Raw genomic sequence first — 69974 nt, 5'->3', positions numbered from 1 at the left:
AGAGCAGAAAATAGCCCAAGGCCAACAATGGGTCTTCGACACAGCAAAAAAATCCAGCACCCAGAGGCGGGCTTCAGCTGGCCCCTAAACCAAAATGTGTACTAGTTCAGTGAAAATGGACGGCACACTAAACTCCGAAACATATAAATGAACCAAAATTAAAAAAAAAACATACAAGAATAACAAAGGCAAGAGGCTCCTGAATCTGGACAGGTGCAAAAATGCGTCGGGGTTAAACATGTTTTGTGAGATCTCAACCCTCCCCTTATACCTCTAGCCAATGTAGAATAAACAAACACACCGCAATACGCACAGTAAAACTCAGTTTAAAAGAAGTCCTATACCAAAGCCACAATGTCCGATGTCAGAATAGGTAACAGAAGAAACTAAGCAAAATGACAATGATACATAAATTAACAAAGGACTACTAGCAGTTACTGACATGCCAGTTCCAGACCTCAATTAAACTGATTGAAAGATTATGTCTTCATCATATGAAAATCAAGCACAATCCCTCCCGTTAGGGGTTTAGTATCATACCATCATAAAATAACATAACCCGTATCATACCAACAACTGGTTTTAGAATAAATGTGTTTATTTCCGATCATAGACCCTATGAGTGAATCAATATTAATTCAAAATATGCCATCTTTAATGACCTGACAACATTATCGTAACTATATCTCTTCTGAATAATTCTGTTTAATGGTTTGGTTAGCTTTTGAGGTGAATGACGACATTTTTGTGCTTTGTATAGAATATTACCATAAAAGATTGGATATGAAATACCTGAACGTATAAGATGTGTGAATGTTGATATACATTTACGAATGATGTCCTTGTACCGATGATAAAATTTAGTAATGTTTTGACTAGTTTGTGATATCGGAAACCCTGGTGTAATAATTTTTCAGTAGTACAGAGATTTCTTTCGGTAAAATCAAATACGTTGTTACATACACGAGCGAATCGAACAAGTTGAGATATATAAACACCATAAGATGGTGACAAAGGAACGTCACCATCTAAAAATGGATAATTAACAATAGGTAATGAAAAATCATCTCTTTTATCGTAAATTTTGGTATTAAGCTTCCCGTTAAAGATATAAATATCAAGATCCAGGAAAGGGCAGTGTTCATTATTAGTATTAGCTTTATTTAAAATCAGTTCAGCAGGATAAATCTTTTTAGTGTACATATTGAGAGCCAGTATATCATCCAAATATCTAAAAGTGTTATTAAATTTTGTTTATTATGTTATGAATAATTACATGTACATTGTAATTATCTGCCCTTCAAAGAGCACATTGATTGGTTAATAAAATTATCTGTTTCTGTATACATACCAAATAAACGTACGACAAAAGATTTAAGCAAAAGTAGTAACATTTTCCTTGGCATGACAAACATTTAATAAAAGTTCAAGAATAGTTGAATATACTGAAGCTCAAACAGTGCAACCAGAGGACATAACAAAACATATACAATACATGCTGACGAGAAAATAAACATCAGTGAGACAGCAACTAATCGACACAAAAAAAAAATCAAAAGACTTTTAAATATAAAGATATAGTCTTATATATATAGTAATAATATATAGATGTCAAAACAAATATTTCAGTATGTCCAAAATCTTTTAACTAGTAATTTGTCACTTGTAAGCCATTGCATCGCCTTTGTATTGGACTTGCTATTTTAAATTTGACAGACAGGTTACAGAGAATTCCAATGTTCTGATGGTTAATTTATTTAATCACGTCTTTAAGTTTCACAAGAGACATTTACAAATCGCAACTCTATGATATCTTTTCACCGTTTAAAACGTCTTACAAACAGGCAGAAGATACTCATGAGGCGAAAACAAACTGAGAATGTTAACGTCATAGCAAACATTTTAAAAATACCTAAAGATAAACAACAATCGATAAAACACTATCAAAAGTAACCACAGTGCAACACAAACCGAGGGGACGAAGTACAAACTCGGTCATAATTCTCATTCAGTGTAGTCAAATTAGAGAAAAAGAAGACGGGATAGCAATAGCGAGCTTCCAGCAGCGCCTGCATATGGAGTATATATCTCCCAGTTGATACAACATTCCAGGGCTTGCGTTTTCTGTTATGATAGAGGGTTGTTGCTCACAAAGAAGCTATTAAACCGAGAGAAGTCATCCCTTCGAAAATTTTACGGAGGCCATAACGAGTTGGTTGACCGTTACAGACTACCTGTTTCACAAATGACGGCGGCTATGTTCCAACCGTCGTAAGTACGATCCCGTACTCCTTTTCCCCGAATGTGACCGAATTAGACTTATCATCAGGTTTGTACTCACATTAGCAAAATAATGGGTGCCACATTTGGAACACGATCAGCTTACCCTTCCAGAGCACCTGCGATCACTCTTGGTTTTAGTGGGGTTTGTGTTGCTCAGTCTCTAGTTTTTAATGTTGTGTTTTGTATACTGTTGTTTATCTTTTGTTTTGTTTTTTTTTGTCATGGCGGTGTCTTTTTATTTTCAACTTATGAGTTTGAATATCTCTTTGGTATCTTTCACTCTCTTTTGGAACCCATCCATTTTATGAAAACGATATTCCATAAAGATCCACAAACCAACAAACTGTTTGAAACAGCAATAGCATGACAAGTTATTCTAATGGAGATGGAACTGTTGTAGTCCGAGAATCTGAGGTCACTCAAAAACATGTAGTTCGTGTTATTTAAAGTTATTTTTTTGTGTATCATTCTTTTACTGTTGTTGATTATTCTGGTGGCTTAGGTGTTGGCTATATTTCTTCGATTCGTTTTGTTCAGTGTACCTTTTGTATGTTACACATTTTCTCAAACATTCAAAAGAGTCTACCAGTTTCGAAACGTCAACTGTCAATAACAGTGTTTCATTCAAAACTCATGTCATTTAACAATAAGCAAACCAAACTGTAAACTTAGTACGCGTTATCTTTTATTTTTAGTTCAAAAGATAAGATGCGATAACTTTAGTTATTCAATAAGAGAACATCATCTATATAGCGGAACGTGAATATTTTTTTTTTTCACTAGTGGTTCCTATATGAATTTTGTCTTAGACGAATAAAAAAAACAAATCATCGAAAAGAGAATATACCTATTATAGTAACACATGTTGTCTTGAAAAACACGTAGACTAAACAAAACAAAACTATCAGCCATCTGATGATTTGATTTTAACCTTTTTCTGATGACATGTTCCGGACCATATGAGTATATGGTCTATACGCGTATGGTCATGACCACATGCATATATACATATATGATCCGACCATACGCGTATAGTCCGGGAAAATAATCTGATGATCATTGGAAAGTTTGGTCTTTTAATACTTAAAATGTTATACGGTAGGCTTTCATCAGTACTAATAACAAAGCCAAAGTGAAATAGTAGACTGATTTTTGTCTAACATCGACGAAATCGGAAGAGTAAGACTTAGGTATAATGTTTCCGGCGTCGGCGGTGGCGTTAAAAATTTTATAATTTGTGTTTAGGTCAGTTAATTGGGAACCACTTATTATAAGTCAATGATATTTGGTATGTAGTTGTATGAGCATTGGCATATCTCATTTCCACAGATATTATTTTTGAAACGTTGAAACGTTTGCTTAGTTTACATTTGTAGTTTGTGAATAGGTTACTTTAGGCAGAACCATTATTGGTAGGTTAATGATATTTGGTTTGCGGTTATATAAGCATTGACACATTCCATGGAAAGTATGAGTCATGGTCTATCGACTTTGAATATTTTGCATATTTTACATGTTAAAGTTTGTGATTAGATCAGTTTAAGATAAACCAAAAATATTAATTTCTAATGAATTTCAAAGAAAGCGTGCGATTACAAAATTATTTATTTATTTTAAAAAACGAATTTTGATCACAATATTGTAAATTAATGTAAAAAATTAAAAATCAGTTCTTATCAATATTTTGCAAAGTTTTAAATGTCGTACACCATTCATTCACACCATTCCCGATCGCACGTTACACCATTACACCATTCCCTTTACACAATACACCATAGCACCATACACCTTCTACCATTGCACCATATGCCATACACCATTACACCATACACGTTTTTTTTAGAAGTTTTCACCATCCAAGGGATGTTTGTTAATGTCTGTTCAATTTCGGTTTCGGTATATATAACTGTCACGGAAACCTCTAGAATACTATAGAACAGAAACTCTTAAAAAACTGTAGAACGGAAACTTCTAGAATATGGTAGAAGTTAAAATTACACATCGTAGATTATGATCATTCTGGAATCATTATGTAAGTCTAATAGAAAGTTCTTATCATTCCATCAGTATCTATGAGTGTTCCAGTGATTTCTAAACTGCACAGTTATAACATTATTTTGTAAACAACTATAAGGCCACACAAAACAAATTAGACCAAGATAAATAAATATCATAATTACAATATCATAACAATATATATATATATTTTGTAATAATTTACAGTGTGATAATCAGAACTTTTTTCTGATGAAAGTGCTGTGTAAATTTCAGCGGCCTTGCCCTCAAAACAATTTGCAGCATTGTAGTCCAATAAGTCTTTGGCCATTTCAAATTTTGAGCAATTTTCTAAAACTGTGGAAAGTATTTATCAACTGTTTTTCACAAAATCTGGGAACCAGACGTATATATTTTGCTGCATCAAAATATTCTAATTTTGACAATACTTTAGTATTGCTTTCTTCTTTGACCATTTCAATTTTTGTTTTCTCCATCTCTAATCTTTCCCTCATTTCAAGTTCTGACTGTTTTAAATTCATCTTCTCTTTCTTTTATTTTCCCCATCTCTAACCTTTCCTTCATTTTGATGTCAAGTTCTGCCTGTCTTTCTTCCTTTTCCAATTGTTTCAATTTTACTTCGTTTTCTAATTGTTTTTCCAATTGTTTAAATTTAAATGCCTGTTTTATTTCCAGCTGTTTTAATATAATAGCATCAACATTTTCGACCTTAAGTTCAAGAGCCACTTCACCAAACATTTCTACGTCAAATAAATTGTCTATTACCAAATGTTTTATAATATGTTTTCTCATCGATACTCTAAAATCGATTTTCAGATGTTTAGCAAGCAACACTAATTCCTCTTTCTTTAGTTTATCAAGTCCCTCCAGGTCTGGCGTTTTCAAAAATTTACCAGCATCAAATGCCATTTTGTTGAATTTTGTTGACGAATTCTAATGTAAATTCATAGGCTGACGTCACGTCAATGGGTTAATTGAATTGAATAAAACATAAGCTTAAATAGGATTTCTTTAAAATAATGACAAAAAATGTTCACTTTATGACATCTTCAACGGTTCGGTTCACTCATGCAAATTTACTGTACGGCATTTCCATCGGTATACGTATGCCTGGATTGATACAAGATTTGTTCATAGCTGTGCACATATTGAGTCAATGCACAAACATACAAACCTGTGTGGATTGTATACAGTGAAATTGCATTATGTGAACCGTCTTTAACTTTGCGCAGACCTGTTTAATCTATTCAAACATATTTAAACCGGTGTCCATGCATTTACTAGATGTGACAAACGACAGTATGTCAAAAAGAATGATGCTAAATCCAGTATTATCAAACTCGTTGAAAGTTATCTTCACTTAAAAGGATAAAAGTAATTTATTTGAAACTTTTTTTTTCAAACGTAATTACACTAATCAAAAAACATGATTTGTATATCTTAGGATAGGAAGATTCCATGAATGCATTTCATATATGGCATTTGCATTCGTATGTGTATAAAAAGGTATACATTTATTTAGGAAAAGTTGCTGTAAATCATATTTGTATTTTGTTCATTGTTTTTCTACATTAATAAGGCCGATATTGTTTTTTTAGTTTGAATTGTTTTTTATTTGTCATTTTTTGGTCTTTTATAGCTGACTATGCGGTATGAGTTTTGCTCAGAGTTTAAGACCGCTCGGTGACCTATAGTTTTTAACTTCTATGTCATTTGGTCTCTGGTGGAAAGTTGTCTCATTGGCAATATACCACATCTTCTTATTTTTACATTTGAAGGCTAATTTAAACATTAATAACACAAAATCATGAATGGTCTATGATATCACAAATAATAATTAAGAAGTCATCACTACTTGACATGTAGTATCATTGATTTGTTCATTTTTCTGTAAATTTACTATTTAATATGTAGCATTATTGGAAACACTAAGGTTTTTCTACCCCAAGGGATAGATTTCCTCAGCGACATTACGAGATTTGAACATCGGTAAACTACTGTTGCCAAGAATTTGTACAACTTTTCGGAAGTTTCGGTTTTTAATGCTCTTCAAGAATTAATGCGTGCATTTATTATTGCGAATCCTTGACCACTGTCATAAATGCAAAATAATATTAAAATGATTGCATAAATTTATAAATGAAAATCTTACTGAAATTATGCTTAATAGTTTTTCATTATTGCGAACCTGATATTGTCGCATATTTCGCATTAGTAAACACGTCACAATATTTTCTGAATATTTGTAAGCCAAGAACCTTCAAACTGTTTTGAATCTAGCACCACTGATGAGTCTTATCTAGACAAAATGCATGTCTTGCGTAGCCATGTATAATTGTTTAGTAATTATTTTGTATGATCTTGTATATGTAGTTCAATCATCTGTTCCACTTCTTACCAAGGAGGAAGAATGTTTGTTTACATTTAAGATCATATTCACTCGAAAAAAGTGGTCATACTCGAAAATTCCCTATCAAATCACTCAAAAAATACGATCCCAGCTGAACACTACACCTACTGTGACACTGATATACGAAGAGATATACGTCAATCATTATTTTGTGACGAAAATATTAAATACATTGATTTTATCAATATAAAACATGCAGATGGTTTGAAGGTAAGATGTTCATGCATATTTATTGTTTTTCAGTTTTTGATATAAAGACGTTTTCAACGTATAGTCTTTGAATTTCATAACTGTAACAATATTTCAATTAACGTATTGTAACATAATCGTGTACATGATTGTTCATGTGACCCAGTAGGTTTTTTCTAAGATTTACGTGGCTACAATTTTTTTCTGCGCTATTATTGAATTAACATATCTTTATACATTACATATTACCAGTAACAAACACAAAATTCTGTTTTGAATATTATTTTGCTTTTATTTTGCAAAATGGTCTAAAAATGGAACACAAATAGCAGACAATATGCGATCTGACGAGGGATTTAGGAAAATTTGGCAACCGATTACTTAAAGCAAACAATTTTCTTCATTCTAAATAGCAAAAAACTGTCGTCTTATCTTCATATATCACTCTTCGTTTCAAATCATAGTAAAATGTATATTAAAAGTAGTTGCAGTTTTCAGAAGAAAAAAAAATTCAGCACTTTAAAATGCCTAGCAATCTGAAAAAAACGTATGCTGGTTGTAAAAGTACCATATATTCTATATCAACGCACATGGACAAATATCATTTTTTTTTATTGATATATCTGTTTACTGAACACCCATGAAAAAGCACAAACAGATACAAATATAAAATAAACAAATGCGTCTTCATAAAACATCAATCAAAATAAAACCTTTTTTTAAATTTGGGACATAACAAATTAATAATAAATTAACATAGAAATGCATGATACTAAATTGTATTGCATGTTTTCTTTTAATATCACCAAGTTTTCCCCGGGCTATGGTAAATATAAAACTGCTATCGTATTTTGTTGAAACACACATATATTACGTTTTATTACTATAGCGTAAATAATCATGTCTGTACTCGGACAATTGCGTAATATTTTAAAATTCAAAAGCTTCGTCCCTCACCTTTTGCATGTAACACAATATTTAGATAATCAGTATATAACTGTTAGAATTATTATGTCAGCAATTTGTTATTACAAATAACATAAAAATGCCTACTGATTTAAAAAAGATACTGTGTAAAGGTTTTAAAGTTTATCACAAACCATTTTTTTCAAATTATAATCTTAAAATTTCATAGCTGTAACAATATTCCAATTTAAGTTTTGTAATATTATTTTGTGTATGCCTGTTCCCGTAACCTAGTGGGTTTTTTTCTGAGATTCATGTGGCGACAATTGTGTATGCAGACACTGTTATATATTGTATCAAAAATACTCTTTATATATTACCTACTACCAGTAACAAACACAAAATGCTGTTATGAATATTATTTGCTTTCGTTTCGTTAGAAAATGGAAAACAAAGGATAAGAAACACAAAGGACAGACAATAAGCGATCTGACGAGGGATGTAGAGATATTCGGCAACCGCTTTCTTTTAGCAAACAGCTGTCTTAGTCCGTGTTCACGCCACAAGTCGCGTACTGTAAACATGTTTACAATTAGTTTCATGTAATGAACACTGGTTTCACATCAAATTTGTTCTCATCTGTACATTTTAATTACATGTACCTGAGAATTGTACACACCAAATTGTAAAAATTATAATTCTTTTTTACGAAAAATATATATTTGTTTCAGGAGGGAAGTGAGCAAAATCGTTTGATTCCATTAAAAATTAAGGGCGGGGGATTTACCTGTATGTAATTGAAAAAAGAATTATTTGTTTGTTATTAAAGTAATAAAAAAATGGTTTGTCCCACGAAGATAAATTGTAGGTACAGTACCTTAAGAATATCGTTCTATTGATTTGGAGAACTTTAAGAGTTCTAATAATGTCACGATTACGCATGCATAACAATAAGCGAAAATTTGTTTTTGTAAATGATTGATTGGTGGATTGTTGATTGCTTAACGTCCAGTGGCAAATGTTTCATACATGTTCAGGACGAAAACAAATTCTCAATAAATACAATAGGTAGGTTCTGTAATAGAGGTCGTCCGGGATGACGATCTTGAAAATTTGGACAGCCATTGGAAAATGAGAGTATATTGGATAGATACAACAATTTTGCCTGGCAACAGGCCACCTACGGACACATCAAAGAGTTGTTGCAAGGGTTCTTATCGTGCATTCTCTCTTCACCAGGCATCGGATTTAACGTCCCCATTCTGATCGTACGTGACTGCGTATTTGAAAATCCCGCACAGCCAAACGGAGGCCTTACTTTGGCCAGGGTTTTACTGCCGATCGGAAGAAGACCTTAGTGACCATATTTCTATTCCCCCAGTCACCCTTAGGGTGATTTTGGAAGTGAATATTCTGGACTGCTACTAACTGTAAAAAATAACCTTGTCCAAGACACGATGAAAGTGAATATTTTGACCAACAAAATGCAGGAATTTGCAAGAAAAAATTGTGTACAAAAGTGAAAACATTTCGCGCTAAATGAATAAGTCTTACTTTCAACAGGTGTAAAATAAATATTTCATCTGCAAACAATATCCCATTCTAACTAAAATTCAAATAGTACACTAAGATTTAGGCTATCTTAATTTAATCATATTTTTAACCGAGCAATTTTATACTTAATTCATAATATTATTATAAACATTTTTATTCAATATATGTAACTTCCTTACATATTCATAATAAAATCTATGTTCTTGATATCTAGCTTTATGTACACTTAACACACACAAGGCCGACATTGAGTTTCGACTGCATCTGGTCAAAACCTGATTTAAACTAAGTTTAAATATTGATTTTTATCAATGGGAATGTAATAGAGTCTAGTTTAAATGTTGATATAAAAAAGAAGATGTGGTATGATTGCCAATGAGACAACTCTCCACAAGAGACCAAATGACACAGAAATTAATAACTATAGTACACTTACAACCTACCCGGTTAATCTCAATATGAACACGGCCTTAGTTCGAAATAGCCAAAACTGTCGTCTAATCTTTTATATATCACTCTACGTTTCAAATCATAGTAAAGTGTATATTAAAAGTAGTTGAAATATTACAGTACTTAAAAAATGCCTAGCAATCTGAAAATGTATGCTGGTGGAAAAAGTACCAAATATTCTATATCACTGATCATGGACAAATAACAGGTTTTTTTTTACTGATATATCTGTTTAAATAACACCAATAAATAAGCACAAACAGACACAAATATAATATAGACAAATACGTCTTCATAAAAAATCACACACAAAAAAATGGTTTTTTTTAACTTTGGGACATAACAGACTAATAATAAATTAACATAGAAATGCATAATACTAAATTGTATTACAAAGTTTTCCACGCGCTATGTGAATATAAAATTGCTATCGTATTTTGTAAAAACACATATATACCTGAGCGTAAATAAACATGTCTGTACTCAGACAATTGCGTTGTATTTTGAAATTAATTTAAAAGCTCCGACCTTCACCTTTTGAATGTAACAGAATATGTAGATAATCGATTTAAAACTGGCTGGTAAAATCATTATGTTAGCGATTTGTTACTACTTATTACATAACAAAATGCCTGATTATTTCAAATAGATACTGTGCAAAGCTTGATTTTAAGTTTAGCTCATCCATAAAAATCTACTCACAAACGGGATATCACATTCTAGTTTTACGACAATGTTGTGTATATGGCTAAACATTAAGATGTGATCCATTCTTTGAATGAAATTATTCTTAAAGGTTATCAATTTGAAAAAAAATCTTTGTATATGAAATTATCGATACTTTATACAATGACAATAATGTTAATAAAGTTCTTGATTTCCTCAAATCACTAAGTAATTTTGATAATTATGCTTTCTTAAATTGGATGTTGGCTTGCTCTAGCTATTGATAACTCTTGTGAATCATAAATTGTTTGAATTATCTTTAGTCTTTTAGTAAATTGTTCATTCGTATCCTTAATTTTGATTTGGTGAGTAATTTACAGTCTGTTCTAATGTTCCAGATTATGGGTAGGGTTGAACTCTCACAAACATGTTAGCTGCGGGATTTTCTCGCTGTGTTGAAGACCCATTAGTGGCCTTCGGCTGTTTTCTGCTCTTTGTTCGGGTTGTTGTTTTTTTTGACACATTCCCCATTTCCATTCTCAATTTCATTTAACATCGCCATGTTGTCCTTATATCAATGCAACGCTATCAAGTGTTTGGGTTTGTTAGTTGCCTGTGTTATAAATATGATTTTCGCTTAATAATTTTATCTTGCATACAAACCTAGTTTTTGTCTGTGTTTGGTCTCACATTTTGCCCTCAAGGTCCTTTAATAGCTTACTATGAGTTATGGAATTTGCTCAAAGAGGACCGCAGTTGTTTGCTTCTTTTTCTTTTCGTCTTTGTTGAAATGTTGTCTTATTGGCAATTATAAGACATCTCCTTATCTACCAATAAAGAATGATTCTTTGAATTGAATGAAAGCTATTATCAAAATCGTGTAAGTGTTAAAGGAAATTATGCAAACATTAGAAAAGAAAAATAGATATGGTCTTTATTGCTTTATATAATCTGAAGGTTTTTATAATATCGAACTGAAAAGCCAACATCTTGATCGATCCGAGCTAGACGATTAGTTTACTTAGCTATATATATATATATAGTCTAGTACGATGGTATTATCAATATTCAATTACATTAAAATGATGTCATACAGGATATTGCCGCCTTTATATTTTTAACAGTGCTTTTAGTCGAAATCTAAAACCAAAAATATCGCGTATGTAAAACATGATCGTTCGATGGTTTCCTTTTAAGCATAAAAACCAAGTACACACACGAGGTTGTCAAAATCAATTTATCAGCGAAAATCAGAATAGTACTTTCATTCAAATTTTCGATCACAATTAAATCCTTGAAGACAAAATAACGAAGCTTTCTCGCAACATCATGAATTCTCCCCAACCAATTTTCTTGTGCCAACAAAATGTAAATATATCATTACAAGACCTTACAGAAAGAGGGATGCCCTAGGATCTCAGAACTCCTCTTAAAAATTTTCGTCATGTATTCATGACCCGTTTATTCAACTGGAACTGAAATCAGTAAGAATATTTCGGACGCAATTAATTAATGAAGTGTTGTTTCAAGATTTCAAGCATTTTTCTAGCACTTGGTCGATACATCTGCCGGTGCACTGTAACTCCCGAGGTTATCATCATCAAAGTTGTCGATGCGTCGGTATGGAACGCCAAAACTGTCTTATTATGTCCATTTTCATTATATGATGTACATTTGCCATTATATGATGTGATTTTACCTTTATATGATGTGCACTTGTCTTTATATGATGTGCAAGTATACTAACATGATGTGCAAATATAATTATAAGATGTGCAAATATCCTTATATGTTGTGCATAGATCCTTATATGATGTGCAAATATACGTATATGATGTGCAAATATACGTATATGATGTGCAAATATACTTATATGAAGTGCACATGTACTTATATGATGTGCAAAGATCTTTCCTTATACGATATGCAAATATACTTATATGATGTGCAATTATACTTATGTGATGTGCAAATATTCTTATATGATGTGCATTTTCCCTTATATTATGTGCAAACATCCTTATATGATGTGGTTGTGTCATTATATTATATGCTTGTACCACTATATGATATGGTTCGGTTTACTTCATTATATGATGTTGAAACACGTCAAAACTGATTCCGATCTGCTTTTCCGGATTTACTATAAACTCGGCTCAAATCTGTAGCTATCGTTTGAAAAAATGTTTGCCATTTTAAAAGTGATAAAACTTGGCACATTGGAACATCGTTTTAAAGATGAAAAAATCACAGCTGGTATTGTTGGCAAATTCTAAATGTGAATTGCAAAGTTTAGGTTTAATTGATGGGTCTACAATAATGAACATACAATTAAAGTTATTTAATTATTGGTCCTAGACTGTTTATTGAACACCTGCAGTTCAAATATGTGATCTGCCGGAGGATATTTTGCATTTGTTTATTTTTGAAGACCAGTTTACTGTTTCTGATCTAGCAGCTCTAGCCTCGTATCAGCTTCCGAAAGTGCAATTTATAGAAAAAACGAGACATACAATTTAACAAAAATCAACATTTCAAGAATTTCGTAGGAAGATTTAGATCAATAATAAAGGAGCTAGTTGAAGACTATCCCTGTTGTGGCGAAAATATGATAAAAAGAACTTCAGCTGTATACCTATAATACCAATTATATCATAGTCATTTATAAAAGTATTTTATAACATTATCTATAAACATGTTTAAAAGTATTCTATTACATTAGCTATAAACGTTTCTACGGATTCATAAGCATACCAGCATGAATTAACGAAGATATGGGTTGAACTTCAACTCAGTGCATAAAATTTGCACGTAAAAATCATTACGTTTGCATGCAGTTTTTTCATTACACTTGCCCACATCTTTATTACAGCTGCAACTAGACACCTCCCCGCAACATAAAGGAACTTCACACAAACATCCAGAGGTCTTTTGGACTTAGATTTCTTGAGAAACCGTGCATACACACTTTCAGACTCAAGGCACCGAACTGTTAAAAGGGCCAAGGTACCGACCGTTCATCTTTTTGGGGAGGGAAGGAGAGGCATGTATTTCTTTTTAACTCTTTGATTCCAAGTTTCATGAAACAGACATTATTTATTTATGAAGGGAAGCGAACAAATAGTTTGTTTCCATTGGAAATGAGGGGAAAATGAAAATGAAATTACAAAAAACATTTTGTTATCGAAAAAAATGTTTATTCTTCATTAAAGTCGAAAAATATGTTTGTCCTAAGCCCAAGAAAATACATAAGCTCCCGCCCACAAAAAAATGAATCAATGTGATTAAAATATAGATCCTGTGTCTAACCTTTACTAACAAGGATCTGACAACACTCCGTTCTGTTTTCTGTTCTGGTAATTATTACATCAGAAAATGCAATTTCAGCTTTCAAATTTTTCAAGGAATGTATCAATCCGACAAACCTAGAGAATCCCAGATGGTCTTTAAAACAGATAGTAGTATGCAGCGTTCTTAGATCATTGTAAGCAAAGTTTGGACACAAAGGATCTGTTTTCTAATCAGATTGGTGTCTAACTGACCATAAAACCTGCAATAAATTATTGCTTACTGAGCCCTTTTGGTCTCATACAGCTGAAAAGTTGTGTTTTTTTTTTTAAGTGAAGCGTTGCAGGTGTAAAATCTTGCGCATGGGATTTAAAGTCAAGCGATGGAGATATAATGTCAAGCGCTGTAGATCTCCAGCTCCGGACTTTTTATCCCCAGCGATGGAATTTACATCTCAAGACCAACAGGGCTCCGTAATTATTATCGCTTGAGGATTGAGGATATCAAAAATATCTTTTTTTCAAATAAATTCCAGTTTTTCAACAGTAGCTGTTATTGTCATTCAGGCCTGTAAGGCCATGTGATCTATTCTCGTCATTAAGCATACGTCGTCCATAAACTTTCACATTTTCATATTCTTCTCTGAAACCACTCAGCCAATTATAATAAATCTTTGCAAGAATAATGTATTGACATTTCTATACAAAAGACCCTTCTTTAAGTATACCGATTGGTAAAAATTAATACCACCAGAGTCATCTTTGAACGGTCAATTTATAAACATCATCTTAACTGCAACTGCAAAGCTATGTTTTTGGAAATCTACATGATTGATGATTAGGAGACCCCTTTCAACGATTACCATTTATTATTGATAGGTTGCCGAAACTGGTTATAGTGGTACATAGTTTCCATTGAAACGCATCGGGAAATATTATTATTAAACCACTTTTTCATTAAAAAATGCGCAGAATGTCAAGATCCAAACCTACATGTACTTCCTATTTCCATTAATTTATACCGGCGATGATTCCTTGTAGGAGTAATTGACTTTCAATAATAGTTTTTGGGTAGAAACTGTAAACAGTTGAATTGGTGAGTAACATAGATCTATAGCAATGCCCAAATAGTTAGGCCTAGCTTTTTCATATTAATTTTGGATGAAGACTCGAGTATCTTATTATGAATTTTAACACATATTTTTTTTTCTCGATAAAGGTTCAGTTCGGGGAGATTCAGTTTGCGGCAGCGGCTTTTCGTTTTTTGCCTTTATCTTGAAAACTACAATATATTTAAAAAAAAAAAAGAAGATGTAACGAAAACAGTCTGAATATGTTCTGTAGTAAAAGTCCCATTTGGGCAAGTTTGGCTCTTATGAGTTTTGTTGTTTTGTTGCCTATTATATTGATAACTTATTTATAGAGAAACCTTTCCTTGCAAAATGGTAGGCAAGAACAGAATCTGATTTACAAATGGATAATTAAACTTGACTGAAATATAAATCAACTACTTAGGGACTTTCTTTCATTGGGGGACCTGGAATTTCTCATATAATTTCAAGTCCCACCTTGAAGAAGGAAAATAAATTATAGTCCCCCTTTCCAAAGACATAAAAATTTCATTCCCCCATATACACATTGCTCAATACTTTTGTTCGTTATAACAAACAAAATGCATACAATTTCTATTTCTATCATAACTATAAAATATTGCATCAGTAGTGGATCTAGAACTTCAAGTGTGGAAGTTATTTGCAATTTCAGAGAACTTTATTTAGATATGCCAGCTATGGTCTCATTGATATTTACCACACCTTCATTTTTTTTAGCATTAGATAAAAAATACTCTCCTAGAAGAACATGCTGAAACTTAGTATTTGGATCTTAACAATTGAGGCGAGCGGAGCAAAGCAAACAAAAATGTATGTCTTTCGAGCCAATTCTTTATATTTCTTTTACTGTAGGGGGAAGTATAGGGTGTGAGTCCCCTTATTATGCATATCAAGGTAATAAAGGAAGGAAATTATTTAAGTAAAGACATGTTAAAAATGCCAAACTTGACTTCCAGATATTATCTTAAACTATTGATATATATGCTCCATCATGAGATTTACGTTTTATCATGTTAGAAAACAGCTATTAGTATTATAAGTGTTTTACTATATGGAAAGGAGTATAATAAGGAAAGCTTCGAGAAAAACCTGCAAAAACTAAGAGAACAAACTATTAATCTCTGATATTGTCGTTTTTCGTGTCTAATAAACAAACAGAAGGTGGTCATGACTTACATGAAACAAATATTGAAATGAAGATTGAAGCCAAAAATGAGGGCATAAGAAATACAGATATGACATCTGAATCAAGTGTTAGACACTCCTGCTAAATAATCAGACAATGATTTAGCGTAATCATCAAATTAGCTATAATATTTCCATGTTTGAAATACAGAATTCACTAAATTTTGGAAACAGATGTTGATGCCCTATCCCCCCCCCCCCCCCATTTTAAGTATTTATAAAATGTTCCGCAGGGCGCACCTTGATACGACCGCAGAGGTCGAACCCTGAACAGTTGGGTCAATTATGGACACAACATTCAAGCTTAATTCAGCTCTGAATTTAGATTGTGATTAAATGTTTGACACAGCATAGGTTTAATGACATAGAATGAATGTGCTCTAAAGTCAAGAATTTGAAATTGGACATAAATTTTACCTATTATGGTCATATATCCAAAATCTAAATATGTGGTTAGATTCAGCATATCAAAGAACCCAAAGTGTTAAATTTTTGATGAAATCAAACAAAGTTTTATTTCGGACCCTTTGATCTTAATGTGGACCAATTTGAAAACCGAACCCAAAATCAATAATCTAAATACACGGTTAGATTTAGCATATCAAACAACCCCAAGAATTTATTTTTTTGTTGAAATTAAACAAAGATTATGTTTGGACCCTTTGAACCTCTGTGTAGACCAATTTAAAAACGTGGCCCTAAATTCAAAATCTAAATACATGGTTAGAATCAGATTATCAAAAAAAAACCCAAGAATTCATTTTTTGTTGAAATCAAACAAGTAAAAGTTTAATTTTGGACCCTTTGGACCTTAATGTGGACCAATTTGGGAACGGGGCCTAAAATTAAAAATCTAAATACACGGTTAGATGTTTACTGCTGTACCCTCATTTTTAACATTTTTACCTATCATGTCTGTATATTTTGTTCACACATTATTGTCAATATAATGGAATTTTATGCGAATGTCATACAAGTGAGAGTTTTAGATAGCTATAAAACCAGGTTTAATCCACCATTTTCTACACAAGGAAATGCCTGTACCAAGTCAGGAATATGACAGTTGTTTTCAATTCGTTTGATGTGTTTGTGTATTGCCATTTGATAAAGGACTTTCCGTTTTGAATTTTCCTTGGAGTTCGGTATTTTTGTTATTTTACTTTTTAGCATATCAAAGGACCCAATAATTCAATTTTTGATGATTTCAAACAAAGTTTAATTTTGGACCCTTTGGACCTCAATGTAGACCAATTTAAAAAAGGGGCCCAAATTCAAAATCTAAATACATGGTTAGATTCAGAATATTAAAGAACCCCAAGAATTCCAGACTTTGAAATAAACCCCATTGAAATTGGCCAAGAAATACGCAATTCAGAAAGTATTAGAAAAGTATTGTTTTTGGTCCCTAATCACTTAACGGTTATAGCCATAACCCCCAAAATCAATCCCAACCTTCCTTTTTTGGTATGTAACCCTGTGGTACAATTTCAAAGAGATCCATACACTTATACAAAAGTTATCTGGAAACCAAATGTCTTCGGACGAGGACGACGACATCTCCATTACATTTTCTGCAGTCGTCTAAAACATTGGATACCCCTTTTCATTCAAAAAAGATTTCAAATCAATCATTCAATCAATTATCCATGTCGGTATGATTATGCATGAGTAGAAAATTTTGCTGCTGTTGTAAAGAAATACTGTTAAAAATGACTGTGTTCTAGTTGGTATAGGAAATTAATTAATGTAAATCGGCAATTCAAAAAGAGGGAATAATTATACCGGTATACCTGTGTTTTGCAATAAAAGATGATTTATCATATTTTCACAACAGCAGGGAAATTCTTCAACTAGCTCCGGTATTAATGGATCTAAATCTTCCTCCGAAATATTTGAAACGTTTATTTTTGTTAAATTGTACTGTTTCGTTTTTTCTAAAAATTGCATTTTCGGAAGCTGATTCGAGGCTGGAGCTGCTGGATCAGAAACAGTAAACTGTCATTAAAAAAAATCCAAAATATCCTTGGGTAGATCAATACACAGTCGAGGACACATAATTTAATAACATTAACCGTATGTTCATTATTGTAGACCCATCGCTTAAACCTTAACTTTGCAATTCATATTTTGACAATTTTTCAACAATTTCAAATGCGATTTTTTTTCATCTTTAAAACGAGGTACCAACGTGCCAAGATTTATCTCTTTTTTAATCTCAAACATTTTTCAAACGATAGCTACAGATTTGATCCGAGTTTATAGTAAATCCGGAGAAGCAGATCGGAATCAGTTATGACGTAAACAATAACCGTTTTAATCGTAATCATGTTTATTGACCATAACAACGATGAAAGCACACCCTATAAGGACGTTTTGACATCAAATAATAAAGTAAGCCGAACCACATCATATATTATGGTACAAGCACATAATATAATGACAAAACCACATCATATAAAGATGTTTGCACATAATATAAGGGAAAATGCACATCATATATGGATATTTGGACATCATATTAGTATATTTGCACATCATATAAGTATGTGTGTACATCAATTAAGGATGTCTGCACATCGTACAAGTACATTTGCACATCATATATTAGGCATATTTGCACATCATATAAGTATATTTGCACACCATGAAAGGATATGTGGACATCATATAAGGATATTTGCATATCATGTAGGTAAATTTGCACATCATATAAGTATCTTTGCACATCATATAAGTATATTTGCACATCATATAAGAATGTATGCACATCATATAAGGTTATTTGCACATCGTGTAATGTCAACTGGACACCATATATAGGTTTTGCACATCATATAATGACAAGTGCACGTCATATAAAGGTAAACGAACATCATATAATGAAAATGGGCATCAGAAGATAGTTTTGGCGTTCCATACGTCGGTACTGGCATGACTTAAAACAACCTTTTTCCATTTACTATTACATTCTTCGAAAATAATTGTTAAATTACAAACAATAAGGTTTCAAATACCTTAAAAGAAAATAACCGCAGCTGGATAAATGGTAATTCTTTAAGGTCCCTTTTGATCAGATAGCTCTTCACGTTGATGACCCGTTTATTCAATTGGAACTGAAATAAGTGTTGCACTTATAAGAATATTTCGGACGCAATAAATTTATAAAGTGTTATTTTCGTACTTCGAGCACTGGGTCGATACATCTGCGGGTGATGTTTTACTCCCCGAGGGTACCATCATCAAAGATGTCGGTGCGTCGGCACTGGTGTGATTTATAACACCCTTTTGCTTAAATTGATAAATTGAAAAAATAAGGTTTCAACTATCTCAGGTACAATTGACAACAATTGGAAATTTTGTTATTCTTTAAGGTCCCTTTTAATCAGATAGGTCTTCACGTAATTATGTAGTTATATATTTTTTGCTCTCAAATTTTGTTGTATGAGCTTCCTGGTGCGGAAAATCCAGAAAAGCGCTTAACACATTTTAAAACGTAAGCAAGGCCAGTGCCGTATGGACTCAAAGAGAAAATTGAACAAGAGCTTGATAGGTTAGAAAAAGGGGGAAATATCAAAAAATTGAATTCTCAGAATGAGCTGCATCCATAGTTCCGATTGTTAAACTAGATAAATCAGTAAGAATTTGTGGTGATTATAAAGTAACAATCAACTAAGTGTCTAAACTTGATAATTATCCAATCCCTTAAACCGATGACCTCTATCCGACATTAGGTGGGGGACAAGCTTTTTCCAAGCTACACATGACGATCTAATTCAGGCCTATCGTCAAAATTTACTCGACTTAATTTTTGTATCGTATGCTCCATATCCTTCAACAAGACTTCACAAATAAAAAATATAATAAACATGGGTAATAAAGACGAATAATCTTGTTGAACATATTTCGATTAAAAGTATCTGAACACACCGCTATGGTTTACTTTCTGTTTTGAAATCCTTTTCTGGATCATATGGTTTTGACATATAGATACTCATCATTAAAATGTTGGCATAAATTGCATTGCTTGTTGGATTTATTATCAAACAGAACATTTATTCAGGAATTTTGTAACCACAAATTACTTAAAAGGGCATTAGCTTCGAGTTTGCCAAAAAATAATTCAAATATGTATGTTTTTGTTTCAAACATTTATAAAAGCGGAGTATAAAAATAATACTTCACTATTAGCTGTTCGCATGGTTCAATTTCGTCAAAAATAAACTAAAATCATCGCTGATGTGTTATTGTCTTGTAGGTCAACAATTTAATTCATTTGAATCCGTATTCAGGTAACCTTTAATTTGTCCTTTAGTGGAGATGGGTTGCGCATATGTTCAGCATGTCGTTCATTCAATAATAATATAATGTTGAAATTGAACAGTGAAACAAGAGAGCCACCAGGAATAATCATCTCGTTGACTGGTCCGGCCCACAAAATAAAATCATTCTTATATTGGTAAATCGATGATATGATATATTTCAATCTGTAATATGAAATCAAACAGACCTAGAAAAATCGTCATTATACGATTGCATGTGTTTTTTTGTTTATTAGGTCTTTCCACTTTTCTGTGGAAAGACCTATTGTATTTTTTCTGATTATTATTTTTTTTTTCTTCCGCCAAACGCTTTTCTTGTGGTATAAAGTTGTTTCGCAAGATGTCGCTTAGATATTTTGGATATTATATCGAACAGTTATTGAGCTTTTAAAACTCATCTTGTTAAGGCGAAGACTTGTTATTGTAAGAGTTATCTCCCCAAACATTGTTTTTCTTGTTAGTGTATCTCCTCCGTAACCTAAAAAGATAACGACAAAATTTTTTTTCATATTTGTTTGTTACATCCTATGAAATTTTTGGCTGATTTTGATCGAAGCGATCCGGTGAAATTTTATAGGAGTTATCTACCTTTATCAAATAAATTTGTTGTAAAGTTTTTGTAACTCATAAACCATAAGCCGTATAAACGTATAGTCTTTTTATTTGAGGTCCTTGGATCCTAACTTAGAAAATGAGGTCAAGGTCAAAGGTCAAGGTCATGTTCTGAATTTTGTCTATTGCTTGTTTTTGCATTTTCTCCGATATTTTTAACGTTATATATAAAATAACTAGTGCAAAATGTTTGTTATATTGTGATGAAGATATGATACATTTGTTCTGAGACAATCCAGTGACATCTTATTGGAGTTATTGCCCCTGAAATGTTTAATTTTAAGGTAAATTGATTATTTCTTCAGATTAGTACATAATAAAGCCATAAGATTTTTTCAAAATGTTGGATGACATATGAATTTTGAAAAATGTCAACCGGAAGTGACCTTGCGTGAACCGGAAGTAGTCATTTTTGCACTTATTTCATGTACCATATATTTTTTGAATGGTCATACATTAACCTATCATTTGAGACCGGAAGTGACATTTTATAAACCGGAAGTGGCATATTATCTCCCTTATTACAGGCATAAATATATACAAACTATATATATTTGGAATCAATGTGAATAAAGCTATCATATGAGACCGGAAATAACATTTTCTAAACTGGAAGTAGCCAATTATCTCCCTTTTAAAAGGCAAAAGTATATATAAAACATATATTTTTTGGAATCAGTGTAAATAAAGCTATCATATGAGACAGGACGTGACATTTGCTAAACCGAAAGTTGGCAATTATCTCCCTTATTTCATGCAAAAGTCAATAGAAACCATATTTTTATTGAATCAGTGTGAAGAAACCTATGATTGGACGCTGATAGTAGCTTTGAGTAAACCAGAAGTAGCTTCTTATCAATTATTAAGAAAATTGAGGTGGAAAGACCTTCAATTGTTCTGTGTACAATTGGTTTTTAATTTATATTTATATTTATATATGTATGTTTATAGTGGGTTAAAAGAGTGTCGGTAATCTTTAAGGGTTATCTCGATGGATAATCAGATAGCATCTAGTCTAAAATACGCACGTATTTCTTATAAATTAGAACGAGTCCATGCAGTGTTAAGTGTTTCGTTTGGACTTTTTTTAATTTAATTTTACGTATGTATGTGATGTCATAGATTTCAACGAACGTAATCAATGCATCACTGGTAAATTATTAAGTCAGGGATTTCGTTACCATAAATGACTCAAAACTTATACTTAATTCTTAGTAAATTTGGCTGTTCCTGTAGAAAACTTATTAAAAACGGTATTTCACATCTTAAATTTTACGGTAATATTGTACTAAAAGCGCGGAAATCAATTTTGTCCAAGGTTATGGTTGTCTTTCTGATATTGTTTTACATCTCACCACCTTTTTTTTATTAATTTTGTATTTACATTGTAATATAGATCAAATTTATTCGTTCAGTGTATGTTCACTTGTTCTTGTTAATATGTCCTTTGATTGAGTTAAGCCATTTCAACTGATATTTTATAGTGTGTCTTTCTATGTTGTGATGTTACACTATTGTTTCAGGTTAGGGTAAAGGTTGACTCCTATTAAAACGTTTAAACCCTCTGCATTTGTTTGCACCTGTCCTAAGTCAGGAACCTGATGTGCAGTGGTTGTCGTTTATTAATGTGGTTCATAAGTGTTTCTCGTTTCTCGTTTTTCATATAGATTAGACCTTTGGTTTTCCTGTTTGAATGGTTTTACACTAGTCATTTTTGGGGCCCTTTATAGCTTGCTGTTCGGTGTGATCCAAGGCTCCGTGTTGAAGGCCGTACTTTGACCTATAATGGTTTACTTTTACAAATTGTGACTTGGATGGAGAGATGTCTCATTGGCACTCATACCACATCTTCTTATATCTATATAAATCATATATGATAATTTGGGTCAAATTGGTAAACATGAATTTGACAGCTAAAGTCTCTTTAAAACTTTTATCAAATTTTGTCATCACAACACAGATTTGGTTTGGGACATTCGGTTCTTCTTGTATAAACCCTATTACAAACGGGATATCACATCCTACTTATTATTTACAGAGTTTGTAAAATATCATACGATACATGTAAACTTATCAATCCCTTAAATAAACTTATTCTTAAAGGGTTATCAATATAACACTACTATAAGATCTTTGAATATTGTTTTTAATCGGTACTAACATTGGTTTTGTTATCATCAAGTAAAAACACATAACGAAGTATATATTGCCATACACATATGAACGCTAACAGTCCTAAATCTCTCGACACTTACATTTTGCCATTGTACAAGGTTATGTTTTCTCAGACTGTTTATGACATATTTAACTAAATCCATTTGATGTGTATTAATACTTTAGTCTGGGAGAACATGATTTATTTATTAGTTGTAATTGACGTTGGCTTCATATACTCTTAGATCGGTACATTGTGTCTTTTGTCTTTATTTTAGTTGTGTTACTCCGCTGAATTGTGGGGTGCGTGTCCTAAGCAAGGAGCATGGATTCCAGTAGTTGGCGTTGCTGGTTGTCTATCTTAATGTTTATTTTATTGTTTTGTACACACATCATTTTGTACATCAGGCCGTTTAAATTGTTTTACATTTTCTCATATCGGGGTCTTTTATGGGTTACTTTACAGTATTGGTTTTGCTCCTTGATGCTGGCTGTGCGGTAACCTATCGGTGGCTACCATCTACATCATTTTGTCTCTGGCGAATATATGTCTCATTCGCAATCATACACCTCTTCTTATTCTTATATATAGCGAAAGGTTGTCAGATTATCAAAACGAGGCGAAGACACGTACTCTGTTTTTCAATCAGACTGCACTCTGTTATTTCTTGTAAACTTTTGATAGCATCTGATTGAAACACTTATGACAGTTTTATACTATGACCGATGGAAGGCATTATATATTTTGAATTGTCGTAGGCTATTTGTTGACCTCTAAATGTCTTTTCATTTTTGATGTCGTTCCGTTGTTGTCTCATTTACGCATTGACCAATTCTACTTTTATTCATAAACATCTGGAAGCGGATCGCTCATAAGTAAATAAAATATTATGCAACAAGAAACCACGCAAAAGGGTAACAAAAACGCTGATGATCCAGGGTTTAAAAAATAGTGCTTCACTAAAAGTGTCCTTAAACATTTTATCAATATGTATAATAAATGAAAGAATGCATGAATGAATGAATGAATGAATGAATGAATGAATGAATGAATGTATGAATGAATGAATGAATGAATGAACGAATGAATAAAGGAACTATCCACAAGAGAAAACTGGACAGCAATGTAAACAACAACAGGTCACCGTATAAGCAATAATATAAACACATATATACCGTAATGAAAAAAAGCGCCCTGTTAACAAATATAAAACAATTCAAAATAGAGAACAAACAACTTTGTTTAAACTTTTATCATTGAACGAAAAACAATTATAACTGATAGGAACCAACGACAACCACTGGACTTCATGATCCTTGCTTGGGGCAGGCACATAAAGATTGTGACATTTTATTCATGTTAACAGTCAACAATAAGAGACAAATATTGAAAAAAATTAAAAGGGGCTTGACCCAATAAATCTCTACTTGACAAGACAAACAACTAACAAAAAAGACAAAAAAAAAAAATACCAATCAGTTACAATTTATTTTCCTATTAGTTTTTAGGCAATTGAATTGTACATATTAGGATAGGAGATTTTTTTATTTGGCATAAGCAGATATTTTGTTGTTATTTGTCAATAAAATACAGTAAATTGTATTGGAAATACTTCATATGTTTCAAATATACGATGAAATTATGTTTTAAAAGTATCATGGAAGGCTTGAGTTATTCAATTCGCAAGTCTAAGATCTCAGACCTCTCCAATATAGTACATACATGATTGACATTTGCTTGTTTACATTTAACTATTTCTAAGGCATACGAAACAGTTTTGATCCCACGGTTAATTTTTGACGAAAAATTACATACAAGCTATATTTTTCACCCAGTCTATTCAAATATGTAATAAAAAGTACATCTTCATGTGCTACGTTTAGAAATAAATTGGGTCAACATTTTAGACATTTACTCAAAATTTAGGTTTCTTAAACATTTCTATCCTTTTGACAGACAAACATATTTTTTTTATTCAAAAGATAAACACAAGCGGATTCTTGTTAAAAATATTGAATATCTTCTTTACATACGTATGCTATAAATTTGTGCAACAATTCTTTGGAAATCGTTCTTTTTTATTAAAATTTCATGATTTTAGAAAAAAAATCGGCATTTTTTGTTGTTTATTTATCTAATCTAAAAAAAATCATCGGTTATTTGTTCACAAAAAATGGTACAAGAATCGTCATACATAATCAAGTCAAATGTCATTTTTAAAAAGAGGGGTCCATGTACTCGTTTTCAAGCTAATGGTTAAAATCAGACGTAATATGCATCTTTTTCCGATGTTTCACATTTTGAGGTTGTGAAAAATAATATTTTACGTTAGCAACGTCATTACCTCTCCTGGTACTGTATCGTATGCTCTTAACTTCATTTATGTTACCTATTTTGATCATAAGAATATTTTTCCTCCCAATCATTTGTCATATAAAGATTTTAGACTGTATTTTAATTTGACATATTTTATTTATTACAGAAAATTTCAGACTTGTGCTATAACAAATTATAGAAATGGGAAATACCGCCTCAAACAGTTTTGTAGGTATGATAAAATTGAGAATGGAAATGGGGAATGTGTCAAAGAAACAACAACCCGACCGAAGAGCAGAAAACAGCCGAAGGCCACCGATGGGTCTTCAACAGAGCGAGAAAATCCCGCACCCGGAGTCTGGCTTCAGCTGACCCCTACGCAAAAATGTGTACCAGTTCAGTGAAAATGGACGTCATACTAAACTCCAAAACATATAAATGAACTAAAATTAAAATAGATACAAGACTAACAAAGGCCAGAGGCTCCTGACTTGGGACAGGCGCAAAAATGTTTAAACATGTTTTGTGAGATCTCAACCCTCCCCCTATACCTCTAGCCAATGCAGAATAAACAAGCACACAGCAATACTCACAGTAAAACTCAGTTTAAAAGAAGTCCGAGTCCAATGTCAGAATAGGTAAAAAAAGGAAATAAGCAAAATGATAATGATACATAAATTAACAAAGGACTACTAGCAGTTACTGACATGCCAGCTCCAGACCTCAATTAAACTGATTGAAAGATTATGTCTTCATCTTATCATGATAAATATTTGATTATTTGCAATAGAAAGTAAACGACTGTCTAAATTTTTGTTTTTCCAAATGTTTGCTCTACCTAAATATCGATTGCCGAGAAAATCAGTCAAAAACTATGTTTTTTACTCTATTGTTAGCAATTTTTTATGTTAGATTCGATGAACTGTTCGACAGGTTGCTGCAGAATGAACGCGATGCTTGTTATGGAACGAATTCAGGAGATGACCGAATATAATAAATCGTTTAAGACCAAATATCAAAATAACAAACAAAATGAACACCAAAAGGAGCCAAACCGGATGCGTCGATGTGATTGGCGTCACCTTCTATGCATGCACCTACGCCACAACATGTACACTAGTCACATTCATATCGTATTAGTCACTATAAAACTTCTGTAATGTCGATTTCATACGTTCTTCCTCACAACAGTGTTGGAGCAGTTTTTGTGTAAGTGGACATGCACAAGCGTAACGTATCAATTGAGATAAGTCAACGCCATACAATAGGACAAAGTGTATACTGAAAAATGTGAAGTTAGCGATCGAAAAGTTGATAGCATCACGTTTGTCATAGATTCTAGTTTTAAAGTTATCCATACGTGCGTCAATATCGAGAGAAAAAATCAAGATATGAAGCAAACCTTCTAAATGGTAGTATCATTATTCTCCAGTTTACTGGGATATAAAAGATACAAGAATTCATTGAAATGTGGGTTGAGTGACAGGACATTAAAATTATATTTGAAAGCGAATTGTTAGCCTTTGAAAATAACATAAACGGTACCAATTTTAATGCACTAGATGCCAATTTCGACAATTAATGTCTCTTCAATGATGCTCGAGGCCAAAATATTGAAAAATCCGAAATTTAATACAAATGTTGAAGGGCGGATCAAACCAAAAAGGACCTAAAGTATAACGAAATCCGGACAAGCAATCGGGAAGGTTTTGTATTTATTCTGCTTTATATCAGTACAAAATCAAGTCGAAATGTAGAGATGCACAATTAGTACCCACCCGTCGGACAACCGACTGTCTTTTGAATATTGAAATATCGTCGATCAAGTAGTCTAATATTTCCATGATATTATCCTTGGTGTATTTGTTCTAGGAATCGTTGCGTTTTTCATTGAAAACAAATATAAAAGGTCCTACTTTCGGCATTGCTATTCTTAGTTTTTTTAATATATTTTATTATTGATGTAGTGCATTTTCATGAGAAATAACTGCAGTGACAAATTTTAGTAATTGTTGATTTAAATGCTTGTAAATTGTCGTTATCCATTATTTTACCAGTTCGTAATCAGCTAGGATATTATGATTATTCACAGATTACACCAATCATAAATCAATATATTGTGGATTCAATTTTTTTTTTGTGAATACCAATATGCGTAAATTGATGGAAAATTGTATTTTCGTGGATATTTGATTTCGTTGTTTTGCCAAAGTCTACATAAAGCCTAAAAAATATTTTGTACCTCGTCGAACATATTGAAACGCTGCCTCCCTGGTGCTAGAGTCGACCACCAGAGAACACAGGGTCACAAAGAAAAGAGAGTAAAATGATCTATAAAGTGTAAGGTTCGACGTCCACTGTTTACCGTCGGACCAAAACACGTTACAGAAAAGGAAATCGTATACTTGTGTTTATATACATATTCTCAGTTGTGAAATAAAATATCTGAATAAAATAAAGTTTCATATTTTATTAATATCAAAAATAATCCACGACGGAGAGAATGGGTCTTGCAGGCTCTGTCACTGGTCTGGTCAGGTCCCGGTAATGGTTGATCTTACATAGACAAACAAAACTAGTATATAATTCAACAGTCAAGTAACAATGTTGTCACTTATTTAGAATTTTTCTATAATCTCAATTTAAGGGTATTACCACCATTCTACATTATAGAAGACAACAACTTTGTATAACAAATTCAATGACATATTAATCATGTCGGAACCGCCAACAGAACACTTAATGTGCACCTTCAATATCACTTCAATTGCACCGTCACCGGCACAGTCACCGTCACCGTCACCGGTACCGGCAACCGTATTTAGCACCGTCACCGTCACCGGCACAGTCACCGTCACCGTCACCGGTACCGGCAACCGTATTTAGCACCGTCACCGGCACCGACAACCTTAAATTAAAACAAAGTTAACTTTCAACGCTTGTCTGTATTTCTCAGACATATTCCAGCTTCTATCAAAGTTTGTCACTTCCCATTCTTTGTCAACCCAACACTCCCTCGGTTCTGTTGTTGTGGTTGCTTTTATACTTTCTACTGACCAATGGCAGAGCTTGTTACATACTGTTTACCAATCGGCAACCATGGATCACACAAGGGAAATTCCCTTAATGTTGATATTGTTTGTAAACATGGATTTATCTTCATCAATAAAGATGGGTTTTGACTTTAAATACATAAGTAGATCATTAGAAGAGTTTTATTTGAGTTTATATTTTAATAAGGTAACTACCGCGAAAATATGGAATCAGTACGTGAAATAAAACTTCTTAACAAACTAACATACACAAATCTGTCGTATCATTGAAACAACAGCCAAAATAACAAATTACAAGTCTGACATTACTTGCAACATTAGACATCTCACTAACATCTATCGTTTATCCTCAATAATTTCAAGAAACTATACAGACATAGGTTTACTATAAAAAGGGGGAAAAGCCGGCATTACAATATAAGGGAACACGTTCACGAAGGGTTAAAGTTGGCTCTAAGGATTTGATGTTTTTTAATCAGGCCAAAATATTACAAATTTCCCCTAGAAATTGTTGTGATATTACTATTAATACAAAATAACTTCCTTTTGGTTCATGACATTAAACATGTTGAAGTTTGGACTCTTTAAGTATGCATTATTTGTATTTTTTTAAAAATAATTCTAATAAGTAATAGGCATACCTTACATTGGTCGCCACCCATGATCCAGAAAGTGTTTGTGTCTAGGGATTCAATATCATCATTGGCAACTTTTGTTTACAGAACATTTTAAATCCTAGAATGCGTCTAAAGGGTTTTCCAAAGCTTTCAGGTCCGAAAAATGCACAAAATCATCAGATTTGAAATCAGTTTATTCCATCTCATGACATCACGAGTATACGTTTTTACACAGGCGACATAGTACATTACTGTTGATAACGTATTTGATCCTGTCATAATTTTCAATAAGTTTACTGTACAGGAACAAGTTGAAAGAAAAGATATTTTCCATAGTTTTTTCAGGTGTAATGTCGGACTTCCACATATATCTCAACAGAGTCCTGTGAAATATATTTGATTTGCCTAAGAATCGGCAGACTTTACACATCACTTATCTCTATTGGCTTTTTGTCAGTTGTCTAAGTTTTAAAAAAATGGTTTTATAATGAAGAGAATTAAGGGTAAAGTTTACTGAGAATTCACGCATATTTTTCGTTATGAGAAATATCAAAACTGTGTACTGAGGATTCATTTATTTTTGTAGGTACCAATTGTCGTGCAATGAGGAATTATTGTATTATCGTGGATATTTCAGTTTGTGGTTTTGCAAAAGTCTGCACAAACACCTATAGAATATTTGTATTACAAAAACATTTTAACTCGTTGTTCACCTATATCCACGAAATCCACAAAAATTGGTATTCTACAAATAAAATGAATCCATAGTATTTTTACACCAAAACATGCATTATTTTTCAATATTTTTTCAAATTACCAAATTATGCAAATTTTCTTAATTAAACTTCATTCAATTGAAGGTGAAATAGTATTTCCATAAAAATGTATAACAGAGAATGGTCGACATTGTAGCTTAAATAATAACCAAATTTGTATCATAACCTTTGAATCACTTATAGGAATAGAAACTGAAGTACGTATAGTGATGATCGGGAAAACAGGAAGTGGTAAAAGTGCAACAGGTAATAGCATCCTTCAGAAAGAGGCTTTTGTGTCAGCATCAAGTAGTTCATCATGTACGAAAAACTGTAGACGCGGTGAAAACATTTGCGATACAGGAAACAAGAAGTATAATCTTATTGTTGTCGATACTCCAGGATTATTTGACACTGGAATGAAAAACCAAGACGTAACCAAAGAAATTGTGAAGTGCATTGGAATCACCTCCCCTGGGCCACATGCTATAATTTTTGTCGTGCCGCTCCTAGGTCGGTTTACAAAAGAAGAAGAGGCAACTGCATTGCATTTCATCAATGTGTTTGGCGAAAAACTCATGGACTACATGGTAATTATTTTCAGCCATGGAAACAGTATGTCTAAAGATGAATCTATTGAAGAAAGAGTTGCAAATTCACCAGAATCTCTACAAAATCTCGTCAAGAAATGCGAAAACAGGTTTGTAGTTTTTGATAATAAACTCACCTCAAAAGATAGAAGAAAGAAACAATTAAACACATTAATGGAAATTATTGAAAAAATGATCGAAAAAAATGGTCAACCGTTTTACACAGATGAAATGTACAAGAAAGCTGAGGAAGAGCTGCAAAAGCGAATGGAAGAATTGAAGAAAGAAAATGAAAGAATGAATGCGGTCGATCTCCGCAAAACTGTTCGTAAAGAAGTGGAAGACGATGGCGATGTTTTATCTAAAATTGGTAATGGAATTTATGCCTTTGGACAGGGTATGGTCACAACAGCTGTGCAGGCCACAGGTATTCCAACTCTTTTAAATGGTTTTGCAAGCTGGTTTGGACAGTGAAACACAACCTTTGAAAAATAAAAATGTCGAATATGTGAACAAAATGTGTAATATATCTCTCTATATGTAATGTCCATTCAGATGTCATTTACAAAAATAAATTGCAAATGTTTTTAGATATAGAGTAGTAATAGTTGATGCAAATTTACGTTTTTCATTGTAAAATAACATGGATGTATAATTGCACATTATCTTAACGTCCGGTAAGAACCGAGCTCAGTTCATTCACGACCTAGAGCATTGCCGCAGAAATATCTCTTTAATTATTCATTACTCTTTTGATCAAATGCGCATGATATTTCTACTTTAATTTTAACTGCAAAAGAAAACAATTAGCCGTCAACTTTTAATGAATATATGATGATTTTTAAAAATGCTTTTGTCTTGATATGAAATGAAATTAATATGTCCTAATGAAAAAGAGGTGTCACCGTAGAACAGAATTGAAGCTCTCCATTTAGGAAATAAGTTGTGCATGAAACTAAATAGAAGGTGCAAACAGTTAATAATAAGTTGTCTGATGTTATTGGAAATAACTATCTGTTATATGCGTATAAATCTATGACTGTAGGGTGTAGTGGCTAGAATTTCGTTTCATAATTTGAGTTTTTGTTTGTCTTTCTGTTGATTTATGATGGTTTAATAAATATTAATGATTCTTGGATTTATCAAAATCTATTGTTTGTTTTGTATTTATTGATAGTGCCATATGAAAAAGCTCTTTAAAATGCCATTTAATTGTTCAATCATTCGTTGTGATTTGTGAATGAAATTCATTGTTGTCAATACATAAAATAATGACTAGGATATGTACAAAAAAGGAAATAGTTACTAGGTTCTTGGCAGTTCAAATAAGTTTCCATCTGGGAATCCAGCCTAGACTATTATTTAGCTACTGTTACAATTTTGGAATGTGAAAAAAGATATATTTATCATATGTGTCGAACATGTATAAATCATGATAATTTGAGGTAATCCAACTTGAAATATGAATATAGCACGCAATGCACTACGGTCATTCCTCTGAATCGCATTTAACGATAAGGCATTGCTCTTTCGAAAGGATGAGTATGGCACAATGAAATGATGTGATCCTGATTTGTCAAGAAAAACGTACACGTAAGAAAAACAATACAATGATTTCAATTCCCTGTGTATGTTTAAAAAAGCCTATTAGGGTAATCAAACCTAAAAAGTCGGTCGAAACCGACAAAGCCATGGCAAAAAAAAACGGAAAACGACTATATGACAAACAACAGTTTACGGTACACAACATAGAAAACTAAACACTGGTTCTCAGGATGGGTAAGCAAATCTTGCTCCATATATAGCACCCGATGTGTTGCTCATCGTAATTACAAATTCTGAGACATATAGTCCTTCTACCGGCAGTGCTGGAATGTTGCTGTATAGAAAAAGAAAATTCAATATTTGAAAGCTGAAATCATCTCTTTTGTCGTTCGGTTTTACTCTCAGACGACCCTCATTGTTACTTCCTAGATGTAAGTCAAAATATGTGGCAGTTTAAACTGTGTTTGTGGTATCTTCCATATATGAGTCTTTCTGTAGGCCAATCTACTAATTTCAGAGTAGGCCAATTCAAGTCAATATATGTGTGTTTTATTCTTTGAGAACCTTGTGTTCATAGCACACGGGTAGTATTCGCCGCTAAATAAATTGACTAACGTACTAAGAACTAATTTAGAGCTAGACATATGGGTTGGCATTTTCTATATCTTCAAACCTCGTATAAAGACTATAAAACAGATTGTGTTTGTGCTTTAAAGTTCTAATTAAATCAAGATTGCTACCATATAACAGTATATAAACCTCTCCCTTTTTCAAAGAAGTAGCCAACCATGATCATAAACTTCCCTAAACATGAATTATAAGCAATAAGTGTTCACAAAATGAAAACAAATTAGACAATTAACCATTGCAAAAACCATGGCGAAATCTTTAAGATCTCTGAATTATTCTTATTTTCTATCAACATGATCAACGTTTGAGTATAATCCGAATTGAAGAAGTACAAACATTTCTAAAACAATACTTTATATATTGGTTGGATGATGTAAGTAGCTATATGAAAACTTCTGTTAAATAATGTTGCTGTTATTTGCCTTGCACGTTGCTTTAATTTTCAAATTGTGTAGCACCAACAGTAACTTTTTTTTATGAAATGTACACATGTTATAGCGTATAAACATTGTACATTTTGTTAAATGCGTTTTACATTTTCTGGTTTTACTAATTTTCCCTATATTACACATGTATGCGAAGATTTAAAGGCCCTTTTCCTTTTTAATATCCAAAATCAAAATATCAAACATATTAGTGTGATCGTAGATCAACCTCCAAAATTAATTATAACAATCAGTGTCAACAATTTATGTAAATACCAAAAATATACCTTCCGAAATATAGCATATTCAAAGTTATGAATCTGTTTCAAGTTCCTGAAGAACATTTGATCTCTTTATTCATCTTACTAAAGCACTTTTCAAGCCACATAACACACAAACTAGTAAAAGGATTAAAGTTACCCAAAAATACAAATGTCTTTACTGCGTTGAATGACGGCAAATCACACATGACGTCATAAGCTACATCATAAATTTACGTCATTTAAAACTTGACTAAGTGAGTAAGTATTCGATTTTTGTAAAAGGAATTTAAATTGTTTTGTTATTTCGGTATTTAAACATGACTTAAACAAAGCAGAATATTGCAAAATACAAAAAAGTCCAACTGTGCAATGTTTTTTAATATTATTTCACATACAATACCGATTTTGAGTGTGGGCCTTTACATAAAAAGCAGAAGATAAGGGTACATTCACATCTTAATCTTAAACTACTAATATTTTCAATGAAAGCATGATCGACCTTTCTCAAAAAGTACAGTTGAGGGTAAATTGCATTCTGATGGGTTCCACAAACGATGAGTAAAGAAAAAAAATCGAAGACGTGAGGTCAACAAGAAAAAACGAGTGGCATAGTGCAGAGGAAATGTACATAAAACTGTTAGTGCAAGGTAGTCATTGGGCAAGATTCTCTTGTCAGTTTTATTCTGAAGAAAGGTCGGAGAAGAGTGGTTGACCGATTGTATTTGTCCTTCGTCTCAGCACAAGATCATATGGGGATGCATTACTTACCATAGAGCACTTTGCCATGGAGTCGGAACTATAACTGTTGTTGAAGGGAACATACGTGCCTTAAAATACATTGAAAATATTGACAATAACGTTGGTTGTTTGTCATTTTCCCAATGTTGACTACGTTTTTTCAAGACGACAATGCCCCGTCCATCGACCTCGAATTTTTAAGGATTATCGTAGAAAAACGTGTTTAAAAAAGCAGCAATTTGCAGCTCAGAGTTTTGACATCAATTTTATTGAGAACTGTTGTTGACGATTAAAATGGGAACTGCAAAAACGTACTCAAAGCATAAACAATACCAAAGACCTATTGCTATAACGTGAAATCCGTGACACATGGGACAATTTGACTGTAATTTACTTAAAATCGTTGTAAAACATCATTCCAAGCAGAATTATACGAGTAATGAGGAGTAGAGAACACATTACAAAGTATTAAAGTAGGAAATGCCTATTTTGTTAGTTGTTCAATAGTTTCAGTTGTTTTCAGGATGGCAAAACAAACACCCCGAAAACAAATCTGAAGATAAACAACAGTTTACAAAAACAACACTAGAAAACAAAAGACTGAGTAACACAAACCCCACTAAACACCGGGGGATCTAACGGCTCCTGAAGGATAAGCTGATTCTGCTCCACATGTTGTACCCTTTATGTTGTTCATGCAAGTACGAACCCTATGATGAGTCTAAATCTTATGTCGCATTCTTTGTGGTTACAACATTTGGGACGTATCCGTCGTCACATTTGAAACAGATTTTCGATAACGGTCAACCAAATCGTGATGGTGTCAGTAAAATATTCGAAGGATTTTTTTCAACTTACCGCTTGGAAGTCTTGTGTTAATAGCTACCTGGTCAGGAGCAACCATTTATCAACGAAAACATTATACGCATTTCAAGCTCTGGAATATAGTATCAACATAGAGATATATATTCCATATGCAGGCGCCGATGGAATTTTAACGTTGCTACATGAAAATGGAACGTTCACAATTGGGAAGCTCGACTCTCTTTTGACGGAAAGTTTTGTTCTCAACCGACCCTCATTGTCAATGTATAGTTGTAAGTCAAGATATGAATATAAAACATCTCTGCCTTCTTTAAAAATTGAAAAAGGATCATATAAATTTGTAAATTTAACATGGAAGTTTTTAATACATGTATACGAAAGACGAACATAGAAATACTACTATCTAGTAAATTGAACAACTCTGACAGACTTGAAATATTGTATATAATATGCTCATCTAGATTATATATAGTTCATTTAACTAAAACTGTTTTCGAATAAGAATGAACGTGTTAGACAGACAACATCATTGGATAAATATATTGCCAAATCAGATTTGAATGCACAAAACAATGGACATTTTGTATAGTTGTGATTCTTGTGTGATCTTTTCTTCTTTGCCATAACCACATAGAATAGAAAAATGTCTTTGTGTGTTGGAATGAATGACAGTAACGAAATTAAATGTAAAAAGATAATTATATGAATGAAATTATCTTCCAAAATATGTACATAGCATGAATTATACAGATATTCACTGTTGGATTTACTCAAGTTAAATTTCTATCTTAATCCAATGTATTTGATTAAAATTTCTTCTGAGTCACCAGTTATAGTGAATATCATACACAACAACAGTGAATGTCTCAGAGTGCAGATTTAATATTTGATTTTAATGTTTATGTTTTCATATATATGCATTTATTATACATTACAAACGTGTCTTAAGGTGTCACAGAACTTGAAACATTATACAGTTTTAAAGGAAGAGAATTCTAAAAGTCCCTTGATTTCATAAATACCATGGTGTATTCGTGTATTTTCACTCATCAGTAGAGTAATAAATAATGATACAGCTAAACACATGTATGAAGTGTGATATACTTAAAATAGTTTCCTATAATTGTCAAGGTCTTTATACAAAGGAGAAACGGAGAGATGTTTTGAATTATTTGAAGTCAAAAAATTTTAATATCTACTGTCTTCAGGACACACATTTTACAGAACAAGACGAATTAAACGTTAAAAATCAATGGAAGGGAGAATGCATTTTCAATTCATTTACATCCAAACAGAGAGGTGTGGCCATCTTTTTTCATAAAAAATTTGATCTTCAAATTCACAAAGTTAAAAACGATGAGGATGGAATCTTCTTGGATTGGATATTACAATTGAAGAACAAAGAATTGCCTTAGTTAATATTCATGGGCCAAATGTAGACACTCCTTGCTTTTATCAAAAGGTGGCAGACATTATTGAGGAATTTGATAACCAGTCTTGTATTCTTTGTGGTGATTTTAACTTAATTCAAAGTTTCAATCTTGACACTCATAATTGTGTTAATGTCAACAATCCAAAGTATATTATTACAGATAATGGAAGACTTTAATCTAGTTGCTCCATTTAGAGAATTATACCCCCAATATGAAAAGGTTTACTTGGAGAAAAAAAATCCCTTCACACAATCTCGTTTAGATTTTTTTCTGATTTCCGATAATATCTTTCACTTTGTTAGTGATCTTAAATTTGATATTAGTTATAGGTCTGATCATTCACCAGTGATCTTTTCTGTCAAGATTAACGAATTTATAAAAGGCAGAGGCCTTTGGAAGATTAATAATTCCCTTCTTCATGATACTGACTATGTTAAAGAGATAAAAAAAAAACTCACAAGTACAGAAAAAGAACAATATGCCGTCAAGATATATAGAAATGAAAATTTACAAAATATTGACAACTCTGAAATTGAATTTACCATAGATGACCAGTTATTTTTTTGAAACTTTACTTACAGAAATACGTGGTAAAACGATTTCATATGCATCTTATAAAAAAAGGGAGGGTGTAAAAATAGAAAATGAGATTATTTTAAAATTGAAACAATTAGAAGAAAATCCACTAACAGAAGAAAATCTGGAAGAGATTGATCAGAAAAAGGCAGAACTAAATTTAAAATGTATAGACAAAAGAAGGTTCAGGGACAATATATTAGGTCAAGAAGTCAGTGGATTGAAGAAGGGGAAAAACCTACCATTTTTTTTTTACATCTAGAGACTAGAAATCGCATTAATAAGACTATTCAAAAACTTACTTTAGAAAATGGGGTTGTAGTGGAAGAACAAAAAGAAATCTTAAGTCAGACAAAGGTGTTTTATGAAAAACTTTATAAAAAACAAGATTGTCTGAAAAGGGTTGATTTAACACGGGACAATTTTTATGATGATATACCGAAGCTGAGTGAGGATGAAAAGCAGTTATTTGAGGGAAATACTAGTTATTCTGAATTAACTTCAGCATTAAAGAGAATGAAAAATAACAAGAGTCCAGGATCTGATGGTTACACTGCAGAATTTTTTTATTTTTTTTTTGGATTGATATTGGTAAATTTGTTCTTAGATCTATAAATTCTGGATATGGGAAGGGTCAAATGTCAGTCACCCAGAGGCAGGGAGTGATTACATGTATTCCAAAAGAAAATAAACCAAAACAATATCTTAAAAATTGGAGACCTATTACTCTTCTAAATTCTACATATAAATTGGCATCAAGCTGTATAGCAAAGAGAATAAAATCTGTTTAGTCAAAACTAATAAGATAGATAGATATATAGGCGAAAATTGTCGATTGATGTATGATATTCTACATTTTACTGAAGAAAATAATATTCCAGGAATTCTCTTGTTGATTGATTTTGAGAAGGCATTTGATTCCATATCTATACATTAAGATATTTTAATTTTGGCGATTCAGTTATATCCTTGGTTAAAACTTTCTATAATAATATAACAGCTGCAGTGACACAAAACTGTTTTCTGTCAGAATTCTTCACTGTAGAGAGAGGCTATAGACAAGGAGATCCTTTATCCCCTTATATTTTCTTTCTTGTGCAGAAATATTAGACATTTTAGTAAGAAATAGTAAGGAGATAAAGGGTATTACTATAGATGATACAGAATTTGTACTTTCTCAATATGCAGATGATACACCATTAATATTAGATGGCTCGCCAGAATCACTTGATGCATCTCTTCGTGTTCTCCAATTGTATGCTGAAATCTCGGGACTTCAGATAAATAAAGAAAAAACAAATGTTATTTGGATAGGTAGCAAAAAACACAGCCACGATCAAATTTGTGTTAAGTGGGGATTGAAATGAGGCTCCAGTACATTTAAGCTCCTTGGAATTACTTTTTCAGTTGACCTAGATAGAATGATTAATTTAAATCATAGGCCAGTGTTAGATAATATAGACAACACTTTGAAAAAATGGTCAAAACAGTATCTCACCCCCTTTGGAAAGATAACCATTTTAAAAACTTTGGTCATACCTAAATTAAATCATCTGTTTTTATCTATCCCTAGTCCAGATGAGACTATGTTACGTTATTTAACAATATAATGTATACTTTTATCTGGGATAATATACCAGATAAGGTCAAGCGAGATCTTTCATGTTAAGATTATTATATTAGTGGTTTAAAAATGCTAAATTTAAAAGCATTTATACAGGTACTGAAACTTACATGGATACGACGGCTGTATAACTCAAATTCAAAGTGGGTGAGATTAGTCTCTTTTGTGGAGCAAATAAATTTTATTGACCTAAGTAACATTGGGCCCATGAAAAGGTCATCAAATAAATTTTGGCAAGAGGTTTTTGATGCTTGGAAAACCCTTAATCAAATTAGAAAACCAAGATGTATTGATAAAGTTCTATCTTATCCTTTATGGGAGGGAGAAAACATTAAAATTGGTGGTTCAAGTGTCTACTATAAAAACTGGGCTAAAACTGGAATTTGGACAGTGCATGACTTGTTAAATAAGATAATCAGGGCAAAATTATGTCATTTCTAAATTTCCAACAATTATATCAATTTAGGCCAAATTTTTTACCAAGGTTGAAGTAAAGGAGAAAAACATACAAGCAATGCTACCTTTCAATGTAAGTATTTTCTTTGAATCAAAAAAAGGTTCAAAGGACATGTACAAAGTATTGAATGAGAAATATATTACTTTTGCTGCAAAGGAAAAATGGGAAAACCATCTTAACATGACTGGTATTAACTGGAAAAAAAATACACACTTCGTGTACAAAATATACTAGAAGCACTAAGCTTTGCTGGTTCCAATATAGAATTCTAGGAACTAATTCACTCCTTTACAAGATGAAAATAAATAGTAGCGACATATGTAGATTTTGCAAAGATGAACCAGAGACGATAGAACATCTATTTTGGAGCTGTCCTATGGTCTCCAGTCTCTGGCATGCACTAAACAACTGGATGTTTGAAATGACAAATATTGAACTGCCTTTGAATATTAAAATTATTCAATTCGGTAACTACGAAAATATTAAATTGAATTTTGTTAAAAATAAGATTATTTTGCTTACAAAATACTCTATTTACCGAACAAAATTACAAGAAGTATTGCCAAATTTAAATGCTTTAAAAAATTATTTAAAAGAACACATGAACTTAGAGAAATACATTTCATTTAAAAACCTCTCTGTAGAGGAAGATAACAATTACTGGAGCCCCTGGGTCCCTATTATAGAATTATTAATATATGTCGGATTTTGGTTCACCAATTTTGTTTTAAAAACCACAAATAGATATTCCAAGAACGAATTAGATTCCATTGTTATTAGATAATTATTTATGTTCAACCTGATGTTGCACCATTATATATTCAATTGTTGTTTTTGATTTAAAACTTCCTTGCTGAGAATATGCCATTCTGTATACCTTTATCCATACATGTTGTGCTAGTTTATTTGTTACATTAAAGCAAATTCATTATAAAAAAAAGATATGACTCAGCCTTAACTGTATCTGATGTATCCTTTGTTTCAAGTTCGATGGAATAGAAGAGTTCAAGATAGTCACTAAACCTTGAATTATTTAGTGAGGAAACATCATATATATAACGGAAAGTTAAGTTAAAGTATAATGCCAGCTTTGTTTCAATCTTTCTAAGAAGCACCAGTAAGAAGTCAGCCTCAAATGAATAAAAGGAGCAATTCGGCAAGATGAGAATCACATTTGTCTGGATTCTTTTTAAACATGCCCTCCAAACGTAACAAATATTTTGTCAATCATGAAATTAAGCTTTTTGATAATGTCAGTTGCAGAAAATGTTTTGTTTGAATCAGAGTGATTCTTTACAAAGTGCGAGTTATCCCTCCCTGATTCAAGATACATTTGGTTTGTACTTGTATCTATGTTGGTCATCCTTTTGAATAAAACAACGCATCTCCAATTCTGTCAATTTGTCTTTTAGTTTGGAATGTTGGAATGGAAGATACTTGTGTAAAGGGTAGAAGACTTTATGTACTCATATCAATGAATGTAGTCATCTAAACAAAACCAAATCTGTGATCACTAGCAGTCTATTAGTAATTGATGTTTGCGTTTTCATTATTTACTTGCATATTCAGATTATAAATGATAATTGGAAAATATTCACATAAATTTTTTCTAAGGCAAAATTTCATTCTTTTTTAACTTGACTTGACTAAGAATATGATACTTTATAATTTGATGTCCAAATGTCTGTTCTGAATTACAAAGTTGTACTTCTTGAACCTATAGATAGGCCATTGGAAACCGCAAGCATGGTTTCTTCCTCTAATTACAAATGTATGTTATATGCTTACATTTTTTTTTGCAGCTGTTTTTTTCTTTCTTCTTTTAAACGTTTAATTCTGAGTAATTCTTCACCAGAGTATTCATCTCCATTGTTTACATGTTAATTTTGGTTTTGTATGATATTGACCAAATCGTGTCAATCAAAAGCGTACATTCGAACTGAATCTGTTTCAATAACACAATGCCTAATTGTATCTTGGCATTGCACAAGGTCATGTTTTCGATGTCTGTTAGTGGCGTCTTTATACTAAATCCATTGGATGTTGGATGTGTACTGATTGATATTTTAGTCTTAGATGCATGTTTTTTTTATTAGTTGTTATTGGCTTTGAACTAGCTGTCAGTAACTACGAGTACTCTCAGATCGATCGGTACTTAGTGTCTTTGTGTTGTGATGATGTATAAGTATCCTACCACGTCCACTCTGTGTTTTTGTTAGATGTATTTCTGCTTTGTATCGATAAACAGATAAAAAGTAACAAATAACTAATTTAGTGACTGTACCAGGAGGATGGAGTCCGGGGTTGAAACCACCTTTTTTTCGGAAAATTTGTGAAAATTACGTGAAAATAACCGAAAAGTAGACAAAAATTTACTTTTTTATTTTGGAACCCCCTTTTTTGAAATGTCTGGATCCCCCCTGTTATTAATCTTCAACTTCAGAAATTGAACTCTCCTTTAGAAAACGATAGAAAAGTATGTCGTATATATGCAAGATTCAGATCGACGTCCGGTCTTTAATCGACGTCCGGTCTCTAATCGACGTCCGTTCCTCACATCAACGTCCGATCCCAACATCGAGGTCCAAATCTTACGTCATAATAAAATAAGATTCGAAATCGACGGCCAATTTTATGCCCCTCTAACCGACGTCTTTTTTGTTGTACTCAAATCGACGTCTAATTTTTGGCTTCTCTAATCGACGTCCGTTTTATGGACTTGCCGCAAATGACCTCATAACTTTCTTTGTCGTCCGGGGATTTTCTCATTGACTTATACTAACATGTCATTTATTAATATGAATATAAATGGCATACGACAACGTAGAATGATTGGATTAACTTCTATCAAGATAAATATTAATATACATGTATATGTTACGGGGGGTATGAGATGTCGGTGGTTGTCTTGTTGTCATTTATCGATGTTAGTCCTTTTATTTTGTTTTAGTTGATTCTTTGGGATGTAACTGACTTTGATAATCCTTTTCATGCGTCTACTAAGTCATTACGATCCAAATGTATAAACACAATTTGTTTCTTAAAGCAGCTTTACATAACGACAAAACGATAAAGAAAGATCAATCCAATAACAATAATGCTGCGTTGGACAAAAATCGAACTTATGCAAATAAATATCAATACATCTGTAACCTATTTCGGGTTAAAAAATCTCTATGGAAATTATGTATAAAAATAAGGAGATGTGATATGAGACAACTATCCTCAAAAGTTCAAATGAAGTGGATGTAAGCAATTATAGGCAACCGTACGGCCTTCAACAATGAGTAAAACCCATACCGTATAGTCGACTATAAAAGGCCCCGACATGAATAATATGAAACAATTCAATTGACATAACTAACGGCCTAATTTATAACAAAACAATTTACGAAAAACAAATATGACAGACATGAACCAACGACATCCACTGAACTACAGGCTCCTGACTTGGGATAGGCACACATGTGGCGGGGTTAAACATGTTTGTAAGCGCTGAACCCTCCCCTAATCTGGGACAGTGGTGTAACAGCACAACATAAGAACAAATTATAAAAATCAGTTAAAAAAGGCTTATCTCATCAGATCGATACACAGAAAACATCGAACAAAAACACAGACCGGGCGTGGCAGGGTATATATCTATCCCTCATCCCTTACAACAACAAAAACACTAAGTACAGATCTGAGAGTACTAGGAGTTACTGACAGCTGGTTCAAAGCCAATTACAACTAATTAAAAAAAAACATGTATCTAAGACTAAAATATCAATCAGTACACATCTAACATCCAATGGATTTAGAATAAAGACGTCACTAACAGTCAGAGAAATACATGACCTTGTGCAATGCTAAAATATAGGTATCGACAGATTGAAGTACCGTGAAAGAACATATGTGTTATATTTAGTAGGGTTTTAATTTACTGATAACAAAATCAATATTTAAACCAATAAAAACAATATTCAAAAATTTAATTACAGTGTTGAATTGGTAACCTTTTAGAATAAGTTTATTTAAAGGATTGATAAGTTTATCCGTATCGAATCAAAATTTCAGGGCGTTGTTAACAACATCGCCGTACAGTTGAGGATGTGCTATTCCGTTTGAAATAAGTTTTCTACAGGTACAGCCAAACTTGCAAACCAAATCTTTGTATCTATGGAAGAATTTAGTAAAGGTTTTAAGTAATTTGTGGTAATGAAATCCCTAACTTAATAATTTACTATAGTAATTCAAAGATTACGCTCATTGAAATCAAATATATCACGCCAGACACGGGCATAGCGAACGAGTTGGGATATATAAACACCGTAAGACGGTGACAAAGAAACATCACCGGCCAAAAAAGGAAAATTAACAATAGGGAAAAAAATCATCCCTTTTGTCGTAAATTTTTGTGTAGAGTTTCTGGTGTAACACTGAACTATCAAAATGTAGGAAATGACAGTTACTGCTGTTAATATTTGATTTATTCAAAGTAAGTTCCAGCAGTATATTTAGAGAATTCTTGATTATTTAACGAAAAGATATCACCAAGATAACGGTATGTGTTGTTGAAATAATCAATTAAATGGAATTTAGACGGTTGTTTACTGAGTTTTGCCATAAACTGTGATTCATAACAGTATTGGAACAAGTCTGCTATTAAAGGGGCACAATTGGTGCCCATTGGAATACCTACAAACTGCCGAAAAACTGTTAGCCGAAACGTAAATAAATAATGTCAAGGAGAAAATTTAGGGCTTTAGTAATCTCATCACACCTACAGTAAGTATAGCTAGCTTATTTACCTTTCTGATTTGAGAAAAAGGCTTTATATGAGTTGCAGCAATCAAATTTATCAAACGACCATTTAATTAGATAGGAACACTTTTGTTTGATAAGATAGTGTGGAACAGTAGTATAAAGAGTGGAAAAATAAAAAACTGTCAACCGAATCAAAAAGACTTTCAAAAGCACGTAATTTATCTAAAACATCCAAAGAATTTTTTACACTCCAAAAATGGTAAATTCCTCTATTGCATGTGTTTTATTACAAAAATTAATGATAAGTTCTTTGATAGTAGTTAAGGAACTCGTTAAAAGCACCAAAAGATTAGCAGTAGAACACTTACTGGAGGCAGATGAAACGATATTTTACGGTTTTTGTGTAGTATAAGTAATCAATACATAATGGGGACCTTCAAATGTCCAGAAGAGGCCTTAAGCTGAGCGATGGTAGTGAAATGATTATTTACTATACAACTCTCAGTGGAGCGTACGGCCTTGCATGTAGTTGAATGTATAATTTCATTCTTAAGGACTTCAGTGTAGTATTTACGTCATACCACCATCACATTGTTGGCTGCTTTGTCGGCCGGTACGAACACAAAACGCTTTGCGAGTACTTGAATTTTGTTTTTAATCCTAGAAATTGGCGTATTACTTACTCTTTTATTTATTTCTTAATTATTTTCGAAATGTGATATGCGAATATTAACAATATTCAGACATTTATTTAAATAGGAATCAAGTGACTTTTTGTCAGATTTCTCCCGTTTACACTATTTTTTACAATAGGATGAAAGAGCATCTCTAATAACCTGACGACACTCTTCCCAAATTATTTTCGACGGTGGACGATATTTTTTGGTTCTCTTTTCAGAAAGTTTATAACCTCTCGGTCTTGAACGATGTTGAGGTCCCCTGTAATTACATGGCCATAGGGATCATATATAAACGTCGATGTTTAACAGTCTCATGTTGAAGGAGATATCAAAATATCGAGGTATAAATTTTGAAACGTAGAGTCATGAAAAATACTAGACAAATTAATCAAATCAATACCTCTATTAATGTATTTTATTTTTAGAAAATACTTTTTATGATCTTCACGTTTGTCAATTTGAGGGAACAGTTTATGGTGACAACTGTAATAATCCGTGTACACTAACATGTACATGTATACGTGCAGTAATTTAATTATTTATTGATATTGGACATTGATTAGAGAAGACTACAATCGATCGGACGTCGTTTCGGCAATACATGCATCATATTGGACGTCGATTAGACGGTCAAAATATTTAACACTGATTTGAGAATGTGACGTCATATTTGGACGTCGATATGACGAACGGACGTTGATATGAGGAACGGACGTCGATTAGAGAAGCGGACGTCTATCTGAGTCTAACATATATTTACAATTGGATGCAAGTTTCTAAAAGTTATTGAACAGCGGTTCACTACTGTTTCCTTTATTTCAAATACTTTAAATTATGATTTCTTGCTATTGATGTATTACTCTTGATATGAAAACACTTTCAAATGTTTTATTTTGATTGAAAGAAATATGCTTTTGTCAGAAACTGCGATTGAAGGTAATTTCAGAGGTAGTCTTTACTTTTGGAACTCCTTTACTAAATTTAATATGCGGCTTCTTTAAGCTTTGATTGACACTTATGCCAAATTTGGCTCCAATCTTGAAGGCAATGCAACAGGGGAAAAATATAGATTACATTTCCTGAAAAACCCCTTCTCAACCACATTCACCTGTTATGGTAATGTATTGGTTTGATTGACAGCTAAACTAGTACAACATTGCCATGTGACAATCAATTTCTATAGTTAATACGCTGATAGTAATAAAAGGGGCGGGTTCAATAATTTTAGAATCGAATCACTCTTCGTTGACATAAATGGTTAAGATAATATTATTCGGGTTACCCATTCCGCGTCATTCGATACCGTATCTCGCCTTGAAAAACATTCATGTCGCCTTGGAAACTTTTTTTGTTGACCTTTTCATTTCACGCGACAGCTTTCTTTTTTTCAGAGTAATTATATTTCCCTAGCAATGCTTCAAAGGTTAATAGTAACACAATACTTCCTTCAACCCTTCTGCCTGTCTGTCGGTCCGTCTGTTCGTAACACCCTTGTTGACACTCTTGAATCAATCTACATCCTTCGAGGGATTTTAAACATGGCAAATTTATCACACCGTGAGATGTTCTGTTTACTTTCCATTATGAGCTTTCCTAGGTAAAAGTTTTTTAACTGCTTTTCTTGATAGATTATTTTTAATGCCACACACATGACACAGATAATTCATTTCAACAAAGAATAATTGAGTTATTAATGAAACCAAAAACAAATCATGTTTGGTAATCTTACAAATATTAACAAAAACCCTAAATGGCAATCAAATAATCACCCCAAAATGATCTGATAATCAAACAATCTGGGTATTTAAATATGCCTAAATATTAGTAAAACATTACAATCAACAGGTATATATTGACCTAAATTACTGAACTTGTGTCATTAAACTTTGATAAACTTTATCCTTTTTAGAAGAAATACGTTCAGAAAACTCATATTCCCCTATACTCTTTGAACGCGGCACGCCATATTGACAAATCAGTTGAAAAGAAACTATATTTCTAGAAGATACGAAACATTGTTAAATGTGTATCATTTAAAATATACCTGTGTCCCCTGCGAACAAAGTTTGCCTTTTCATATGTTCAAATAAAAGTGAAAATTTGAACTAAATGGAGAAAGGGAGACAAACATAATTTTACAATGGCCAAGTTTAGGCGTATAACGTACGTTTAAATGTTTTTTTTATTTTTGTTTAATTTTCAAGTTTAATGGCCAAAGGGAGATAACAATAAAAATGCATTATAAATGTTAAGGTAAAGTTATTTAATTACGTAAAAGTACGTAAAAAACCTAAAATTATTGAATAGGAATCCCATTGTGACGTAAGTTAATAAATTGCAAATATTATATATATGCCTTAAACATGTAAAAAGTGTACAAAACAACACCAATATTAAAAAAAGAAACATTGAATATAAGTATCTATAAATATTTCGGATAACAGATATCCTTCATCAGTATGATTATGATGATGTAAAATGAATCATATCAATATTTTCTGATTTAACTATAACAATCTTTACAGTTATACAATTAAGAACCGAACAACGCTTATATAATTCTGAAATTTCAAAAATGATGTAGGTTAAGTATTTTTGAAAAGAGATTGCATAATGCTTCTAAAAAGAATAGTAATGTGCGATATGAACTGGTACAATTCTAAAATTTCACAGGTGTTGAAAATTAAGTTATTACCAAAGAGACTGTGAAAATACATTCCCGATGAATAGCACTGACCGATTTGAGCTAGTATAATACTTAAATTTCAAATTTGACTAAGGTAAGTAATTACAACAGAGGCTGTATATTTACACATCCAAAATGAATAGCACATCGATTTGAGCAGGTATAATTTTTGAATTTTAATTTTGACAAAAGTTAAGTAATTAAACCATGGCTTCGTATGTATACATCCCAAATGAAAGGCATCCTGCGATTTAAACTGGTTTAATTCTAGAATTTCAGACAAAAGTAAAGTTATAGCAACACAGACTGCGTAGTAATACAACCTAAATGAAAAGAACTGCGCGAATTAGAAGTATACCTTTTCATTGATTCCATTTGGCGTTTTTAATTTTCTTATCCAAAATAATTTCCGAGCGAATCTACCTCCCTAGACCAAGCAGTGTTGTGGTCTATGATAGTCATAGTCAGTCCATTGAGATCTGCCTTAGTGTGGCCAAGGGATCTCAAATGTCGACTTAGAGGACGGTCTGGCTTGCATTCATAGTCACTACAATTGCCATAATTACGTAAGTGAAATGGCTGTTCTGACTCACCAATATACTGTTTACCACATTCACACTGTAGAAGATACACAGCATTTGTAGTTTATCATCTAAATCAGGCTCTTCGTCAGTACGTTGGCTCTTGCAAAGGGTGTGGAAACAAACGATGTCAGACTTGCAAGCAAATACTGATTACCCAGACTTTCAACAGTCACTCCACTGGTACGTAGTACACCATATTTTGCAATGTTAATTGCAAGACTACAAATTGATTTTTGTAGCAAACGTTAACTTCTGAGATATCATTAGTTGGATTCAACTCAATATCTTCACCCGGATCCTGATAAACCACAACTGATTTTTTTTCAAATGAATTAGTTTAGATATAAATAGTTTGGGTTTTTGTGTGCGTTGGCTTGTGTACTTCAATCAACATATCATTAATTTGCCGCTGGACGTTAATCCTCCTCCTCCTTCTCCTCCTCACATCATCATCATCATCATCATCATCATCGTCATCGTCATCATCATCGTCATCGTCATCGTCGTCGTCATCATCATCATTATCATCATCATCATCATCATCATCATCATCATCATCATCATCATCATGATCAGCGTCATCATCATCATCGTCATTGTCGTCATCGTCATCATCGTCATCATCGTCATCATCGTTGTCGTTGTCATCGTCATCGTGGTCGTCATCGTCGTCGTCATCATCATCATCATCATCATCATCATCATCATCATCATCATCATCATCATCATCATCATCATCATCATCAACATCATTATCATCATCATCGAGGTCGAAAACGTGATATTTAGGCGTGCTGTTTAGCCAAGTCAGGAATATAGCAATTGTTTTTCGTTCCGTTGGTTGATAAAGTTTGCTTTGGTATATTTGTACGGACTTCCTCTTTTGAATTTACCTTGGAATTCGGTATTTTTGTTGTACTTTTTTTCGTATTGCATGAACAAAACAAATTGATAGCATTACATAAGTGGACAAAATGTCTGATGAAAAGGTTAACTCCAATTGTTATGTGCAACCCATGCATAAAATATGATAGTTGCGCATTTTTACCTTCAATTAAAATTAATATTCCTATTTAAATGGAAGAAATGCGATAGCAAAGGCTCGAATAAACAAATCACATATTTTAATTAAATACCGTATTCGAATCACTGCTTATTTAAATCATGTTCTAAGTATCAAACAAAGCACAACAATAAAATTGAGAATGGAAATGGGGAATGCGTCAAAGAGACAACAACCAGACCAAAAAGCAGAAAACAGCAGAAGGTCACCAACAGGTCTTCAATGCAGCGAGAAATTCCCGCACCCGGAGGCGTCCTTCAGCTGGCCCCTAAACAAATATATATACTAGTTCAGTGATAATGAACGCCATACTAAACTCCAAATTGTACACAAGAAACTAAAATTAAAAATAATACAAGACTGACCAAGGCTAGAGGCTCCTGACTTGGGACAGGCGCAAAAATGCGGCGGGGTTAAACATGTTTATGAGATCTCAACCCTCCCCCTATACCTCTAGCCAATGTAGAAAAGTAAACGCATAACAATACGCACATTAAAATTCAGTTCAAGAGAAGTCCGAGTCTGATGTCAAAAGATGTAACCAAAGAAAATAAACAAAATGACAATAATACATAAATAACAACAGACTACTAGCAGTTAACTGACATGCAAGCTCCAGACTTCAATTAAACTGATTGAAAGATTATGTCTTCATCATATGAATATCAGGCACAATCCTTCCCGTTAGGGGTTTAGTATCATACCATCATAACATATATGAGAAGGACATAACCCGTGTCATGCCAACAACTAGTTTTTAAATAAATGTGTTTAGTGCCGATGCAAAGACCCTATAAGTGAATCAATATTAACGCCAAAATATGCAATCTTTAATGACCTGACAACAGTATCGTAACTATATTTCTTCTTAATAAGTCTATTTAAAGGTTTTGTTAGCTTCAGAGGTGAATACTGACATTTTTGTGCTTTATAAAGAATATTTCCATAAAAAATTGGATGTGAAATACCTGAACGTATAAGAAGTCTGCGTGTTGAGCTATATTTACGAATGATGTCCTTATACCGATGATAAAATTTAGTAAATGTTTTGACTAGTTTGTGATATCGAAAACCCTGGTGTAATAATTTTTCAGTAATACATAAATTTCTCTCGTTAAAATCTAAAACATTGTTACATACACGAGCGAATCGTACAAGTTGAGATAAATAAACACCGTAAGATGGTGACAAGGGAACGTCACCATCTAAAAATGGATAATTAACGATAGGAAATGAAAAATCATCTCTTTTATCATATATTTTAGTATTAAGCTTTCCGTTAATGATATAGATATCAAGATCGAGGAAAGGGCAGTGGTCATTGTTGGTATTAGCTTTATTTAAAGTAAGTTCAACAGGATAAATTTCTTTAGTATACATACTGAAGTCGTCATTATTGAGAGCCAAAATATCATCCAAATATCTAAAAGTATTATTAAATTTGTGTATCAGATGTTGTTTCGATGGGTCTTTGCTGATTTTTGTCATAAATTGTAGCTCATAGCAATACAAAAAAAGGTCCGCAATAAGTGGTGCACAGTTAGTCCCCATTGGAATTCCGATAACCTGACGATATACGGAATCTCCAAAGCGAACAAAAATGTTATCTAGTAAAAATTCAAGGGCATATATAGTATCAAAGCATGTCCAATTGACATAGTATTTTTGTTTATTGCTACTAAAAAATGACCTAAAAGAGTTTGAACATATATATTCACATTCTGACTTTTTAAATGCCCATTTAATTAGGTGTGTGAATTTTTTCTTAATGAGAATGTGAGGCAATGTGGTATATAGGGTAGAGAAATCAAAACTTTGAACAGATTCAAAATCACCAATATATGCATGCAATTTATCAAGTACTTCAAACTTCCAACGAGTTCTTGACACTCCAAAAGTAATTAATTCCACTATTTTCGAAGGCCTTATTTGAACAATTTATTATCAGATTTTTGATTGTACCAAGTGTACTGGTAAGAAGAATAGACAATTTAGTAGTGGAACAATGGCTTTAAGACGAAATGAATCTATATTTGTAAGGTGTTTTGTGAAGCTTCGGAAGCCAATACATAGTTGGGACTTTCATTGTATTTGGTTCTGCTTGTAAAGCGGTAGCTAAAAGTTTATGTTTGTTACAGATATCGTTTTCTGAAAATGGAGTCAGTTGGAATGTTGGTGAATTGGTGATTTCTTTTTTCAGAACCTCAATGTAAAATTTACGTCAAACAATAATAATATTATTAGCAGCTTTATCGGCCGGGACAAAAACAAATTCCTTGGCTAGCACTACACGAAATCCCGGATTTGAAGAGGTATGCAAATGTTATGTAAATGTATTCAGAGACCGACATTTACATATATTTACAAACCGCTGCATTTAGTTTATCTTGTCTTTACATGTAGTAAATATCAACATTTCTTGTGCTATACCCTCCTATGGGCGGTTATGAGAGACCGCGGTTTATAAAATATATTAACACCTAATCAAACCATTTTAAAGTGTATGCCAAATCAGAACATATCAAAAGCCTTTGAACATATTCCTAAATGTATGGTTAATACATAGATTTGCAGACAATTTGTTTAATTAAGAAATGTGGTCAAATAATAATATCAATGACATGTGTAAATATATTGGGCATATGTAACTTTGAATACATATGCAAAGAAATGATAAAGAAAGATATTTCAGACAGCTAGAAATGTATGTGTAAATATATTGGGCATATGTAACTTTGAATATGTATACAAAGATATTATAAAGAAAGATATTTAAGACAGCTAGAAATGTATGGTAAATACTTATATTTGCTTTTAATTTGCTGATATATTTGAAAGGTGCAGATTATATGGACAAATATTGCCATAGCTTTACTGGTCAAGCTATGATATGACAAATATAGCTGCTTTGGGATTGGTTTTGGCATATTGGTAATACCATGTATTATACATGTATTTTAATAATTTCGTTTTAATAAAAAAAAAATCGGGTCTACAAAATCGATTCTTGATCTCTTCTCTGTTTGATGTACTGCGTGAATTTCTTTATCCATCAAAATCTTCTATTCTCGGGAAGTTATGATGGTTCATTCGCATAGCATAAAACGATCATTTCCTTTGAGTATCTCTTTGAAACTTCTGGAATTGCACGAGTCATAATTCACTTTGTTTATAAAACATAGAATTTAATTTTTTTAAAAAGAAACATATACTACAATATGTATTATGATATGTTACTGCAGAGACATATATACTATATATATATGTCTCTGGTTACTGGTAGAAATAATACACATATACAAATTAAGCCTAAACAATACTAGATATGCGGCCTCAGCATCAAATTTAAAATCGGTAGCATTCGGAAGGTTATCGAGCGATTTATCAGGTTTTTATAAAAAGTCCAAGTTTCTGAAATAGTCTAGAAATATTCCTTCATCGGTAGATTAGTTGCCACATAATATTTGACACAAAACACATCTTGAGAGAATGTTTTTTTTTAAAGAATCGGCTAGTTTGCACACATATATAAACGTTAAATCTATTGACGAATATTTGTAAAATTTGTTTTCCTTATCCGTTAAGTCCAGTCACGAGATGTTGAACTCCATGTGCTTCAAAAAGCGTCCTCTGCAAAAACTTTCTTGTGTGTGAGAAAGAAATCGATAGATAATATTATTCCATCGGCGAGATGTCGCCCTTCCTCCGATCAACGGGGTTTATCAGCAGTTAAGTGTGACAATTATCACCTTTTACAGAAAGATCTGGTCCGAAAAGATCAATAGAAGACCACCGCTAGTATCAATATTCATCAATATAATAAGGCACAAATCATTATCATTTCTTTATGATTTATAAATTGTCTTAAAACAATGCTCCCGTTGTCATTTGAATGTGTTGTTTTTAAATACGCAAAACTAAAATAAGTTATCGAACTATCAGTCATTCGATATCTCATTTACCGCCTATTTTATCCTAAAATTTTACAGCTTTCATATGTACTTTGACAGGAATCGGTTTTTTTTTATATCATGATCAAATAAGTTTGGTCTTTTGGGGTTTTTTTTGTTGCAATAATTGCATTTAACATATACGTTGCACACATTTCAAGTGAAATAACATTGAAACAAGATTGAAGGTCATATAAGTCACAAAATTGATGTGACGAAGTAAATTTGTTTTATCATAATTCAAGAAGATTTGTAAGTGACAAATACATATCACACTAATGTTGATAGGGGCTCGTATCACGGAAAACCTATCTTTAAAAAATATAAGGCAATTGTACACTGTACAACAAGACGAAGTCTAGACATATAGTTTAAGCGGAAATGTATATGATTCGTGTTTGAATAATGGAATATCTTGCACTTCTTTCTTATTCATATTTTACGCAAAGTCTTAAAATAACTACTATTACATGTTTCATTTGTCCTTTAACAGCCGAGTCTAAAACATGTATCATTGTACTTGCTTTCCACACAGACGGAAAATAAGGAAAGAGGGGCAACATACATAAACTACCGTTATTGTTAAATCGCATTGATAAGTGTTTAAAACTCTAAATATGTTGAAATATTAAAGAATATTTTCCAATAAAAAAATAAAACAAAAAAAGTGACAAGCCCCTGTGTCTATATATATATATCTAGGCATATTTCTGATTTTACAATCTTTTACTCGCATCATGCTTATCGTTGAAGCTGTTAATATAAATTCCTTAGGTCCCTGGCGGATAAAAGTATTCGTCCCATTGGCTATCATACGACATCTTTTATTTTACATACAACTCCCCCGTTCACGATGTTGTTATACCTATGCAGGTTGAACTTCATTTTAAAGGTTTGTCTTTTGAAGTTTTAGTTCTTTGGGTACCAAACGTGACCTTAATAATTCATGCCCCTGCATGACCACTCTTACAATTTTCTGTAAAGTTTTCAGTAAAAAAAGAATGTTGACACATATCATATGCTATGAGAATTCAAAGACGATTCAAGTAGATCAATTATAAAATTAACCGAGCGTTCCGAGAAAAGTAAAGAGTACTCTAAGGGTTGCAAACGCAACATGAGTTTAAAGGCTGTCAATCCTTCTAAATTTGATACTAGATACACTCTTAGCAGATGAGATTAATCTTTAGCACTAAGATTGTGCCAAAACTTATTTAGGAGGGAGGTGGGTGTTCTTCAATTCTTAATATTATTTACGCCATTTTTTCTCTATTCTATATAAATTTTGCCCATCATTCTCTATTCTTTATATTCTAGAAGCCCACTATTCTCTATTCTTAAATTTTTGGCCTTTCTTTTTCTTTTCTATTCTTTATTTTTTTATCCCATTTTTTTCTATTCTGTAAACTCCATCCACACCCTCATAGAAGATGTCATTCTAGTTATCTACGTCTTTTTTATTTGCACTAAATTATTATGATTTTATCTCTTAATGTTAATTTTTTTCATTTCTTTTTTAAAAGTAGTGTCTTTTTCTAACCTAGGTTTGTATGTTTGATTTTGCTCCAGATTTTTTTCATTTTCAATGCAGTTTCGTGTTCCATGCAAGTGGGCAATTTTTCTTCATAATCCAAAACTGTGTACTTATATATCAAGATAACACGATACCGAATGGCATATCTCCCGATTTCTAAAATTTTCGGCACACTTGTACTTTGAATCGAGTAACATCGGAATATGTAATAAAAAAATGAGGGTCACCATTTTTGATTTTTCGTAAATTTGATTAGAAAACGTCAATTTTGACGACAAATTTACATAGGGAAAATGCCTTGTTTTAACTTTTTTTTTTATTTTTCAATACATGGATTTGTTCTTGTATACGGAGAAAGGTTGTCTCATTGGCACTCATACCACATTTTCTTATATCTAAAGACTAAAAACTAACATAATATCCAGGATTGTATACTGAATCCATGCATCTAAGATGCATGATTTTTGTATTAGTTGTTATTAGCTTTCAACTAGCTGTCAGTAACTGCGAGTACTCTAAGATCTGTACTTAAAGTCTTTTGGTTGTTGGGAAGTATAAGTACCCTTCCACGTCCACTCTGTTTTTGTTATATGTATTCTATTTATATCCATCTGATGCGTTAAGCCTTTTTTAACTGATTTCTACAGTTTATTCTTATGTTGAACTGTTACACCACTGTCCCAGGTTAAACTGGTCCGCCATTCCATCTTAAGCTTAGCACCGTTAGTGTATAGCGATAAGTGAACACAACAGGGGTCCAGTTTATGTCCCAGGTTAGGGGGAGGGTTGGCGCCTTTAAACGAAATTAACCTCGCCATGCACATTCTGTATGTTCCTGTCCCGAGTCAAGTAGCCTGTAACTCAGTTTGTTGCTATGTAACATATTTGTTTTTCGTTCATTATTTTGTACATAAATTAGGTCGTTAGTTTTCTCGTTTGAATTGTTTTACATATGTAATTTCGGGGCCTTTTATAGTTGCTTATGCGGTATGGGCTTTGCTTATTGTTGAAGGCAGTACAGTGACCTATAGATGTAAATTTCATTGTCATTTGGTCTCTTGTGGAGAGTTGTATCATTGGCAATCATACCACATCCTCTTTTTTTTATATATATATATATATAGAAAGACAGAAACGTGTGACGTTACAGAATAACGTAATTTGGTAAACAGTGATATTGATGTACAATTTGAATTGATTGATTGATGGTTGCTCAACGTCCGGTGGCAAATATTTCATGCATTTACAGGACGATAAAGTGCAATTTGAATTATTGTGTCTGAAAAACCCATTTGGTGCAGCAGTCAAGAAAGGTTAAACATTCTGTTAGTTGTGAAAATTAAAAAGAAAATCAACATCCTGATACAATACACAATCTAAATATAGGATACTCTGTATGATGTAAACGTGTGGGTTGTGTGCGTAGTAAGTCGGACAAACCTTGCAAAATTTCACTCAAATACACCAAGTTCAACATTCTGTCGTTCGTGAAAAATTATTAAAGAAAAAATTATCCTGAGAATATATATGCATTATCAATATAGGTAAAAAATAAATCGGCGCAATATATTTCAAAATGCCAAATTTAGCAACCTGTCATAAAAAAAAGAAAAAAATTGACAAATGCGAATCTTTAGTGTATGTACTAACACCAGGTACATCATTTAAAAGTTTAAGCTTAAAAACTGTACATAATCCAACGAAATCAGCCGTATAAACCTATACTAGTATACCAAGTGCGGGATGGACTGTCGAAAGGATACTGGTAAAACAATATGATCCCATTTAGCCAAGGGAACACAATTTATATTAGCATATATAATGATGTTCTATTTTATAAATTATTATAAATCATTTGGTAACAAAATATCTTTTTGTATAAGCAGTTCATAGTGGGATGGTAATTGGGAGATCTCAAATATAGCAAGCTAACATGTACGTCATTTGGTCTTTAATGGAAAGTTGTTTAATTGGCAATCATATCACATCTCCTTATGTCATAATGGTTTGAGTTTTTTCAAGACTAACAAATACGTACTAGGAGACTGAACTATGTTGCTGTTATAGCTTAAATTTGACTATTGTTGTGAACATGTGATGTTATAATTTGATATGTTTAATACTTGCTATACTAAATATACTTATTAACTTTCATATTCAAGAGACCAACGAATCGTTACTAAAACTACTGTAACAGATTAGCAGTAAAAAAATACTTGTCCATCCTGCATTAGTCACGTGTTATCTATATTGTCTTTGGTTTTGATTGTCGTTAATTGGCCGGTTGCTGTGCATATCCCACATTTCCATTTATGCAAATAAAGAAATAGCAACCCTTTTAATTTGCATAAACACTTGTATACTTGTTAGAAAAACTCCTTATAAGACTGTGAATACTCTCGGGCTTTTCCCGACGCCTATGTGACCAATATGCCCCCCACAAAAAGGCACCTTTGCTAACCGTCTGTGAGTCGTTTTGTCTCCCCACTTTGTGAAAAGGTGCATTTTTTACCAGCTGTACCAGGCCTGTTCATCATGTCTAACTCAAAACACCAAAAACACACCCATCTCCGAAGACCAAAGTGCAAATTAATATGAATCTAAATTCAAAATGATTTTAAGATGTCGTTGGATTTTTGTCCCCCGCGCGACGCGTTGATGGGGACATAGAAATACCGGGCGTCCGTCCTTCCGCTCGGTCTTGTTAGCTCTCTAACGTGAACAATTCTTGCCAGATTTTTATAAAACTTATATATCAGGTATATATCAGCCTTGTTGCTGACAAGTTTCAAAAATCAGTGCCGACACACTGCTTATTGCATTGAGTAAAAACAAAAGGCGACTCCAAGACAAACACCAGTTTACAAGTATACGACATAAACATGAGGATGTCAGATGTTGACAGTAAACCGGATTCATTTTACATTTATTAATGACTTGTTATTTTTATTACCGGATTTCCCGTCCCGTTATTGATTTATTGTTATACTGTTATACTGCGGACGAGCGGGCGGGCTGCTCCAGTCGTTTTCGTGCGATGACTTATGAACCTTTCATCCAAAGGTTTTCAAATTCTAATATGTTGTCACTGATGACAAAATGGAGGTAGAGTTTGATATTGACGATTAACTTTACACCATTCAGCAACAACATTATTTTGATTTGAAATGAAATGCTAATCTTGATAAGAAATGTTTTAAAATTTTTGAGCCTTCGATTGGAACAAATACATGTACTGGGAATTTTGTTTTATATCATTATACCTTTAAATAGGATAAAGTCAACATCGGGAAACCAAAGGGCACCAATATTTTTTATTAAAATTTTGAATTGATTAAAATACTTGCATACATCATTAGAATAAAACTGATACAGGAGCAGGAAGATTATTGAAATTGATGTAGTTTTTTTCATTAATGTTGGTCATTTTTTGTTCTTGTTAAAACACGAAATACAGAGATTATACCTGATTCAATACTTGCTTTGCATCGAATCTATTATATCTGCTATGAGAAGCGGGGAAGCGAAAATGTTTTATATACAAAAGATAATTGTTTAAAAACAGTTTTCCTGTATATAATTTAAACATATTTTTAGATACAATGTTACAGTAACTGTTCTTATTTCTTCTTTAATTTTCTAGCATGCAAACTTTTAAATTATTTGCGTTTTTCAAAGTATTAACATGTTTTCACGAATACAAACTGCATGTTTAATTACAGAATGATACCGATGTCTTTATCATATTCTTGGCTTGCGTAATTGGTATATTTGTATATTATCAATCTCTTTACAACATCTGGATTTTATTATACACAATTAGCGTTATTAGATCAATTTTGGTAATTAACACATACGGTTTTCCTTTTAAGGTACCCCCTAGTGCTAAATGATGAATCTTTTCACAGTCAGGAAAATCCCTTCATTTACATACAAGTGACACATTTATCACCTATTAAGGGATAGTTGATTCATGCTCCTTCTTTATTGTATTATTAGACATTTTCAATTGTAAACATAAACATTCTGATAAAAACCATGTACATGTACATTTGTATGTGCATACTCGTGTATTTTCAAATTATAGGATCATGCAAAACACACGCCTTGGCTCAAGTTATATGAAAATAATTAATTTGTATTCTCTTGTTTAAAATGAAAAAAGATCACAAATAAGCAGAAGCTAAACTAACTTTTTTCCAAGTCCACACCAAGATTGATAGACTTAAGCTTGGGTTGAGAAAACGTACTGTGTTTATCGATTTGATATTATTTATTCTAGTTTAGATTTCATTCCAAAATGACATCGTTGTTTTCATATTTTGAAGTACAAAAAGTAATGCTGCTTACAATTTAGTACAGTGTTATTATAATAGTGCATTTCTTCCTACACCTGAGATTCATGTAGTATTTGCAACTGGACGTTTACACAAATCAATCCATCAACCCATTTATTGTATGTCTATAAGATGTAAAAAAAAATATCAGTTTACTGTTACAATTCATCGTCTCAGTTAAAGTTTCCGTTCTGATACAGGCATATCGAATTGTAAACTCTGTTGTAAAGAAAGTTATGAACATTTTAAAGCATTTTGTGTTTTGCAAGCAAGATCTTAAAAAAAATCCCCATTACTGTTTTAAATACTTTCCATGGTTCTGGAGTAAAGCTTTGGGGATTTTCTTATTTATTCAAATAGAAAAAAAATATCATCTGTCCGACATTTAAAAAGCACCCTGCCATTTTTTAATATCATTAATTATATCTTCAATCAGTTCTGTTTTGAATCGGGAAGAACAATATCTACTTCTATTCATGCGCTCGGTGTGCCTCTCTGAAACCATCAATACGTGAACTTTGCTGCAAAAATTACTATACAACACATGGATTTATTTTTTCCGTAAATGCGAAATAATCGACACATCTTACAGCATTTACTAGGGTCTGGATGGGGTCTTTCATATCCGTTTTCTATGATAATTTAGGTAATATTTCTCTATTTTTTTATATTTTATGTCCATTGTCATGATTATTTTCTATTCTGTATATATTAGACCCTTTTTATCTAATTTTTTGGGAGTAAATTATTTTCTTTTTTTTCTTCTTTTAGCTCTAATCACGACCCTCATTTACGTTTGTTGTGCAGGCGAGATATAAACTGCAGTCTCGCAAAGCTGTACCTCTGTAAAGATAACTTAACAGTATCAATGTTTAATATGATAACTATGAAGTAAATAAAATGCATTTCTTTACGTACATGAATACATCCGACAAATGTTTGCAAAAATAAGCAAATATTTGTCAGCATTTACTTAGGTTGTAAATGTTTTATAAACCGCTGTCTCTCAAAACTTTGCATACCGGTGTAAAGATATGTTGCAAATATCAATATTTAGCAAAATAACTATAATACTGGAAAGTATTAGTAAATAAAATACATTTCTTTACAAACATGAACGATACCGACAAACGTTTGCAAATATAACACAAACATTTGACAGCATCATTGGTTGTAAATGTTTTATAAACCGCGGTCTCTCAAAACTTTGCATACGTCTGTAAAGATATGTTGCAAATATCGATATTTATCAAAATATGTATAATAATGGAAAGTATTAGTAAAAAAAATACACTTCTTTACATACATAAACGATATCGACAAACGTTTGCAAATATAACACAAACATTTGACAGCATTTACTTTGGTTGTAAATGTTTTATAAACAGCGGTCTCTCAAAACTTTGCATACGTCTGTAAAGATATGTTGCAAATACCAATATTTATCAAAATAACTATAATACTGGAAAGTATTAGTAAATAAAATACATGTCTTTACATACATAAACTATATCGACAAACGTTCGCAAATATAACACAAACATTTGACAGCATTTACTTTGGCTGTAAATGTTTTATAAATCACAGTCTCTCAAAACTTTGCATACGTCTGTAAAGATATGTTGCAAATACCAATATTTATCAAAATAACTATGATAATGGAAAGTATTAGTAAATAAAATACATTTCTTTACAAACATGAACGATATCGACAAACGTTTGCAAATATAACACAAACATTTGACAGCATTTACATTGGTTGTAAATATTTTATAAACCGCGGTCTCTCAAAACTTTGCATACGTCTGTAAAGATATGTTGCAAATGTCAATATTTATCAAAATAACTATAATACTGAAAAGTATAAGTAAATAAAATACATTTCTTTACATGCATGAACGATATCTAGAAACGTTTGCAAATATAACAGAAACATTTGACATCATTTACATTGGTTGTAAATGTTTTATAAATCGCGGTCTCTCAAAACTGCCCACACCTCTGTAAAACAGTTATGCAAATTTTAAACTTTGCATATATCTCCTATCCTGGAAAGTGCATGTAAATCTGAGGCCTATCTTTACATATCTTTGAAATATGAATAAAGCTATGGAAATAAAACAATTATCTTTAGCATATCTTTGAGGACGTCCTAAATAATGCCAAAGGAATATTACATTTACATATACATTAGTAGGTCCGCAAATATATCTGGCAGAAAAGTAGTTACATTTGTCAAACATTTACATGACTGTCCAAATTGTTGTAAATCTGCCTTTTCGTGTAGTGTAGTTCTTTTAGTTTATGTTTGATACGAGAAATAGGTTTATTGTGGTTATTGTTAAGAGTAAAATGTTCTTTAAACTGTTGAATACGTATATCAACTATGTTCATTACTGATTTAAAAAAAAGAGTCCAAAGATTTTTTGTCAGCTTTTTCCCGTTTTATCCATTTCAAACAGTAAGTATGGAGTGAGTCGTGGATGATATTACGACACTCATTCCAATTAATAATTGACGGGGGACGATATTTAGGTCCTTTACTAAGGAATGATTTTAACTCTCGGTCTTGGACGATGTTAAGATCTCCTGTTATAACATGGGAAATGGGTCCATAAATGTATTCGGAATTACTGCAATTACATGAAGTAGGTGTATTTTCACTGATATTAACATCTTTACACAATTGGCTATAATTAAACACAAATTTCCGGGTAGATTTCTTGTAAATATAACAAATAAGAGGGAGCTCAGTATTATCAAAATATCCCGGAATTTGTTCTTTAACAGAATGGTCGTTAAAAATACCGGCAATATTTACAAAATCAAAACCTTTATTGACATACTTTATTTTGATAAACTGTTTTTTATGATCTTCAGGGCGATCAATTTTGGGAAACAGTTTAGAATAACAATATGCCATTATAATTTGAACGATTTCATACTTAGGACTGCTATATGAAATTGTGTTGCAATCCTCTAAAATTTTATTTAACTTATTAACCGGTAATGAACAGAGCTTTGTTAACAGATAATGTCTGCCGTTGTTTTTTGAAATAGAAATTAGGTCCGAAATATTGGTATGATTGGTCCGAAATTTTCTTTGATTGCGATTTTTTCTACGACCATGAGAACGGTTTTTACGAACAGTTTTAGAAACTATATCCAAAATGTTAACAGAATCGGTTCTTGATATATTACCAATTCCCATGATATTATCATTAAGACCGAGAGGGTAGACTGTCTGTAATTTTTTAATCCAATTTAATTCAATTATTTTCCGCGATCGTACAAACTTTGAATGAGATTCACCAGGCTGTTTATTTACTACTTCTAAAGGTTGAACTGCTAAATATTTAATAGGATGATTGTGCTTCTTAAGGTGTTGATAAATGATACTTTTGAATTTATTGGGTCTTTTAAAACGATACAGATGTTCTTGAGTGCGTTTAGATAAATATCGTCCAGTTTCACCTACGTACTGAATACTAGTATATATATTTGTTTAGGGGCCAGCTGAAGGACGCCTCCGGGTGCGGGAATTTCTCGCTGCATTGAAGACCTGTTGGTGACCTTCTGCTGTTGTCTGTTCTATGGTCGGGTTGTTGTCTCTTTGACACATTCCCCATTTCCATTCTCAATTTTATCATCTTTAATGACCCGACAACAGTATCGTAACTATATCCCTTCTGAATAAGTCTTTTTAAAGGTTTGATTAGCTTTTGAGGTGAGTGCTGACATTTTTGTGCTTTGTATAGAATATTACCATAAAACATTGGTAATGAAATACATGAACGTATAAGATGTCTGCATGTTGATTTATATTTACGAATGATGTCCTTGTACCGATGATAAAATTTAGTAAATGTTTTGACTAGTTTGTGATATCTATAACCCTGGTGTGATAATTTTTCTGTAATACAGAGATTTCTTTCGTTAAAATCAAATACGTTGTTACATACACGAGCGAATCGAACAAGTTGAGATATATAAACACCATAAGATGGTGACAAGGGAACGTCACCATCTAAAAATGGATAATTAACAATAGGAAATGAAAAATCATCTCTTTTATCATAAATTTTGGTATTAAGCTTCCCGTTAAAGATATAGATATCACGATCCAGGAAAGGGCAGTGTTCATTGCTAGCATTAGCTTATTTAAAGTCAGTTCAGCAGGATCGTCATCATCGTCATTGTCGTCATGACCTCTTTAGTGTACATACTGAAGTCGTCATTATTGAGAGCCAATATATCTTCCCAATATCTAAAAGTGTATCAAATTTTTGTATCAGATGTTGTTTCGATGAGTCATTGCTGATTTTAGTCATAAATTGTAACTCATAACAATACAGAAACAGGTCCGCAATAAGTGGTGCACAGTTAGTCCCCATTGGAATTCCAATAACTTGACGATATACGGAATCTCCATAGCGAACACAAATGTTATCTAGTAAAGTTTCAAGGGCAGTTATCGTATCAAAGCAGATCCAATTGACATAGTTCTTTTGTTTGTTGTTACTAAAAAATGACCTAAAAGAGGTTGAACATATATATTCGCATTCAAACTTTTTAAATGCCCATTTAATTAAGTATGTGATTTTTTTCTTAATTAGATTATGAGGCAAAGTGGTTTATAGGGTAGAAAAATCAAAACTTTGAACAGATTCGAAATCACTAATATAAGCATGCAATTTATCAAGTACTTAATTTTTGACACTCCAAAAGTAATTAATTCCACTATTTTCAAAGGCCAAGTCTGAGGCTTGCTATCTCTCTATTACTCTACTTAATGGAATGACATCGGCTAGCTTAATATATTTATCTTCTTTGAAAAGCTTTTGACTTAATCTGTATGTACGACCAATTTTTCTCTCCAACATATGCAATACAACTATGGGAGATTGCGACTTGAATATGTACATATTTAATATTTCGGAAAAAGTGCTGACCGGAATTTCAAGGTTATTGAAATGGGCAATGCAGCAACAAGTTGTTTTTTTATCTGGTAAAATGCTGTATGTTTATACGTTATAGATAGAAATCGCACAGGAAGCAGAAACTTGCATGATTTTGGGAAGTCTCGAAAAGTTAGCTCAACTTAGCTATCACGTGTCATTTGGAGCAGAAGCAAAATACAACGATTTTAATATTTTGAATATCTGTAAACCAGTTCATGCCGTTTTCAAGTAAGCGATTTGTCTTCTTGATCACCAAAAACTGTCCGTTTTTTACATTCACATATCTTACTTTCCTATAGTTTATTGTATCATGTGATCATGTGCTTGTCTATGAAAATATCTGTTCTACAAATGGTAAAGATGTTTCAGGGAAGGGCCCATTATGTACTACAATTTCCACTCAGTGACGTTATACTGTACAATAATTCCATTTTTTTTAAGTTACAGTACGGTTTTTAGTTCCCTCAAAAGTGCTTCTCATTGATTATAAAAGACGAAGAGATATATACCTCGTCATGTACAAATTCTTTCGATTTGATCTCTGTTCTGAACAACGTTCACCTGTCAGATAAAAATAAATTCAAAATATAACGTTATTAATCATTAACATACGTTTGAAAACATGCATTTTCTATAATTCATTTGCAATTTACAAAAACTAGCAAAACATATAATAATAAAAAAATACCGAACAAAGGAAAATTCATAACGGAAAGTCCCTTATCAAATGGCAAAATCAAAAGCTCAAACACATCAAAGGCATGGATAACAAATGTAATATTCCTGACTTGGTACAGGCATTTCATTATGTAGAAAATGGTTTTATAGCTCGCTAAACCTCTCACTTGTATGCCAGTCTCATACAATTCCATTATATTGACAACAATGTGTGTACAAAACAAACAGATATAATAGGTAGAAATGTGAAAAATAGGGTACAGCAGTCAACATTGTGTTATAATCTTAATCACTATAAAAACAAACAAATATGTTAACAAAGAAAAACAAAATGGCTTATAGACAAAGCACATAAGCAAAAATGAAAGACAAGAATACAAAAAATTACCATAGCACAATAACACAATGGCGGATTATATAAGTACCGAGTCACGCCAATTGTATATTACCAAAAATGGACTAAACAGTAAAGGTTAATTATTTGCAAAGATAAAAGAACACTATAACACGTAATTAAGATGATAAACAACGTCAGTACCTAGAACTATACTTCAAGACCATCAAGTATTATTTGTGAAGTTGATACGGAATATTTATTAACAAGGTCTTGGTATCTTCCGATGAACTTCTTAGAAAAAGGACGAGATCACTCTCATAATTACACCTTTTATCAATTCTTTAAAAACCAGAAACTGCCATACTACAGTAAAACCCGGACAAATCGCCATAATAAAACTTGACATTAATAATCCATTTTTTCCCAGTGTTGAAGTGTGAAAAGCAATCCTTCCACGGTTCTAAATCGATTAAGCAGAATAGGTTTGTACCAGCCAATACCGCGTGCGCCAGCCCTTACTACCCAGAATTGATTACAGTAAATTCGTTATGAAACTTTTGTGAACATTTCAATTTCATCATGGCGGAGTTTAATTATTGAACGGTGCATGACTAATTCCCCTAAATTTGTCCCATTCAGTCACGGGATTAGATCCCGAAAGTTAATGAAACCCGGTGGAATTTTCTTAAGTGATTTAGCAATAATTTCCTCATTATGTCCATATGCGCATAACATTAAAATTACAATTCGTTGACTATTTCGGGGAAAACAACGGAACATTGTTTAATACCGCCAGCAAACATTTTTAACCCCGCCACATTCTATATGTACCTGTCCCAAGTCAGGAACCTGTAATTGGTTGTCGTTGGTTCATGTTTGTCATATTTGGTTTTCGTAAATTGTTTTGTTATGAATTGTTACATATTTTTCATGTCGGGACCATTCAGAGCCAACTATACGGTATAGGTTTTTCTCGGTGTTGAAAGCCGTGCGGTTGCCTATAATTGCTTACATCCACTTAATTTGAACTTTGATGGAAAGTTGTCTCATTTGCATTCATATCCTATTTTTATATTGAACATGATGTAATCAAATTTTCATTGAAGTATTGGTCGATTGATTTTTGCGTAAACGACTAATGACGAGTATTCCATATATTATATTCAAGACAAACATTAAGGACGTCGTCAACTTAATTCAGGTATAAAAGAGTATACCGATTTTAAATTTTATACAATAAAAAAATACCTTTCGGGTAAAATCCACTTAACTCAATTCATCTTCTACAGTAAATTCAATAGCGCTCCCTCGGCCATTGTTTTCGATGAATATTTTAACTACTTGTATGTGCAGATCTGTTAGTAAAGAAAATATCCAAAATGTTTTTGCACCGACCGTGGCAATTAAATATGTATATGACACAAATCATTTACAGTACAATTTAAGAGTTGTAAGTTATTAACAATGCAAAGGCGTGGAAATATTCTTATTGCATGCACGACGCAAATACCGTATTTTCACGCCCTTGAATTGTAAATCATTTGCAACTCCTATATTGTACTGTATATATAATTAATAATGCTTTGTTATGAAGTGATTATTTATTCATCTAACATTTAGTTTTTATTTCAAAGGTTTAAGTGTCGTCATCCATTATTACACCTAAATATTTATTCTTCAAGGATATAGATAAGCATGACATCTTAAACAAAGTATTATGTAAGTGGCTTTTTGTTCCCCTAAATTTTAATGATAGTAAAAAATATCAAACATAAAGTCACTGTCGGAAAACCAAAAAATTTTATGATTGTAATGAGTTTTTACAGCGTACTCTACAAAAACAAAAGTATACAATTGCACACAAAATAATTAAGCAAAATCAAAAATAAAAACAACACTAAACTCTATGCGTCCGAAGTGCTTTTTCTAGATTTAGCTTCATAAGGAACGTTAAAGCCGAATATTTGAAAGCTAATAATATATACGAACCGACACGGATGAGGAAGTCTTTAATGTCTTCAATGGGCTTCAAAATCAGATAGAACTATTTTAGCAACTTTTTGTTTTGATTATAGATATGAACTCCTGCAGGAAGTATAAAACGTTTTATTTTAGTAATAAAAGGGTAACGTTCATTTAGAACACGCATATTTTGAAAGAGAACAAAAAAAGAGAATTTAGTCATTTTGAAAAACACATTTGTTTCCATAATGTATCAAGTATTGCTTTTAAATCTAATTTTTGAACAATTAATCAAAAGTTTTGTAAAGTAATGCAACAAAAATATATGTTTACGTAATATTTTGACGTGTTGAATACTTTTACACATAATCTAGCATGATACATAATGGTTTATTTTTTAAAACTTGAATAGTAACCGAAGATTATTTATGACATTAAAATTTCTTGTAGGAATAGAAAATGAATTACGAATAGTGATGATTGGGAAAACCGGAAGTGGTAAAAGTGCAACCGGTAATAGTATCCTTCAGAAAGAGGCTTTTCTCTCATCATCAAGTAGTTCGTCGTGTTCTAGAAACTGCAGACGCGGCGAAAACATTTACGACACAGGGAGCAAGAAATATATCTTATTGTTGTCGATACTCCAGGATTATTTGACACTGGGATGTCAAACGATGAGTTATCAAAGGAAATTGTTAAATGCGTCGGAATTAGCTCCCCAAGTCGACATGCTATTATTTTTTTTGTGCCTCTCGCAGTTCGGTTTACGCAAGAGGAAGAAGCAACTGCAATGCATTTCATCAAACTGTTTGGAGAAAAATCCTTATATATGGTCATTATTTTTAGCCATGGAGATAACATAGAAAAGGACGATTCTATGAAAAAACGAGTAGCAGACGCATCTGCACCCCTCAGAAAACTCGTAAAAAAATGCAGAAACAGGTGTGTGGTTTTCAATAATAAACTCGCATCGAATGATGAAAAGAGGAATCAATTAAAATCATTGATAGATGTTGTGGAAAAAATGATCAAAAACAATGGTCGGTGATTTGACACTGACGAAATGTTCAAGGAAGCTGAAGAAGAACTGCAAAAAGGAATGGGAAAACTAAAGGCAGAAAATGAAGAACTGCAGGCGATTTGTCTCCTTAAAACTGTGCGAAATGAAGTGGAAGAGGAAGGCAGTATTTTTAATATCAAACATTGGCCAAGGTATATTAACCGCTGGTCAAGAAATGGCAGCAGCAGCAGTAGAAACCACATAATTACCTCGCCTGGTGAATGGTATTGCCAGCTGGTGGGGGCAGTAGTATGGTATGGAACAGAGAACTACTCGAAAGGTGAACGATGTAAATAACCTAGAAAAACTTCAAATTTTTTAATCGATGCGTCTGATAGGTGAAAAAAACATTTTGTAAAGGAATAATCAAATTCAAATGATTTAGTCTTCAAAGTGACTTTTGGTTCCAAAGGTCGGGGTGTTAGTATATGTATCATCATAGAAACCAGGATTTAGCGATCCTTTTTATATTTCTTGATAAATACGCTCCTCGTTTATAGGGGTATTTATGCGTCCTTGGTTTTCAATTTTTTGAAGTAGAGCATTTCTGATCTAAGTTTATCTTAGAGAAGCGCTAAGAACGCACAAAATTTTGTATGTAATTTTTTTTCATTTTCAAAATGTTAATTCTTGATCAGATGTAAATTTTATGGTCTCCAGTGGAAATAAGCGGTAACGCTTTGATTGGATATCCTTGGAAATGTATTATCTCCATGAATGCATTCTAAATATTGTGATTCTAGTATTATTTGTCATATTTTCATATACCTTGAATGCAGTTGATATTTAAACTGAATGAATTCTATAGTTTTAATCGAAAAGTAAGCACACATTAAAACACTCAAACACATCTAAAGAAAACGGTATGATAACTGCTGTGGAGTTGTCAAAAAAATAGAATAGGAATACAAATTACTGTAAAAGTGAACGAGAACCAAAATCCTTAAAAACTTAATTTTATCATCTTCATTTACCCAAAATGAAAACAGTCACGTTAACATATGCAGACATTCTAACTGTACAAGATAATGTACGTTTTAGTCCCTTGAATTTTAAAATCGAAATGTTTTACAAAAGTAATCAATTACATCTGTCAAATGTTGACAAGACATTTATTGAAAGATAACGGAAAAGTAGTATGATAGCCAATGAAACCCCAATCCACCAGATATCAAATTACATGGGTGTTTCGATTTTTTTGGGGTTTTTGTCGTTTCGTTTAATTCTATTTGTTTATTCATTATTTTCCTTTTTCTAATTGTTTATATTTCTTAGATATTATCGGTTCAGTCCGAACATAATTGTCAAATTGTTTTTTTTTCCCCCAGCATTTCATAGATTAAATGACACATTTGTTTAGTTCTTGTGTTTAGTCATTTATAAATGTTTTAATTATATTTCCAGTAATATCTATACATTTATCAATATGAAACGAAAAAAAGGATTATAGTGCATCAATTCATTACACAAACTCCGTCAATGCTCTTGACACCTTATTTGTACACTATTTGGATTTATCTATGTTTAAATAAGATAATTTTGTACGACTTTGCCCCCAGCAGAGCTATAGAAAAACAGTACATTAACGGGTGTTACACGGACACTTTTTAGATGATACACGGACACTTTTTAGTTGTTACACGGACACTTTGTATGAATAGAATCACTCGTGCATGATCAGTCAGTTCATGGGCACTTTAAATTTCAATCAGATTTGAACTTTTTGTTTCACCGACATATTTCCTGTCTTTTTAATTAAAATATTTACGTTAGTATCAATAACTATATTTTGTTCTAACAGTTCCAGTAAATTACTATTCATATCAGTCATCTGCTTGACACAATATATTTTGTCTCATAAAATTGGGGATCAAAATATTTTTTTTAGCAAAAAAACCATAACCCGCCTTTTGAAGTTAAATGGTCAATTCCTTAGACTACAAAATAATGTTCTGATTCCTGATTTTCCGAAAAGCGTATATAATAGTGCCAATTTCGAAAAATAAATATTTGGGCGATAGCGTTGAAAAACTAAATAAATTTCTTAGTCAGAAAAGAACGTACCCCCTTTTTGAAGCTAAATGGTCGGTCCGTAAATGTATTTTTTTCAAGACATGAATAGTATTCTGTTAGTAAAGAAATGCCGGCACCGACGTTTATATTTCAATAAAAAAGACAGGAAATATATATAAAAAATCAAATCTAATCAAAAGATAAAATCCCTATCAACTCACCAATGCACGATTGATCCTATGGATAAAAAGTGTCCGTGTAATACATGTTCAAATAAGCAGCAAATTTTGAAGAAAATCATTCAACTTATGTCATCAATTTTGGACGGTAAGCTGCGATTGGATCATAAAGTGACACGTGTTTAATCCTGCTCAACACTAACAGAGACA

At 32.4% G+C, this 69974-nt stretch overlaps 1 protein-coding gene across 1 annotated transcript; it reads left to right on the top strand.

Annotated features, from left to right (window-relative positions):
* Positions 1 to 29903: 29903 nt before the first annotated feature.
* On the top strand, positions 29904 to 31627 carry LOC127711811 (GTPase IMAP family member 4-like). Its single transcript, XM_052217965.1, has one exon. The coding sequence runs from the start codon at positions 30116 to 30118 to the stop codon at positions 30947 to 30949; it is 834 nt and encodes a 277-aa protein (XP_052073925.1). The 5' UTR covers positions 29904 to 30115; the 3' UTR covers positions 30950 to 31627.
* The last annotated feature ends 38347 nt before the right edge of the window (positions 31628 to 69974 follow it).

Source organism: Mytilus californianus, unplaced genomic scaffold (genome assembly GCF_021869535.1).
Source record: "Mytilus californianus isolate M0D057914Y unplaced genomic scaffold, xbMytCali1.0.p SCAF_8, whole genome shotgun sequence".
NCBI lineage: Eukaryota > Metazoa > Mollusca > Bivalvia > Mytilida > Mytilidae > Mytilus > Mytilus californianus.
This window is presented reverse-complemented; position numbering and strand designations above follow the sequence as displayed.

Excerpts from the sequence above, each read along its gene's own strand:
- LOC127711811 (XM_052217965.1), top strand. The coding sequence starts at position 30,116 with ATGATCGGGAAAACAGGAAGTGGTAAAAGTGCAACAGGTAATAGCATC.